Here is a 71432-nt window from a genome sequence, read left to right on the forward strand (position 1 = left end):
ATCAGTTTTGTTAAATGATTAATTTCTGATTGAGAATCTGATTTGAGCCATAATTTATAATTTTTAGTAATTTTTTCATCTCAATCAAGACTTTAACTTAATATTTTATTTTATTTAAAGAGATTAAATTCATTACCCTCGTACCAATGATTTGTTATTTTGATCTCAATTTTTTTATTATTATTACTTGTGTTCAAAATATGCAATATAACTTTATATATATATATATATATATATATATATATATATATATATATATATATATATATATATATATATATATAACAAGCTTGTTAAAATATACTATAGTGTTTATTGCTATATTCTTTTGACAAATATTGTTTTTTTGAGTGGATAGTTTGGAAAGAGATAATGGACTATAATAATGTTGAAAACAATTGTGCTATGCTACCGTATTATTCTTATCATCTTGCCTTGCCAAATTCTCCTACTACCTGAGCTCGATGAACAACAACTCATTGCTTTAAAGTCCTTGCCAGCTTCATTCTCCACGTTCAAGTTACCTTCTTTTTTTTTTTTTTACAGTGTGCAGCTAGCTTCTAAGAAATAAAAGAAATCTTTCTGGAACACACTCACGTGCTTGTGTTGTTCTTGTTTGATTCTAGGGCCATGAAGTGCAAGCTAGAAGACCTTCTTTGCTGAGTGATAGTGAAGATCGAATCTTTTTGTAGGTTTAGTTTTGGCCCTTCCTTTTTGTTCTGCGTCTTGGTTGGTAGCTGCTGCTAGCTAACAAGATAATAAGGAGTATCAATTTCTGTTTTAGAATTAGAAACCCAGAATCTTGTGATTCTTTTATTCTTTAAAGGGTATTTGAATTTTTCTTATCTGTCTCTAGTTTCAGTGTTCATTTTTGCATTTATGAAATTTTAAGCTATTGGGGTGGATAAGACAGCATCTTATCAAGGTCACATCTTCTATTATTATTTCTATTTTTATTATTAAGATGTCTTTTTTATTTTTCCTTCCCCTTCAACCTACTTGTTTTTAGTTTTTGGGAATTGGGTTTGTGTTATTGTTGTTCTTCTAAATCTTGAATTTCCTTCGATCACAAGCCTAACATCTTTTATAATGAATAGGTGTGTGTGTGTTAGCCTTGTGGGGATTCTGTGGATTTGACAGCGGTTCTTTCTTCTCTCTCTCTAACACAAGCCTATACCTGGAATCAGCTAGAGTTGACACCCACAAACTGTTTGAACTGTGTCTTTTTAACTTGTGTTGGTTACTGTTGTGGATGAGCTTGCTCCATGTAGTTGGGTTTGGTCTTAAAGTGGGGCATCTACTTTTGGTGCTATGTTGCTGGGTTGTGTCTGTGGTTTATCTTAACTGGTTTCTCAGCAGTGGAATTATTATGGACACCAAGATGGGTGGTGGAGGTGGTGGTGGTAGCAAGATGTGGCACAAAAAATGGTGGGAGAAGATCTCAGGGCAGGGTTGCAAAATCCACCAACAGTACTACCAGTATATTGGCTCCAAGAAAGTTAAGAGAGCGTTGTGGAGGAAGCTTTTGCTGACATGGGTAGTGGGTTGGTTCATAGTATCTTTGCGGATCTTCTGCTACATGAGCTCGCAAGGTACTGAGAAGAGGAAAGAAACTCTTGCAAGCATGTGTGATGAAAGGGCTAGGATGCTGCAGGATCAGTTTAATGTCAGTATGAACCATATCCAAGCCATGTCCATTCTAATCTCCACTTTCCACCATGCTAAGAGCCCCTCAGCCATCGATCAGGTACTAGTCTTTACTTTGTTGTTGCAAATCAGGACCTAATTCACTAATTCCCCACCTTTTGCTTTTAGTCTTTGTTTATTTTGGCTTAATTTTTATTCACATAGGTTTCTGAGTTGTTTCATTGTCATTAATTTTAGTGTCTAATAGCATTATTTTGTCTAATACACAACACCTTTTTTGTGGAGAATTTATTGGGGTTTTAGTATTATATGTTTTGCTGACAAGGTTACTGAACTTGAGCTGCTGGAACATGACCTGATTTCCTTGGTTCCTCCCCTTCTTGTCGGATAGAAAAGATCCCACTTTCTTTTATCCTTCGATCTTTAGTCTCATCTCTGCAAATTAATCTAACTTCCAAAACTTGCAGAAAACTTTTGCAAAGTACACAGAAAGAACAGCTTTTGAGAGACCTCTTACAAGTGGTGTTGCGTATGCTGTAAGGGTGCTCCATTCTGAAAGGGAACAATTTGAAAAGCAGCAAGGTTGGACTATCAAGAGGATGGATACTCTAGAGCAGAACCCGGTTCATAAGGACGATTATGCCCCAGAGGCACTGGAGCCATCCCCTGTTCAGGAAGAATATGCTCCTGTCATCTTTGCACAGGATACAATTGCACACGTGATTTCTGTTAATGTGCTTTCTGGAAAGGTAGGTTTCTGATACTTGTATAATTTTATTTGTGGAGCTAGTCTGAGCCATATATTGTTAATTATGAAAATTGTGAAAATGCTATACAGTAGACTTTGATGTCTTGATGATAATTTTAATCCATCCATTCTAAGCTTTTTATTCCTGGTAGTATGGTTTTTGACTGGTCTTTAGTGGTCATTAATTTTTTTTCCGGAGAATGTTTATGAAGAAAAAACTATCTATGTTGCCATATTGCTTGTTTTTGTACCCTTGTTCTTCCTTTCTCTTGCTTGTGATGATGGGATTGCTCCTGATGGAGAATAGTACACATGAATAGACTCTAATTTTGTGAATATCACAAAGCTGAATTGAGACACGTTGTTCATGTTTGATATCTAAAATCTATGGCAATTTATTTGGATTTATGATTGTCACAGTTATTCACTTGTTCATCAACAGGAAGACCGTGAAAATGTGCTGCGTGCAAGAGAATCAGGCAAAGGGGTTTTAACTGCGCCCTTTAGGCTGCTCAAAACAAATCGACTAGGGGTTATCCTGACCTTTGCTGTTTACAAGAGAGATCTCCCATCAAATACAACCCCAAATGAAAGGATTCAAGCAACTGACGGGTGTGCCTAGTTTTTGAATTTTTTTGCATCTGACATTCATTAGCTTTTTTGGTCAATTTTTATGATTTTTTATCATTCATATAATTTAGCTTATTCCATTTTGGTCATCTAAAGCTTTGAAGTACTACTAAGTAACTAATCACTGTATTCAAATTTTCAGAGAAGATTCATGAAATCTATTAATGTGAGAAGAGTGAATAATTATTGGCTCTCCCCTTGTGATAATTAGAAGCTTTGAAGTTATAAATCTACTTTTAAATTCAATAAAGCCAATGGGAAAATGAAAAAAAATCATGAACACAGTTAAAGAGAGCAGCATTTTTATGTCTTCACTACTGCTTGCTGGGCAGGTATCTTGGGGGAGTCTTTGATGTTGAGTCATTAGTGGAGAAATTACTTCAGCAACTTGCTAGCAAGCAAACTGTAATTGTTCATGTATATGATACTACAAATCGTACTCATCCAATTGCCATGTATGGCTCAAATGAATCAGGGGATTTTTTCTATCACGTCAGCACTCTTAACTTTGGAGACCCTTTTAGGAAGCATGAGATGCACTGCAGGTAAGAGTAATGCTACTGAAGAAGTCTAATATCTCCGTCCTCCTTAATGCTCAGTGTAGTTTGTAAGAATAACAGTGGGTCACCTTGAAATAGGTAGAGGATATATTAAATACACGGTTTATTATTGTATTAATGTCACATGACTTAATACTTCACAATCTAGTGGTTTTGCTGCTAGCGATACCTAGTCTAGAGTTCTTTTATCTGGACTTGTCATACTTTTTTAGGGTCATTGAATCTTAACTATTTTTATTAATACATTACAATGAAAATGTACAAGTTGTCAAAGACGAACTATTCATGAAAATTAAGCTTGATGCTAATGCAGGTTCAAGCAGAAGCCACCATGGCCATGGGTGGCAATAACTACTTCTATTGGTATCCTTGTTATTGCACTCCTTGTTGGATATATTTTCCATGCCACTGTGAATCGAATTGCCAAAGTAGAAGATGATTACCGTGAGATGATGGAACTTAAAAAACGAGCTGAGGCGGCTGATGTTGCAAAATCCCAGGTATGGAACTTTTTTTTAAAATTTATTTGTTGAACTTATTTTGGCTTAACTCATACTGATCATGTGGGCTTTATCAATTGTAACCGCAGTTTCTTGCTACTGTTTCCCATGAGATCAGAACACCAATGAATGGTGTTTTGGGTGAGTTGTCTTCTGTCTACGGCTTAGTCTATTATCCAATTTTTATCTATATTATTTCCACAGAAAAGAAGAGCTTCTTCAGCCATGACCCTGCTCTAAATTGGATTTTCAGGGATGTTGCATATGCTTATGGACACAGATCTAGATGTAACCCAACAGGAATATGTCAGGACAGCACAGGAAAGTGGAAAAGCTCTGGTGTCACTTATAAATGAGGTTTTGGATCAGGCTAAGATTGAGTTTGGTAAGCTAGAGCTTGAGGCTGTGCTCTTCGACATACGGGCAATTTTGGATGATGTATTGTCTCTATTTTCTGAGAAGTCTCAAGGAAAAAGAGTAGAGGTAATATCTCTCTCATCTACTGTTGATTTTTTATCATGATGGAATTTTCAAAATGTGCGTAGTCTAATAGTTAATGGCTCTTCATAATTTTTGTGGTAACTGCAGTTGGCAGTTTATGTGTCAGATCATGTTCCTGAATTACTTATAGGTGATCCAGGAAGATTTCGACAAATAATTACCAATCTCATGGGTAACTCAATTAAGGTAAGTTTATGGTAGAGAGAAGAACATTATGTATAATTCAAGTTACTTAGTCTGATATCCTTCATATAAGTTACTTAGAGATGTTCCCTTGTCCTACATCCTTGCCTTATAGACATGCTACGGTCATCATAGTCTCATGAAAAAAAATCTTCTATTTAGTGTTCTAGCCAAGCATGACTATTAGTAGAGCAAAGTTGATGTGTATTTCTTGAAAATATTATTAAAACTGATTCTGTAATTGTTTGGCAGTTCACGGACAAAGGACATATTTTTGTCACAATCCATCTTGTTGAGGAGGTTGTCCGTTCAATAGAGGTTGACAAAGAATCCAACTCAGAAAATACCTTGAGTGGTTCGCCCGTTGCTGATAGTCGCCGGAGCTGGGAAGGATTCAAGGCTTTCAGTCAAGAGGGACCTCTTGGTTCCTTCTCATCCCCCTCCAATGATCTTGTCAATTTGATTGTATCTGTTGAAGATACAGGTGAAGGTATTCCTCTTGAATCTCAGCCACTCATCTTCACCCCATTCATGCAGGTAGGTTCATCCATCTCCCGAAAGCATGGAGGAACAGGCATTGGCCTAAGCATTAGCAAATGTTTGGTTGGCCTCATGAATGGGGAAATTGGATTTGTGAGCATACCCAAGATTGGGTCCACATTCACTTTTACTGCTGTATTCACCAATGGACACCGTAGTTCAAGTGAGTGTAAAATTCAGCAAATCAACAACCAACCTCAGTCTGCATCTTCAGAATTTGAGGGGATGACTGCATTAATTATTGACCCAAGATCTGTTAGAGCAGAAGTGTCTGGATATCACATCCAACGGCTTGGCATTCATGTTGAAATGGTTTCAGATTTAAAACAAGGTTTGTCAACCATAAGCAATGGGAATGTAGTTGTTAATATGGTCCTGATTGAGCAGGAGGTTTGGGATAGAGATTTAGGCTTGTCATCTCACTTTGTCAATAACACGAGGAGAATTGATCATGGGGTTCCTCCAAAGCTGTTCATTCTTGTTAATTCTAGTAGTTCTTTTAAAGCTAGCGTAAACTTGGGTGTTCATAATCCTACTGTGATCACCAAACCTCTGAGAGCAAGTATGCTTGCTGCCTCACTACAACGAGCCATGGGTGTCCAAAACAAGGGAGCTCCTCATAGAGAGCTCCAAAGTTTGTCTCTTCGCCATCTTCTTCGTGGCAGGAAAATTCTAATTGTAGACGACAATGGTGTGAACCGTGCAGTAGCAGCTGGTGCATTGAAAAAGTATGGAGCAGATGTGGTTTGTGTTAGCAGTGGAAAAGATGCCATCTCTTCCTTGAAGCCACCCCATCAGTTTGATGCCTGTTTCATGGATATTCAAATGCCAGAAATGGATGGGTATGTATGCACCTGGAATACTTTCTTTCAGAATCTGATATTTTTAATATCTGGAGTAATATTTGAAATTTCTACAAACATAGAAAAGAGTTTTTAATTCTTTTATTGATCTAACAGAATAATTGAAAATATCTTACTTAACAGTTTTAACATCAAAGGAAAACTTATTGCACTGCAAAGATTTGTGAAACAAACTAATGTATATTAAGCACACAAGGTGTTTGGAGTCTATAATTCATTTGACAATTCTATGACAAAAATAGTCTTGTCTCATTAAGTGAGGTTTGATACATGATGCCATTGAGCTTGGTTAAAAACCAAATTCTAAGGGATGCTATTTACCATAAATCTCTTTTGATAATTTTCTTTAGTTTCCTTTTTGGTGCTGTGTCTAGCTCCTTTAACTTTCCCTATGTACCAAAGTTTACATCCTGTAGTGTCTTACTCCTTGACTTCTTCTCCAACCTATTTAGTTTCTTGAAAACATGTGATGTGAATCCTTTTCCAAATCATGATGTCCACCACCTTCAGAGAATTATCTTTCAATGTACCAATATTCCAAGCACCAAATCTAATCAGGCACAACTAGTCTAGTTGCTTTACCCACATTTGTCTACAAAAATGTGAAAACTCTTGCTTATTTAATACATTTGAAAGTTTCTGTAGCAGCTCTAGCTCATTTAACACTGTACTCAAGGCATTCAAAGTGTTATTTTTGGGTTACGACCTAGCATTGGCACACATAATCCATTGTTAGTGATCCATGCTTGGGCTTTCAACAAGTTTTATGTTGGTTGTCAAGGGCCTAACACAACCCTCTTCCTTTGTCAGGCTTTGGAACCAGCTATGAGCCCATAAGCGGAGTCAATTCATTTCACAATTCTAAATAAAAAATTATTTGAAAATTTATTTATCTACTTTCTATTTATAAACCCAGAATTATCATTATATTACAATTTTGCTAATAACAATTCTTTCCCAACAGATTTGAAGCTACAAAGCGAATTAGGGAGATGGAAGATAGTGTGAACAGAGAAGTATCTATGGATGACTTTGAGAATATTACAAACTGGCATGTACCCATTTTAGCCATGACCGCAGATGTGATACAGGCTACACACGAGGAATGCCTAAGGTGTGGCATGGATGGATATGTTTCAAAACCATTTGAAGCTGAACAGCTGTATAGAGAAGTCTCACGGTTTTTCCAGTCATCTTGAAAAGAAAATACGGTGCCGAGTTAAACCAGAATATTTGATAATGGAAGCGTAGCTGTCCGTAATCCAGGACACTCCGAAGTGGGCAAATAGGTTCCGAAGTCTCCTGAGAGTAAGTTCCCTATTTAACAGCCAGTGCATGTTTTAGTATTTAACCACCTCAAAGCTTGGTGGTTGTTCACTAGAGACAGAAGAATGCTATCTATCTCATCTGAAAGATAAAAGAAAATGGAACAAAGGGGGATAATATTGTAGAAGTTCAGAAATGGTTCATTCTACCTTTTTGACCTATTTTGTTGTCTTTTCTGCTGTGTTTGAAGGGTTCCCGTTTTAAAACATTGTTTTTGTGGCAGGGAGTGTACATAGGAGCCAAGTTTGATTGGTTGCAATTGAGTTGTAATTGGTTGTTAAGGGTACCAAAACCCATTAATTCTTCTTCCATGTAAAGTCAGCCGAAATGATTGAGGCTGATTAGAAGACTAGGGTGTATTATAATACAGGTTCTGGAGTCTCATCCTTGTGTATGTAATAATACAACTTATAGTAATCTAGCCTAGGCGCGTTACATTTTTATGTGTATTGATGCATGTATCACAAGGGCTTGATTCAGGTGAAAGGAAGAAAATTAGCTTCTTGGCATCAAAGGGGAGGAAGGAAGCAAGTACACACCATCAATCTTTGTATATGACTCACAATAAAGATGGTGATTCGATGTATCACAGCAAGCTTGCTTCCTTTTGTTCTTAACAGTGCTGGAATTCGGCTTGCAAACATGTAACTGATACATTATACTGTAGTGTGAGTGATCCACCATTTTTTGGCCGATTTTTATATTTCCAATTCTGGATTTCCTTTGACTCATTGATTTGCCTTGCACATCTCATGAAATTATTCCTTTTTTTTTTTAATCTCAATAGTAAATTTTTAAAAGCTGAAGTTGCCAATTTTTTATGTCAAGAGTTATCTAGGTGGATTTTAACGTGCACTAACAAGGTATCACTGGGTATAACAGGCTAAGTAATGTTTTAACATTTTATTTGTCCCACACATTTAATGATAAGCAAAGTCTTTATCCTCTACAAATTGTTGTATGGTTCTTCAGCTAAATTAGTAACAGACACGTCTTGTCCGTCATGAAGGAGGATCTGGATTTTACTCTCAAATATTTATCCTCCTTTTTAGTCATTGACACAGAGAAGCACAATTAAATTAGGTAAAACAATTTTTTTGTCATTTAGAATTTGTTTTGCTGCTATGTTCTCGTGGTTTTAATGAATATTTGCCAACTCCAACTACTACATGCTTATTATGGCAGCGGCAGGCCCTTTTGTTTTGTCTGTTTGTTGTACTTTGTTGCTTAATCCATTTAATTACAAAAATAAATAATTTAAAGAATAAAAATATTAATACAAACTTATTTCTTATATATGCTTTTACCTAGTATATCAACTTTTGGATGACTAAAACATAAAATAAAAATAGAAAAAATTAAGAAAAAGATTCTAATGAAAATCAAATTAAAAAAAAAAAAAAAGGTTTCCTTGGGTCAGATAAATCGATCAAGTTATAAGACATGCATGAGTACATAGTTTTAACCTGTCATCCCGAATTTTCTCACTTTCATAGTAAGATCTAAGATAATCCTCTCTAGTTACACAAGACAAAAATATATTAACTTGATTATAATTGTTTTTTAAGCTTCATTTGAAGTTCTTTAAAAAAATAATACAAACTGGTCATAAGAAAGTAAAAAAATTCCAAAGGGAACACAAAATAAATCATTTTCTAAAATGATAAAATGAAAATTATAAATCTGAAAATGTAAAACTATACTTAACCCGTCTAAGTACAAATTAGAATTGACTAGAAAGGCACTGGGCTAAACTAATACCAGTGTCAACGTTTCTCAATGAATGCAACATTCTCAATACAAGTTCTTTTAAACAGCATGCAATGCCAATGCATAGATATGACTCTTCCATGAGTTCGAAATTCGATAAACTAATACTAGTTGGAAAATGCGAGTCCGTCACATCTCCTGGGAGTAGTAACTCGAGTACGTTTCACTGCAACAGAACTGATATTTTGCATTGACTTTTTTCCCAAATCAATGTGAGTTCCAGACACTTGATTCTACAATAATTAACATAGATGCATGCATCAAGTCAGAAGCTTTTCCTCCTCCACCAGCAGGAGACTGTGACAACGTAAAACACATAGTAAAAGTTGCAGCCTTTGGATAAATATCATTTAATTGGTCATGTAAACCGTGCACTATAACTAAGAAACATGTTTCTATGTTTAAGATCACTAAAAATCAATCATATTCAATTTGACTTTGTCTCAATTCATTTCCTAATGAATTAAAATGTATTTGATTTCACTGTAGAAAATCATGATGAAATCAATATAAAAACTATTTATTACTACTTTAAAAACAACTATTATGCACTAATTTAATGTCTAGTTTAGATAGTGGAAGTGGCCTTCCCTTCCCTTATGGCCTTATCAAGTATCAACAATGGTAATGGTTCCTATACCCACAACATTCATTCACAATTGATGAAGGTGTAAAAGAATTTGAGAAATTTGCTTGTTTTAAAGGTGATGCCAAGCCATAGCAGGTTTAGCAATAATTGGGTAATAACCATAAGGACACTTGATTGTTGGGTGGACAAGACTTACACATTTCAGATACCATATGTGGGGCTCATTAGTTCCGTCAATTTCACAATAAATTTTTCCACCGGTTTAGTAAATACTTATTGGTGTGGATATGCATGTTTATTACGTGGAGCAACATGTGACGTCAACATTGTACACAGGGCACAATGATGAAGGGAACTTTGTTCCAACACACTACAACAAAAATGAAAACGAAATATGCATAAGCGTTAACGTTATCAATTCTTGAATGCTGAAATTCAAAACTAGAAATACAAAATCATGTCGTTGAAGCTTCACGACCATTATTTAGTTAGTCAAATAACATCCCATACACTTATCTTTCAATAGGGACTCTCAGTTTTACACATTGTTAGGTTCTTAAACCATCACAAGGGAATTATATATATTACTATTAAAGGCATGTTTGTGTATTTATTTCAAACGAAATGAAAGTTGGTAGCAAAAGGACGTTTGCAAAAGCATTCCCATCATTTCTTTTGCATTCAGTTTGCGTTGGACCATTAGATTTGTCTTTAGAATTCATGCGACAACAAGCTGGAGGAAAGATCAGACATGCACTAAGTTATTTACCTCCATTGTCTCTTAACTAGTAATAAGAGCTACTATAGTTGGTACTAGTGTGCTTGGTGTACAAGGGCCACACTGTTTTTGAATTTGGGAATTCGATCTTTCTCAGGTTCATTAATTTTTCTCCATTATTTTGTATTTACAAGGTTTTGCAAGAGCAATATGACAGAAGAATATAGCTTTTGTGAGAAGTAGAAATAAATAAAACTAACCCTCTACCAAATCTAAAACTAAAGTCTCCATAAATTGAACTGATCGATTAAACTATATTTTGTCAATATATGTATTAAGGTTAGATTCAATTTGGTTATTAAAAATATGATTTTCAAAGCAAATCCAACTGATAAGATTATTCATTGGTTACGTGTTTTCAAAATTACAGTAGAAACTTTTGCTTGGGAGGAGATGGAGTTAGCATATGTACACAAATAGTCTCTTTAAATACTTTTTTTTTTTCACAATCCACTAACCAAAATATTGAATTTCATCTTAAATTAAAACAAAATCTTTTACTTTTTAGTTTCAACCTCACACTATTTTTTTTTAATTTCACTAACTTTTTTTTTTAGTTTTGAACCTTTTAGATTATTTTCAATCTTAAATCTACCCTAAATCTCTAATTATTTGAATAGGAAGTAAAGATTTAAACTTATTATAGAGAAAGTAATTGAATTACTTAACTATAATAATCAAGAGAATAAACTAAAATTAAAACTACTAAGCAATAAAAATCAGATATTGATCATACTAAAGGGATAAAATATAACATTTTTAAATATAATATGCTTTGCAAAGTTATTGTGGTTATGTACCACTGTTAAACCATTATTAATATGTGAGTCGATATGTCCGAGTGGTTAAGGAGACAGACTTGAAATCTGTTGGGCTACGCCCGCGCAGGTTCGAACCCTGCTGTCGACGATATTTTTATTAATAATATATATTTTTACTTTGAATGATTTAATTTAGGCAAGATTTAGTAAATATTTAATTTAAGATGAACAAAATAATACTTGATTTACATTATTTAAAAAATATTTATTAGTACATAAAATTTGTGCGAGATCTAATAAATCACGCGAGTATCAAATATATATCTCACTCAATAATAATGATCATAATATAATTTTGTATGCTCTAGGTGTAAATTTTTCTACACCGTCAATAAATTAAAAATTATTGAGCGTAGCTCAGTTTTTATTTATATTTATCTCAGTTTATAACAACTCACTTATTCAATGCGATAAAATGTATATCGATTTTCACAAAATAACTGTGATTAAGTTTTAAATTTAACTTAGTTGTATAATCGATCCAAAAAATAAAATTTATAAAAATATCTTGGGCCTCATTAATTTTAGAAAAATAATTATAAAAATAAATAAACTTATCATATACTTACTTTTAATAGATAATAAGATTATATTTAACAAAATTAATTGAAAAATTAACTAGAAGATGAAAAATTAAAAAAATTAAAGGATAGTTGAAAATTGAAAACTAATGTATTAAATTAAAAGTATTAAATAAAATTAGTTATTGAAATAATTAAAAAGTATAAAATAACATAAAAATAATAAAATTATGTTTTATTAAAATAGATAAAAAAATAAACATAATAATAGAAAAAATATAAAAAGTTAGAAATTCATATTTTAAAAAATATTAAAATCTATCAAAAAAATTATTTATCCGATAATCAAATAAATTTTTAAGTTAATAAAAATAATTAGAAATTGACTCAAAGGTCTTCCAGAAAATAGCCTAATAATAATATAATTTGGAAAATTGATGGTTGGTACGTAAAAGATACGCGAGAGGGTGTAGACGTGTAGTATATAAAGGAGGGGAGAGAGAGAGAGAGAAGTGGGAGAGAATAGAGAAGAGAGATGGATCCAGACGCGTTGGCAAAGGCATTCGTGGAGCACTACTACAGCACCTTCGACACCAACAGGAACGGCTTAGCGAATCTCTACCAGGAGGGTTCCATGCTCACTTTCGAAGGGCAGAAGATCCAAGGCGCTTCCAACATCGTTGCCAAGCTCACCTCCCTCCCTTTTCAGCAGTGCCACCACTCAATCTCCACCGTCGACTGCCAGCCCTCCGGCGTCAACGCCGGCATGCTCGTCTTCGTCAGCGGAAACCTTCAGCTCGCCGGCGAACAGCACACTCTCAAGTTCAGCCAGGTACTCTCCCTCTGTTAGGGTTTTATTCGCTCTCCGATCCATCGCTTTCTGCTATAAATACTCGATTCGCGTTTCGATCTGCCTAATCCTGTGTTTCGCTGTTTAGTTGTGTGACGGCGTTCTTTTGACGTTGACGCGCATGACTGGTTTCAATACGATTGACATTTCTTTGCATAATAATATAGCGAATATTGCATGTTGCTTTTGAATTTGGTTGCTGATTTGGCTCGTGTGTTTGATTGATTATCGTGTCGATTTGTTCATCTGGAAAACCTAAATTGTTTAGTGTTAGGAGGTTTTAGATTGTTATTAATGCTATTGGCGTGGGAATCTATCACGGAGAGAAGGATGAATTGGGAAGATTTTCAAATGAATTGGCAATTGATTGCCAATTTGTGATCGAGAATCTAGGGTAACTGCATAGTCAAAGGTTTGCTCACAGTAGAGAGTGAGTGGCAAAACAATTATCCATCCTTTTATCATGATAATTTTAATTTAATGGACTTTATTAATTGGATCAAAGTTGTTTTTGGATGGTTATGGATTGTACTACTGAATATCTGTTGGATATCCAAAGGCAACTTGATTTCTTTACTCTCTTCATTGTGCCCTCAACCACACTATTAACCAGGGAAAGTCCTTTAAGCTCTCAAGTTTTGGATGCTTTCGACATGCTTCTTGATCTCAACGTTCCTCATGTGCTCTTACACTGGCTGTTCTTGGTTTATTCATTGATATCAATTTGCTAGCAAAAGTTATTGCACTTTTCTTTATCTGTGCTTGGGTAGGTTATTCATAATTCCCGCCTTCCAAGTTGCCACCTGGCCTGAATCTGAGTTCAATTTGGTGACCTGTGGCCTGTGGGGTCCTTCAAAACAGAGTTTTATTCAAATTTGGCTCAAATCTTCCTGTTCTTCTCAGAAGGACTCAAGGGAATTTCACAAGAATTACAGTAGAATATTTAATGAAATTTCAATCTCTATAAGTAGAGTTTATGATGTACTCATTTTACCTTGAAGTTAGAAGTGATTGCCTCATGTTAGAGGATGGGTTGTCCAAATCCTGTCATTTTACTGAAATGATGGTGCCTACATGGAAGTGGCATTTTATTTACAGTTTTACTTAAACATATTTTTGTTCACCCTTACTATACATGTTTACATGTGCTGCTCTTACACTGGTAATTGTACATTATATTTTTCCTGTATATGCAGAAATATTGTTTTTGGTGGGCACTTCATCTTATTTTCTTGCTCTATTGTTTTCTCATGTACTGTTTCTCTAATTTCTGTCCACTCTCTTTTCAGATGTTCCATTTGATACCAACACCTCAGGGAAGCTATTATGTGTTGAATGACATATTCCGTTTAAACTATGCATGAAGATGTCATATGACCGGAAAGGCCATAGAAGAAGTTTGCCTATAGCAAGCTGTTTCAGATTGCACATTTGAAATTGAAATTGGGTTCTTTTTGGTTGGTTGTGTTGAACGCTTAATTGTGCCTGTTGTGTTTAGAATTTTCTGTTGTGACTGGTTAAAAACCCTCCTTCAAGGATAAATTGTTGAAAGATTACTGGATATTGGAGATTGAAAACTTGAATTTAATATATTTGTGATCCGCGATATTGAATCCAAGCATCTTGATCCAGTTTATCTCTACAAATTAGTTTATGCTTCTTGTCGTAATTTTTTTCCTTTCTATTTGCTTTCCGAACGAAGGTTTGTTTTCTTCACCCTAAGACTAGGCTTGAAAAAGATATTACTGTAGATGCTAGTATAATAAATTGTGGTTAAAAATTAAAATGGGGGTTATGGATTTATATATTGACTTCGATAGCTAATAACATATAGTTGAGGACCAGGTTAAACTTGACTGTCAATTATAGAGGAATCCAAGATTCATATCCATGAAAAGTGGCATACGGGTGAGTGATATAAATTTTCATTTTCTCATGCTGTCAAATTTAATTTGTATTTGACGGTGATGCCAATGACAAGTGTTAGACGAAATCTGTTTCGGCCTTATTAGCTACCATGCAAACTTGTCACATTTGGGATAAACAAGGAAGGAGAAACGAGAAAGAAAAGATCTTTTCTACATTCTAGTCGTTGGGACCCTTTACATGGTCCACACCGAGTGAGAACATTGCTTATGGATTAGTTATTATGAAGATTACTCATTTTGATCTATATAGTACAAATTTTACCTTTTAATTTCTAAACTTAAGAATTATCTTTTAGTTTTTATACATTATTTTTAATACTCTCCCGTCCCTGAGTTTAGCTGAATGAATTAGAATTGGTATGTTTAGGAACTAAGGGATTAAAATGGTATGTACACCAACTAAAATGAATAATTTTTAAATATAAAAAATTAGGAATTATAAAGATTAAATGTGTCATTAAACCTTCGAACCTCGAACAACCCTAATAGCAAATTTTTATTCCAACATTTCATCCAATGATGCTACATTTTCAGAGATACCTTGTAAAAGAAGGTAGCGGCCATAAACTATAACTAATTTGCGAAGATATTAAGAGTGCACGCAAGGAAGTGCGAAAGAAACTTAATCCATTCAATTTGAAACCCCACCCACCTGCATTCAAGACCATTTCATACTGTACAAAGTAACAATGTCCATCGCTATTATCACTATACAATCTAGACTGTCTCAAACTAATAAGTCAGCTTGTTCCACAAATTGATCATTCAGAAGAATGAAGATTAACAAGGCTAGCGTTTGCTCTTAGGGAAATGGATAAAAATCATCCATAAATAAGTCATCTCCTACAGAAGTTGATAATGATGCTTCGTCACTCGTACCCGCAAGTTCAGCCTGCAAGGGAATTGACAATTTATGCATTGACAGCACAAAGCAATTGCACTCTAAAAAGTCAAACTGGTTGATAGCTCTGTATGGTTACTATTTTGTCTTTATTTCTGATTGAGCACGGAATGCCCTATGGAAGCCTCATGCAAAACAATATTTAAATTATTCAACTAATTTATTTACCTTAGCTTGACGATATTTCTCAAGCATGCGATGATATTGCTCACGAGCATCCGGTGAGTCAACCATGGACAGCACCCTTGAAACAGCCTCTTCAATTTCTACATCTAATTTCTGTTTTCGGAACACCTTGAGAATATCTTCATCTTCATTTTCATTGATGTCCATCTCTTGTCGGAAACCTCGTAAACCAGCTCCTTTTCTCCTCCATCGTAGGACAACCTTGTCCAAGATTCCAACTGCCCATATTACCTTGTAATGCTTCCTAACCTGGTAACCCCTCACATGAGCCTGCCCAAATAAATTAGAAATAACTAAGGTTGATAATAATGCCGTTGAAATCAAAGTATGCACGTGCATGCCTATAACCAACTGTTTTTTGGTTTAAAAATCAAATTTATTCACTTTCAGAGTATCTTTAAGTGCTAGTTATATATAAATTAAGAATAATATCCATGTAGCTCTTGGAATTCATTTTGTTTTAGTCAAACTATAAAGTTAACATCTATTACCTGTATCTTCACTACTTTTTGGCGCAATGCTAAGAAATCTCTACGACCTTTCCAACCTCGATATTTCTTCTGAATGGATAAAGCAGCTGAATTATATTCGTGTGAGTTCCGAAACGCAAGTTTTGACATAGCAGAAATCTCTGAAATGGTACCAATGCCACCTGTACTAGCAGTTGCTTCTCTTGCTCTCCGTTTTCTAAAAGAATGTGAGCGAAAAGCAGATTGTATCCGCGCAGCTGCCTGAGTTACATTTCTGATAGCAGCCAAGGTATCTTTGAGTGACGCCTGATCCTCATTGGCAGTAAGATTTTCCTTGGAGACACTGTTAACAGTCCTATCCGCCTGAAGATAAGCAGAACTTTTAGATGATTCACTCTCTTCCAGTGTAAGCGATGACAAATGGCTTGTTACAGCTATCTCTGAAAGATACCCTGCCAGTCCCTTGTGCCCACTGCTGGCTGCAATAGATGCAGCAGTTTTACCAGTTGGATCTTGTGCATTTGGATCTGTCACAGCTCCAGCAGATGCTCCAGAAGCTATAAGTGAAGCAACCATTTTTTCCCTATATGGAATAACAAAGCTTCAGTAAAATAACATCCAAAATAATTTAAAATGGAACAGATAATTATAAAATGGTTTCTAAAAGAAACAAGACTTTCATTTTCGTGATCCTCAGTATGCATGCTTTCCCCATCTTCATTACCTATAAGCCTTGTATAGCAATACTAACATCTTTCACCAAAACTAAATAAATCAGTAAACAAAGTAGCAAGCTCTCTAGAATTCTCTATTACCTTCCAAAACGTGCAGCCCAATGAAGGGCAGTCCATCCATTGATGTCACGGAAATTTATATTAACTCCACACGTGAGAATAGGGTTCAAGGCCCACTCAAAACCTAACCCAGCAACCATGTGAATAATCCCTTGCTCTTTCTTGGACAAAGAGCAGCCTGTCTCTTCATCTTTTTCCCGTGATCTGAAAGAAAGCCACTGTTGAAACTTATCCTTTAGAAGCTCTTCAAGAAGCCAATCAACAGTACCACTCGACGTTCCACTGCCAACTAGAAGAGCATCTATAATATGGCTCCATGAATCATCATCAGCTTTCGGTTTTATTAGAGGAATTCCAGATTCTATGTTGTCATTCTTTATTGTTGATGCAGAAAGAAGCATCTGCCCTAATCTAACAAGTAATAACAGCTCTTCTGGACTTCTAGTGGCTTCTGTTTCGGATTGAGTACATCGAGTGCAACTATTGGTCTTATCATGATATTCAAACTCTCTGACTTCACTGCAGGACTCCCAGTTTCCAGAAGTAATGCACAGAGTAACCTTTCCAGGAAGGTGAGATGGAGCTTCACAAGAGATTACACCATCCTGAATTATCTCAATAGGAACTTCAACATCACCAAACATACAAGCCCATGCAGAATCCGAGGGATGACAGAGAAAAGACCCAACAACAATGACCTATGCATAGAGTATGGAGCTTTAGGAATCAAATTTGGACAAAATCAACACTAAACATCATTTTAAGATAAGAAAGATGAAAGGGAAAAAAAAGAGAGATGACATATATGCCCCAACTTGATAAGTCTTAAATGTCCAAAGACACAAGCTTGAGCAACATTTCCCTAACCTAATTATTATAAATAGACTGAGCTTTATATATAATTGCTTTATACCACCACCACTACCACAAGAATTTCATATAGACTTCAACAAAGTTAAGAATAAATTTTAAAGTTCTTCAGGGACTAGGTTAAGGTATAAGCACCAATAGTTATGAATCAAAAGAACGAGCACTTTCATTGTTCACAAGACACCGGTTATGCAAAGAGTAATAAATCATTGCATAGGGCATGCAAGGAATTGGGCTTTAAATGCACAAACCTTGGTAGTCTCGGTGGCATAACCCCATTCTGGGGAGATAGTCTTAATAGTAAATTTCTGTTTTTGTGCAACAGTCAAGCTTGAATTTGCATCTGGTGGTGCTCCAATTTGGCTTTGGTCAAACAATGTTTCATAGTAGTCAGAATTAATTACTTGTGTTTCCAACATAGAAGAATAGGCAGGAAATTTGACTTCATCAACACCTTGAGGTTGTGAGAAAACAGCTGCTAACATGGGAGGGGAATCAGAAGTTGAAGAAACACCAAAATATACCAAAAAGGTTGTTAAGTTAACCAGGTGAAAGTAAATCATACAGTTTTCAGAATTATTACAGTTGAAGTTGAGCCAGTGACTGTTTTCCTGGTTGGAAACTGGTACCCTTCTTGCAGAAGATACTGAATTTTCCTGCTTTAAGAATCAAATATTTTAAGAATTGCAGAAACACATGAAGAAAATTATTTCAACATCTGAGCAAACATAAAATTGCAAAATGATATAAATTTCATTAAATATGTTGAAGCGATAATTACATTTTCAGCTGGCATGTATACATTTTTCTGAGGTAACTTGACTGCAGATGAGGACTTATGTGATTCCAGCTGCTCTGTCCATAAAGCCTTTTCATTTGCATCAGGGTAACCATGATCTATTAATTCATGATAAAATTCACCACCATCACCAATAACAATAAACACTTTAAGCATCTTTTACCTTCCTCTCTTCCCATTTGATGCTTCCATAATGAAGAGGACAAAAAAACTATAAAGAGCAGAATTTCACTTGAAATTAAAAATATTTAAGTTAAAAAAAAAGGTTTTCAATGGATGAATAACTAATTTACAAGGAAAAACTTCAAGCAGAGGCAAAACCACAATAACTTCACAGACAAACTTTTGGCCACACATGTAACAAAAGATTTCTTAGAGTGAGCAGAGTGCCAGAAACCCACACGTATGACCCATAGATCCTGAATAGGAAAGTGAGATTTAAACAACCATAACTTTTGATCTAGATGGAGTTACAGGGCCCATATGATATCAACAGAAATTTCCTTTCGAGCCTCTTGTTGCAACCAGGATTTACCTTCTAGAGCGTGATTTTGAGCCCAAAATCCATTATATAAGTATACTTTGAGGCTGTTTTAGTATTTTCCTTGAATTTTTCCTTAAATTTAGTGTTTTCTTTGTTTAATTAGGATCCTTATTCAGGTTGGCTATCACTACCCTGTAAGTATGTTGTGTTATGTTCTTCATGGCATCTTTTAAAATAATATCACAATCTTTTCTCTCAAACTTCAAATTTGCTTATTATTGTTAAAAGTAAGTCAATTGCTAACCTGTCAGCCACATGCAATGTATCAAGACTAGAACATTTGATTTATTTTCCTTATCAACCATATAAAAGAAGAAAGACACTTCATTTATTATGTAACATATGGAATTCTCCAATCAAACCTTTACAGCCTGTTCCACATTTTTATATGTTTTTTTAAAGTCTACTGGAGTAATGTCAAATACAAATAAACCTAGCCGTGAGTAAGTTGTTTAGAACCATTTTTTTCCTGGTTACTTGACTTATAATAAGAATCACATATTTCTCTTAAGATTCATATTGGAAAAAACCCAAGTCCAACATTGACTAGAAATAATGCCAAAATAATGTATAAAAATGGGGGGCAACTATCACCCAATGAGCTAGTTTTTGGGGTTGAGTTAGTCTCAAACCCAAATTCTAATAATTCACACAACGCAACCAGCACATACCAATTAGGGAATTATGCTTCGATGAGAAAAATGAAACAGATACACCAAACAAGAAGATGGCTATGATAGTTGGGACCAACTTTAATCTAAACAGGCATACTATGAATTTCCATCAACAAATTACAGAAAACTAGCTGTGCAGGTGTAAGATGCTGCAAGCACAGTTAAACAAGTAGAAGACAGAGATATCTGTATGTGAACAGGTTAAAACACAATATAGATTAAGCACTCAGATATTTCACTGATTTAAACCATGTGTTCTCAACAGATCAAGTTTGTTTAATTTACCTTGCCTTCCATTACATCCATCATAAAATAGCCCTTGATCATCGGGTCTAGAGAAAGCTGCAGATTGCTCTTGATTGCTGATCACCCTTTGATCGTGCTTGGGATTTGAATCATGAACAGTTTCATGCTTACTGCCGAAGGAAACAATATCTTCAAAGTTGTCCTCATTCAAACTTAACTGTACCTCCAATCGGCGCAAAGCTTGAGTAACCTCGAGTTCAGATGAGGTTCCTGATTCTGTATCTGCCCAATCCATGTGACCCATTTTATTGTTCAGAACGAATATCTCAGATGTAACTTTTGTAGACCCAGGACTGGAGAAACTCTGATTAGGTTCATATGAATCACCAAGTATGGATGTTGACCCTGGATTCTGAGTAGAATATGGGCTAGGACTCTGAGTATAGACAGAAGAACTTGGTGACAATTGTGCCCCAGCTCCAGAACTTAGCTTTCCCTATAACATGAGAGTGCATACATTAATGCAAAACTCAAAGATGGGCTGCCCAACAATGTTCCTATGCACACACAGAATAAAACAATATAATCTAATAATTCCGCCCAAGATATCAAATATGATTCTTAACAAGATTTAAGTATATCTTTATTTGAGGCACAAAGCCATTAAATGAAACAATTAGTGCAGAAAAGCAACAGGACATTACAAATCTTAGGAATAATCACTGACTTTGGAAGCATACATGTACATTTATAAATGAAGTTTGAAAATAGAAAATGAGAGAGGGGAGGTGGGGAGAGGGAGTTACAACACAGTAGTAATTATAATGGTGAATAAAAGAATCAACATACCAAACTTAAACAAGAAATATTAACAGCTAATTGACAATTGGACGAGCCATCTACAAAAAGTAAATATGAAAGAATACAGAAAATGTTTGAAATTTCATGGAACAGGAAAATGAACTAAATTATTTGAGTTTCACAGGTGAACAGTAAATAGGAAGGATATGTGTGAAACAACTAATCAGAAACAGGTTAGGACAGTGAGCAATCTTGCACAAAAGGATTCCCCAATTTTTCTGGAGGGACACTATGCACAAGCTACAAGTACTATTATTAAATTCATCTGATATCATGTATCGGAGACTCACCTCACTTGTGTTCCTATAATGCACAAGAACAATATGCTCATATGCCCTGCCATGAAACAATAGCATGAGTGATTATGAATAACTATTACAATAACATATATATATAAGCATATCACACAAATAGTTATGTACATTGAAGGCTGATTCTGTTTCAAAGTCTAGGATAAATTAATCTTGGCAATTCACTTAAAATTTAGTTAACCTCTAGGATGACTTTTTCCTGAAAATTGCATGTTTGTTTTAAAGGATACAACATGTAGTGAGATAAGCTTAATGGTGTGAAGGATATACAGTTAGCTAATAGTTAAAATTTACTCACGGATCCAACATCCAATAGCTCCGCCTCTGGAAAGCAGGGTTCTGCTCTCCGCGTGCATAGTAACAATTTAAGGCTTCAACATTTAGAACCTAGTCATGCAGATTAGTACAATCATTTAGATTGAAGAAATCAATATACGGAATACCATCACAAAAACAAATGTTGGCCTAAACTCGTAAATATAGCAACAATAAGTGAATAATGTTTTTAAAACATGCTAAAAAATAATCACTGAACAGAAATAAGTTATATCTATTGTATATAAGGGGCAGCTGATAGTCAAATCATTCTATTTCAAAAGCATCTTGAGAGTCTTCAATGAAACTTCAAATAAGGATTTTTAAGTATTTTTTAATAATACCATCTGTCGCCATTCACCAAGTTTGAGACATCTATCAAAGTTATGAATATATTTTTTTCTAACAATTCAGGAGAGTCAACAATTTTTCTCCTCTTACATATTAATTTATGGACTGCATTTCTACAACTGAGACCCCCCTCTAGACACCTGCAAACAAGTTTTCCTTTTTCATGGACAACTAACAAATACAACAGTATAGACACAAGTAGCACACCTTCAGCCTTTCGTGTGCTTCTCCCACAGTTCTTCCACCACTTTTCTTATGCCAGTTATGACCATCTCTACGGAAGTATCGCAGGATTCTTTTGTTAAACAGAAACAGGGATCCACCTGTTAAGAAGATCAATTGATAAGGTTAACAATCAGCATTTTATAGTCAATTCTGAAGAAACAATGAGAAAAACTGTCATTTATTTTTATTTCTAAAATCAATTGGATAAAGGGAACACAGATGTTACTGGTTGGCTGTTGTGGGACCTCTTGGGTGAACTGGAACTTTTCATGATTCTGTAAAATGTACATCACTTCTGCAGGCTTCAACCATCTGGCTTGAGCCTCTTGATGCAGATCATTAATATCATACTCGTAACCTAAAACCACATCATAAATAAGTCAAAAAATATAGACCCATCCCATCATCATCAACATTGTTTTCTTTTCTACCTTCTGATAGCAGAAGAATTAGATAAGCCGGGGACATTTTTATGCATTAATAAGAACTGCACAATGTAACTAAAATCTTAAAATTCTCTTTCTCAGTACAGCACCTATCAATTATTCCAATATTCCATATCATTTGGAAGCAAAATGTGTTAGGAGCAGCAAAATAATTGAGTAAATTAAATCAAATTGCAAAAAGCATGCTACAGAGAATATACTAAAGTGCTTTACTGTCAGTGCGAATGTTTGATTTTTACCATCCCAAACAAATTCCAAAACTCAAATGGTCCCTATTGAAAGCACCAATCTCAGCAAACTAAACAAAAATGCACACACAGACATACAAAGTCACGAGTGATGTGGTTCACTTCAACTAGCCAATCAAACCAAGTCAAACTCAATTCACTTCACTGTACATCGCACCAAACCATTAAACATCCCAATTTTCCAATTTCTTTTTCTAAACAAGACATCATAATAATAACAACATTAAGAAAAAGTAAAGACACGTTTACCAGGTGTCATGGTGTTGAATCCGAGGAATAAAAAGCTACAAGTACAGGTAGTAGAACCGGACACAGAGCATTTTTGGAACCGCAGAGGCTGCTAGATTCGCTGCAAACAATGGACCGGAGAAAGGAAGTTGCAAAAGCAGAAAGCTGAAACAGACACAGTTAGCGTTAGTTGAAGCTTATTACAGAGTTGATTTGAGGTTGTGATTAAGGTTGAGGTTTGCGAAACGTGCTTTTATTAAACAAATTTTTTTTATATATATACAATACTATATGGAGACCATGACCAAGACCAAGACCAAGACCAAGACCAAGAGATATTACTATTTACTATTAGATTGCTACTACTATATGTCTTGCTTTTCTCACCTCTTTAATTTATTTTTAGAATATTCAGTATCTATGTGGGAAAGACTTTACACTGATTAAAAAAAAGACTTTGCAAGTTGGAGCAAGTTTGATTTTTTCTAAGCGGTAATCATAATCAGGTAGTCCTTTTAACTTTTTGTTAACTTTAATAAATATGTAGCAGTATTATACACAAAATTTACTTTTTGTTAACTTTGCTAACTACCCTCTTAAATAATTAAAGAAATATCAAAAGACTAAATAAATATTCGATTGCGCGAATAAAGATAAAAAAGAATATTATAAATAATTCTACTCTTCGATTATATTTGTATTTATTTTAAATATTTTCATTTTTTATCTTAGTAAAATATTTAATGTATAAATGAGCCAAGGTGTTTTTAAGCGATATGCAAGGCGAACACATTCATTATTGAGTGGATGATCAATAAATCAAAAGTTTAATCAATATAAAAATATTTTACGTGGATACAAAATGAAAAGTAAACTTTTATTACAAATTTAGAAAATGCCGCTCATATAATTATTGCGCACGGAAATGTCGCCACAAACTAATGATTAAATTGTAAAACGGACTTTTTTTTTGTTACAGAAGTGTAAAACCGACTGAAATGTTTTGTTTTTATTGGTAGTGAAAATCTAATTCCCAAACACAGTTGTTTACCACTACGATTGTGGTTCAAATGTGAGCAAAAGGAAAATACTTCCCTCTAGAAATTCACATTTTTCTTATTATATATATACATATACATGTACATTTAGGTCAACTTAATTATAATATTAATAAAAACAGAATGTCAAATATAAAATGTAGAGTAAAACTGTGAATGAGGTTACTGGGCTGAATATCTCGCTGATCTGCATAGCAATGATATCATCATAAAGGAAGACCTGGTCATTATTAAACACAAAAAGACAAGCTTGCTCGGTGTGAACGAGACTTGAAGTTGAGGATTAATTCTAGGTTGATGAAGATTTATTAGAAGTAGTAGGCGTTTGAGTTGATATAGTGATATTGACTTTCAATATATAAATATGGCATTGACTTCATCCGCATTTCAAAACAAACAATTTCAAAGTCACTATTATTGAAAAAAATGTTTTTAACATTAATTATTTTATACATTCATCAGTTTTAAATCGATGTTGAAATTATGAACATTAAAAGTATCAATGTTAACATCAATTATGAAAATCGATGCTAAAATACACTTTATAATATCGATTTTTAAGAAAACTAATATTGTATTATAAGAAAAAAGAAAAAAAATGTAAAATATGCAAAAATTCAACATCAATTTCAAACAAAATTGATATTGTTTTTTTGTACAATATTGATTTTTGAAAAAATCAATGTTGAATCATGTATTATGAAGTACTTTCTATATCAGTTTTGAAAAAATCAATTTTAAAAGTCTTATACAATATTGCTTTTTGAAAAAATTAATGTAAAAAATGTATAAAAATACTTTCTACATCAATTATAGATCAATCGTTGTTGTTTTCTTGCAACAAAAAAATAATATTTTATTTGTTTTTAGAATAAATCAACTAGAACCAATTTATAAAAAAAAATATAATAATTTTAAATTAAAATATTTAAAAATATTATTTTCATTGTAATATCACATTACTTACAAAATCTTATATGAAGACATTATTAAAAACACAAGACATTCGATATTATTAACAACAAAGAAAATATAACATAATATAACTACCTTCATGAACAACAATAATAAATTTTCTATAACAAGCCAAAGAACTATAACAAACTCTCAACATTACTGAAATATTTTACATTTGATAAGCAACGAGAGTTGTGCAATTCTTATAACTAAATGAGTGCTGATCCCGTTGCAACCATTGCTCTATTGCCCACTACTGTTTTCAATCTTTACTTCACTATCACAATTGACTATTCAGTGTTCAAAGCTTCAAGTTTCTCGGTTTTTAAATCTTTGTTTGAATTTTTAAATGTTGAAACTTGGAAGTTTGGCAAAATCAAGTTGATATAATGAATTATTATTTGGAGAGAAAAGAAAATTAGGGAGAAGGTTTTTTAGTAAATAACTCAATTACATATTGAATTAAAAATACATATTAAATTAGAACTTTTCATAAATAATTATAAAACTTAAGAAATTAGACTAACAAATTGTTTTGATAATTTTTAAAGGAATTTATTGAAATAAATTAAAAAAAAAGTTATACAAATTCATAAATAATTTTTATAAATTTAATTAAATTTCATAAAAAAAATCTTTTTGTATTATTCCCTGAAAATAACTAGGATACATTTGTCTAGCTTGTTCTACATATGGTCTCTTGAAGCCAATGTGAAAGGCATTTCGACCAAAAAACTATAATATAAGGTAAATACTATTTTGATGAGACACGTAAAGCATAGCCAATAAGAAACAATTTTATGTTGACAACAATGACTGCAAAGCTTTATTTGTTGGATTAAAGTTCATATTATAAATGTGTGTGTGATTGTGACTGTCACCGTGAAACAAATATTTTGATCCAAATAGTTAATGTTTCATTAAGCTTCCCGAAGCCAACCCCACTGATCCTGAAAAGGCTATGCATGTGTGTCCACTTTGAGTAAACTACTAATTTAGTCTTTTAACTTTTAAGTATTATCAGATCTCTTAAAATAGTTCCTAAAATAATAATAAAACTATACAAGTAATCCCCTAAGTATTTAAGAGACTACTTAACATGATTTTTAATACTCGGGAGATTACTTTAAGAACCATTTAGGAGAGAGGAAAATACTTTAATAAGGATAAATTGATGGTTTATTCTTAAAATTTCAAGCACATAAGAGGTTTTATAGAATGATAAATTTTTGGAATTTCTTACTGGCCATCTGCTAGCTTCATTAAGCTCAGTCACCCCCTTTTTTGCCTCATCAAAAAACATTTTTGCCCTTTTGATTTGGTTCTTCATGAAGTTCCTCCACTTGTCTGTCACCTTACCAGCAAATATGTCTTCATCTGAAAGCCCTGCTTGAGCCAACTCATCTTGTGGAAGATACACTCTTCCTCCGTTAGCACTGTTGAAAACCAAGCATGTAATAAGAAGAGTGCAACCAAATTAAAATGCAGGTTCATTCTTAAAATCAGTATAAAAATACTAACATATATATATCCATTAAACTTGAAGCATAGTTTGATATCAATTCCACTACTATTATTCATTTCCATCCCCCTATGTTTCTTTTCTCTAGCCAATTATGTGAGACACCACACAGTTAGGAAATCCTATTTAGTTTTATGGACCTGAGAGGCTGAGACAGAACAAAGACACTTTGAAACCCAAACCAGACGTAGTAGCATGAATTGCTATTAATGTATTAACAATAAAAGAAACTCGTATACAAATTTTGACAAGTCCAGAACAAGAGTTAACAGAAAGATTCGCTGAGCTTGCACAGTAATATAAAATAATAAAATACAACATTTTATATGAATCTCACTCAAGCTTTTTCTTTTTGGTGAGACGATACAGTCTGGACATCATATGTCTCAATGAGGTGATATGCATATCATAATCTTCAGGAATCGAGTTAGATATTGACTTGTAATGGTCTAATACTCTAATGCATAATGACACAATGGTGATAATGGGAGAAGTAAACTTCACATTCTACAAGTATTTTGTTCCTAATATTTCTGAATACTTAAATAAACATCAATACTCAATAGTTATGGACTTACTCCTCTTCAACATCTCTAAGTATATTGGTTAGCTGATTTGCAATTCCTAGGGCCAAGGCAGCATTGTATACACTCTCTGTTGTGGCTTGTGAATTTAGTGAAATGCCCATGATTGGAACACTTATTATACCAACTGTCCCAGCAACATAGTAACAACAAAGATATAGTTCATCAAAGTTTTTGTATCTTGGCTTCTTAAGATCCTCAAGTGCTTACCTCCCCAACTATTAAAATTCCAGTCAATCCCTTAGTTGATTTGGAGTTCTCACTATCAACTTATGATAATTAAAAGTTATTTCATTCAAAGCCTTTGCTTGGTGGACAAAAACATGTGTTTAGTGTTGTTTGAAGAAATTACCCTCTAGCTAATAACATCTTCAATAATAATTTCTTTACAGTTCATTTGAAGAAATTACAAGATAGAAAAAAAAAGTCATTATATTCATACAAGAGAAAAGTAAAGAGAAACAACATAACAGATAAGTATTCATGGCTGCCATAGAAATTAAAAAAAAATCCTAGCCCTCTACCAGATCTGATCATCCGTTAGCTCCAGAAAGGAATTCACGATTATTTGTTCTACTGCAACACTGATATTATCATATCAAACTTAAAACACAAAACAAATCAATTAATTAAATGAAAGACACACAACACGACATGCAGTACAACAAACAGAGCCTTATAAAAAACAGAGCTTGAAATGAAAGAGCCTTAGACGCTTCTATTCATGAAGTACAACAAAAATTCCAACAGCACTAGCAACAAAAGCGACGAATACAACTAAAATTCAAAGTATGCGTATGCTTTCAACGATGGAAACCAAAAATAAGAGGAACCTATGCGTGCATGCTACTAAGATTTCCAGGTCGAAGCTTGCGATGATCTAAGAGCGGAATTGAAACCAAACCAAACACAAAAAAATATCGATTCTAAGCAAACAATAGAATCATTCATTCGATTATTATTATTTTTTCCTTGTCTTTCTTAGCCGCCAAACACACAACATCATCTCAGGAGAAAAGAAAGGTGTTTAGAAAGAGAGTTCATTTTTCGGATTAATTTATGGCATTTATTCAATTCAACTCGAGTTTATTTTGTTTTTATTCTCACCTTGAATATTTGCGAAATGCGCATTATACTGGCTATCTTTAATAATCTGTAAATCCTGAATATTAAACATTTTGCATAAATTTAGTGTAGTTAAATTAGGTATATAACTTAATAAAATATTTACACATCATTAAATCTAATTAAATAAATAGATTTCTAAATTTAGTTAATAATATATTTAGAGTTTAATTAATTTATTTATTTTAGACAATTAACTAATAAAAATATATTAAAGATATTTTTAAAATAATTAATAAAACTTATCATATATAGGATTGAATGAAGTGTATTTATTTTTGTCATACAATGGAGACAATAAAATTCGAGTTAAAGATATTCTACAAATTATCCAAACCTTTCTCACTAAGTTGACCCTAATAAGTGCATGCTTGTTTCTCTGGTACACTTATGACAATACAAAATCCTAGACCGCTTCGCCGCAAAAGCATGTGTAACGTTGTTTCTTGAAACGGAGAATTTGGGTTGTCTCACCGACAATTCAAACACACTCTAAGAATGGAAATACAATTTGATTCCTGTTCTATAATCAGGGCCAAACTGCCTATAATTAAGGTTGAGCTATGCTCTTCTAATAAAAGTTCCAAAAAAACAGACCTATTTGGTCCAACTCGATTGACCTAACCAACCAAACTCAACTCTTGAACTAAAGGCCCAAAAAATTGGGTCTGTTTGACCCAGATTAATTAATCATTTTAATTTTTTTTTATAAATTTTAATGAAAAAGGTTTTTAATTTAAAATATTTCGTAGTATAAAAAAACCAAAAATATTTTGCTAACATTTCCCATTCAAGAATCTCATACAAACGAATGACTATGTAGCGTAGGGATGACTATGGTCAAGAGGTCTTTTACTTTGCTCCTCTTCTCTTGTTTGGGTAGTAGAAAACTATAGTTCGATCGAACAACATGTATAATTCAGTTCGATTAATTTTTTGAGCTCTTGGGAATTAGCATTCCTTCTGATAATTAAACGTCTTCTACATGTATGATTTATCCTTAAATATAATTACTTTTTGATATATCAGAAGGAATGCTAATTTTTTTTTTTTTTTTTTGAGGAAAAACGTAGTAGGCAACTTTATTTCAACGAAAAGGCTAAAGTCTTAACACATCAGAGTTGATAAGTCATAAGAGGGCTTATTTGATATGAGTTGTCCTCTATCCAGTACATATTATTATTAGCGAAAGTTAACTTGATTAAAGCATCTGCTACTTTGTTTCCTTTCTATATATAAAAAAGTTCACATGTTTGTTGAATGAATTCAAATTTATCTTTACTAAAATATATAATATAATATGATAAAAAAACAAAAAACAAATTTGATTAATATATTAAGAAGGGAAAACTTGTTCCACATCTTTTTGCGGTTTATACACTATTAATAGCAATACAAGAAATGTGACCGGTGATTGAAAAGTAATAAAGAGATTAAAAGAATGAGGAGATGCAAAAAAAAAAAAATAAAAAAAAAAATGAAAGAACTAGAGAGTAGAATATCATATATAGTTGTATAATGAATCCCTTCTCCTTAACGAAAAGTAATGCGAGATTCAAGATGTGTTGACACGTTATGCTCTTAGATTGCATCAACCTACAAGGCATAGTTGATGCTAATTTTTTGGTTGTCAATTATACCTTGCTTCCTTGCTTCAGTTTCCTCAATCATGAAATTGCCTCAGACCCAGATCAGAATCATTCTTCATTTTCCTATTTAATAAGCTTAGCTTACAGATGATCATCACACAGCATATTCATTGAAAACTGAGAGATCGGTGAAGTAGTGATCACTATCTAAAACTAGTTACTATATTTGTTGTAAAACAAGAAGTAATTTGTATAGGGTGTGATGGCAGCAGATTGGGGCCCAGTGGTGATATCAGTGGTGCTGTTTGTGCTATTAAGCCCAGGGTTACTGTTTCAGCTTCCAGCTAAGGGCAAGGTGGTGGCATTTGGGAGCATGCAAACTAGTGGCTTATCCATCTTAGTCCACACCATCATCTTCTTTGGACTCATCACCATCTTTCTACTTGCCATTGGTGTGCATATTTACTCTGGATAATCAGTACCCCTAACAATGTACCACTATATGTTGTTTTATTCTCTATGATTGGTGTTTTTCTTTTTGTTCCTTTTCTATTCTGGTTTAAATTGTTTTGTTGTGATGTAACTTTTAAGATGTGATCAAGGATGGATGACTTGATTAATTTCTTCTTTCATTTCTCTTTCTCATGGAATATTGATCTATGTGTTGTGCTTCTCTTTGCTCATTTATGTAGAAGAATATGCGAATCTTCAAAGTTTTAGAGGCAAGGGTAAAATTGGAAAACTATTTTTTTACACCCCAAACAACATCTTATAATTATATGTGAAAGAGTGCTAGGAACACACTCTTAACGTGCATGATCGTATGATTGTGTAGGAGAGATATAGGATGTAATGTAAGATGTTGCGGTATGAAAAAAATTAAAGAGTTAGGTGCAATATTGGATTAGATTTGGGATGGAAATTTAGCCGAGGCAGGATCAATTGCTTGACCTAAATTAGCTGTTGTAAGAGTTTTTGGATGATGTCCGGTTCCATATCTCTTGGTATTAGCTAGTTGCGTCTTGCATGTGTTTTCTTTTTGCTGTCTCGAATTGGATTATGAAAGTTAGGCATTTAGAGTTTTACTTGTAAGGGAATGCTAAAGTTTTTAAGCTAACAGATTCCTATAAACGAAGTATAAAACGGTTAACAAATAGTTAGGTTAATTAAACATGTTGATTAGAGTTTGAATTTTAATCACGGATTTGAAAAAAAAATTGAGAGGAAAAATCTACTTCAATTATCTTTTCTTTTATATCACACACCTAAAAGATAATCTCCAATCCCACCCTTGAGTAAAAGAATGGAGACGATATCATTTTGTGTTGTTTGAGGGGGAAGTCAACTAGTCCCTAGCTATAGGCAAATTTTGGGAAGAAAGGGTATTGAAGGAACGATATTGGTGAGACGATACCATTTTCTGTTGTTTGATTTGATGGACACAAAGAAGGAAATAAATGATTAGAACCGTGTGGGTCTTACATAACTTTCTATGCTACGATGAAAGGGACAACAAAAAAAATGCAATTTTATCTGTAAGACACATGAACTTTTACCTCATTTCTCTTCGTCCCATCATGTGTAAAACCATATATATTTTTCATTTTTCTCCAATTTTGCTTTTCAATTCAATCAAACAAAGAAAATATTCTTCCTCTTATTTTCTTTTCATTCTCTTTATTTAAACAATGTAAATTTCTTTTCATGGTATCTTGATTGTTGTTCTTCCTATTCCTTCTGTCCTTCACTTTCTTTTCTCATCCAGCGTGTAAGGTCATATTTAAGAATTATAATATCTGGCAACAGGGACAATACATTCAAGTACTGAATTTGAAGATTTTTTCCCACCTTGAAAATATTTTTATTTGAAGCAATTCTATATTTCAAATTTTACAAAAGTTATAGTAGTAAAGATAAATAAAATAATTGACATCAAAAGGCAGTAGCTGGGAACAAGTCCTGAATTCTTGGTGCTAGCTAATTGTAATAAAAAGTGAAGCCATATCCATGACTCCGGCTTCTAGTGAGAGAAGTTCATGAGCAAGCAAGCACAAAACAAGTATAGTACTGGTCAATTCGATTATTTATTTTTTCATACAAGTTTCCACTCTGATACACCAATTTTTTTTAATGAAGCTCTTGGGAGGCTCCGGCAGGATCGGCGGTGACCGGAGCAGTTTGAAGACCAGAGCCGAGAGCTAGCAGAAAACCCTAGATTGCTCTCAGAGGAAGAAGAAAGAGAAGTAGCAATAATAATAGGTAGAATTTATTTGAAAATTGGTATTTATAGTAAAGGAGGGAGATGGAAGTAATAAACGTGTTGTCGTTTTAAGGAATTCTGGAATTGGAAGTATTTTGCAGAAAGATGGAAATGAAATTTGTATTTGGGGGAGTCAACAGTGTTTGAGCCGTTGAAGGTGAATGAAGAAGAAGAAGAGAAAGAAGGGATGCGTGACGTTAGGATTTTGGAGTTCCCAAGATAAATAAAAGGGGTACTATTTTATTTTTAAAAACCATACATAATTTGTTTTGAGAGTAAAAAGTTAAGCACTCATATCTTCACATGTTACATATATATTTTGATCCACTCTCTGCCGTTTTATTCGTATTTCTATTTAGTTGGACACTTTAGCTGAGTGGCTCTTTGTGTCCAATAACACACTTCTTTTGGTATATATTATTTGCAAAATTAATAAAATAAAAATATTACTATACTTTTAATATTTATAATGAAAAATTAATAAAAGGAACATTAAATACAAATAAAATACATACCTTAAATAAAACCATATTTTAAATTAATTTAATCTTAATTTATAAAATAATTTAAAATTTTCAATTTGTTTTAATAAACTATAATAAATATATTATGTGGCTATAAATAAACAATAGGACGACATTTGCAATTATACTTACAAACTCATTTTTTTAGCATCAAACCCCAATTTCCGCCATGCTCTTATCGGGGGAAAAATTGCCGCCATGCTTATCACGCCTTGGAGGTAAAACACACAAACTGGGAAATAATAAATTACGTGAGACCTCATGACTTGGGCCTCAACCCTCATGGCACTTTTCTTTTCTAGTTTTACTTTTTGTTCGTTGTTGGGCATTATTTTCATTACTAATAATAATTTAAAAAAATTCTGCTTCATTATTGGCATAGTATATGCTAACAGTCAGTGAGATCGAAGAAATGTTAAGAATAAATTTTGTATATATTTTTATAATTATAATTTTTTTATTAATTGAAATTTATAAAAAATTCTAAAATTATATGGATCTTACATTTAATGAATCTCTTTCGTGATATTACAATTTGATAACAATATTTAATTATAAACATTTGATTTGTTAAAATTGAGTATACATGTTATTTGAGATAATATCAAAATATTAATACTCAAATTATTAAAACTTTATATATACTTTTTTTTACTGAAAAAAAATTATATATACCTATAAAATACTATATTTTTTAAGAAGTAATTCTATAAAAATATTCTTAAAATACCATGATCCTTACCTCTTCTTAGTAATGTAAGAGCGTACATAGAAACTTAGGGTTGCAAAGAGTGGAGGGTGGGGAAAAATTATTAGGTAGCCTAATCTTAAAATACCATGATCCCTACCTATATTTTACTAATGTATGTAGCTCATTTACTGTTTTTTTTTTTTTTGGTGAAGTAACTTATTTACTGTCACCAATCTTAGGTTCATCTCTAATTTTGGTCCATAAAAAAAATTCCTAATTTTTTTTATATTACCAACTTTAGTACTTGGATTAACAGAAATACAGAATGCTTACTAAGCACTTGCACTAAAATTGCATCACATGAAATTATTATTATTACATCTCTAAATATAATTTTCAAATAGATAGTTTAAAATATAACTAAAAATAAATACTATAATACCCTATCCAATTCTGGACAGATGTGATCCCGATCCATATGTAACTTTGATCTTAGAGAAAATTACGCTACACAGTACGAGTTTCATAATTCAGTTGCACGTGATTAATTATTACAGCTACATAATTGGGGTATGTGCGGAATTGGTTCGCTGGTATGCGCAAAATTTATTAGGTGAGAAACAACACTCTACTACAGTACTACTGCCCATCCAACCTTATGGATTTTGCTCATGTGTCCTAAATAGAAACTGGTCGCGGAAGTAGCTCAAAGTGCTGTCCATTTTTTTTTATTGATTATTATTCTCTTCTTGAAGATAACATTTCAACTAGGCCTTACCCTTTATTACACAGACAACTAGGCATGTTCATTTCGTTGTGATCTTGTGAGGCATTTCTGAATATATTATCACCGTCATGTTATTTTCATTGATGTTGGAGTGCTGGTGGCTTACATTACAGGAAATTGACTAAATTATTGACTTTGACATTGCGTAACATAGTTGACATTTAATAGGATCTTTTTTTTTTGTCATATCTTTAATAACCCCAGAAGAGATTAAATTAATATTATCATATCATATTTTATTTTGAATCAATAAATATTAATGATTAATTATAATTTTTTTTGTTAGCGGAAGAATAAACTCACAACCTTCTCCTCCACATGATTGTTTCCATTACTTTCACCGTGAACCGTTCCCAAATTTTAGCATTATGAGACTTATAATACCATATGGCATCTAATGTCACTTATTATAAATTAATTAGGCACAAAGTAGTAGCTGAAGCAAAGTTCCCCAGGCTACATTATCTTCAAGATGCTCCATGTTTCAACCAAAATAGAAATAATAAAAGGCAAGTAGCTAGACCATGGCATGGTTCCCTATGCATGTATTAAACACACACTTGGAAATTCAAGGGTTGAGTGTGCAAGTTAGACCCAGAGTAGTGGCTTTCAGCTCCATTAGAGACCTGGGAACAGATTATGCGTCACCCCATCTGTTTGATCACAGTCAATAGACCGTGTCACCACGTTATTGACGTCATTAGTTTTTTCTAGTGCCTCAATCTGCAGCAGGCGAAAACTATTATTGATAGAAATTAGAATGTCTATATCTACATTAGTTTTATTAGAATGAAGAGTATGTTCAGTGTTATAATCTATAAATTGCTGCTCGAATGGGCTCACCAGTTAACTAACTGGTCCGGTAAATAGTTTAAACTTTAAATTAATATAGGATAACGACTTAAATAAGTTTTAGAAAGTATTTAACGTAAATTTTAGCCTAAGATTCCTGTAATGTTTTTTTATACAGCAGAATGTATAAGATTCGTCTAGTGTTTTTTGGTGTATAATGACAGTAATGAGAATAAATCTAAAGTCTTTGTATATCTACCCCCAACCTCCACCACTAGGCCAACCCTAGTGATCTTATAACTTTAAGTGGTATTGAAATATAACTTTAAGTGCATGGCTTTGTATACATTTTGACCTGTTTCTCCAAAAGCTCATTTTATTTCTCAATATATGTTCCAGTTTGAAGCAGCAAAAAGTGATAAAAAAAAATGGCCGTTAACAAACCATAATTGAACTTTGATCCACTAATGATCATTCTTAATCTAATTTGATATTCAGACAAAAAGTAAACAGTAAAATTATGTAATTGCATATGAATGTGTGGAAATAACTTCACATTATCTGGTATATAGTTTAGAATTTCTAGTTATAATTTGTCTCTAATAAAGTGGAATGTAAATTATACAAATTGCAAAGTATCTAGTATGTGATTGTGAATATCTTGAAACTTTAGTGTCATGTGTCTGGTTAGTTAGTTAGCACCATCAGTTTAATATATATGTTCGTACTTAAATGTGAATAAATTTCAATTGCCATACTCAAGATGAGGAATTGAAATATCCTACATCTAAAATTTGAGGCGTTGTGCATAGCACCGACATATATGTGCTCGTATGATGAATGATGATTAGTTCTATCCAATTTAGTCAACCTAGCAACTTAACTTTTCCTTAGTTTTTATAGTCTAGATTAAAGAAGGGGAGGAGGGTGGGGGTGGTGATCCATCGATATAAATGGTTATCAAACACACAAAATCAAGAAAGTCTCACCAATTGCATACCTTTTTCTTAAGATTCACTACAGATTCCATCATCAATCGCATCTGCATAAAAAACTTCTGCATTAGAACAGTCTTAATGTAAAAAGCTGGAGATAATGAGAACAACTGCATCCTAAATTGGAATTTTAAAATTTGTTACCCTGGTCCCAATTGCCATAAGTCATAAGGGAAATCTTCATCAGATAAACTTCAGTAGTTCAAGAGAGAATGGGTTTTCTAAAATAGACCATTAGTTATACTTGACAGCAAAAAGAACTTTGGCAAACGGTTAAACCACAAATTGAGCTTGCAACAGAATGGCGATACTAGTAATGTCATGTATCACTATATAGTTGTGTGAGATGTATATCTTACACAAACAGGATGATGTACAAACACTATCACTAGAATTGAAGAGATCTTCATAGTATAAACATTTCACGCCCAGAATAATTAATTCTAAAATGATAGAGATTTGAACAGAGGAAAGAACCAAATTAAGCAGTTGAGAAATACCAAAATTTATTTTGATATATATCTCAAACACGGCACTAGAGCAAAGCCTTTTGTCCTTGAAGTAAAGGTAAATAATAAGCTCACCTTATTTTGTAAAAAAAAAAATGATTTTGTTAAGAAGAAGGCGGTCTAAAATCTGTTTGGGAAGAAGTTAGGTAAAAGTGCAGCCGAAGTGGCCTGGGAAGAATTAAGCTTTGGATAAAGTAGTCCCCTCCGGTATTTGGTGCCATCAGAGTTGAAAATATAGGACAAAGTTAAATACTCAACTTTCATTCAAGTATGAAGAATGCAGTGGAAGAGTTGAAAACTTGACCACTAGTTATAGTTCAAACAGGCTTTGATACCTTGCTAAGAAATCTACTCACCTCACAGCTTAAACTGTCATATAAAGCTATTGCATGCCCGAGCAAAGTTTGCTGCCAGAGTTGGTAAGACCCCGGCAAAAACTGATTCTATAAATCTACAACCTGGCTTGAAGATTATTTCCTTGACTCTAGGGATACAAATCATATGTCTCCAGTTAGCAAAACAACCAAAATTCTAAACAGATAAACACGCAACATCCGGACACAAGATTGAATGAGGCTCGGTAAGTGTGTTTATATCCTCGAGAACAAAGCTTTCTATTATTGATTAGAGCAAAGCCATGCTCTTAAAACTTTCTTTAAAGTTTAAGAGGGTAGTTAGCAAAGTTAACAAAAAGTTAATTTTGTGTACAATACATATTTTGATGGGGAAACTGCAGTTGATAGAATCCTTCAATAATTTGACTCCTTCAGTATCCAAGAAAAGGATTGTTCAAGAAAAAAGTACATTCATACATATTGTCCATAGAGGTATATATAGATGCAGACTTTGCCGAGTTAGTTGTAAATAAAAGGTCCTCCTCTGGATATTGCATGTTTCTGGGAGGAAACTAGTAACATGGAGGAGCAAGCAAGAAGCAAAACGTAGTTGCTCGGTTTAGTACATAAACAAAATTTCAAGCTATGACATACAATATGTGTGAGAGGTAATGGAAGAAAATTATTGTTGATGACCTCAAAATAAAATAGGAAGGACTTATGAGGTTGTTTTGTGATAACAGTTCAGTTATTAGTATGGCCCATAATCCTTCCTCCTTTAAATATCCCTACAGGACATTTTCATTGAAGAATGTTCAAAATTCAAATTATAAGTTTGCTATCTAAAGTGCTTTTTTCGTTCAAAGAAACCCAGAGCATAAAGAAGAAATAATTGCATCACATTCCTTGAACAATAGCTTTTTTTATTTTCATTGTCAAAGCTGAGTGATGTATAGTTTACGCTTAATAAACTGAAGTTCGTTCACTGAATAGAGTGTAAAACCTTTGCTGATCTGATTCGCGAAAGAGCAGCATGAGTCAGTTTCTCTAGTTCCATAAGGTCAGACACACTCAGATGCTCAAGTTCAGAAACACCGAAGTGCCTGCAATGAAATTTAGATCAGTGATTCGTTCATACCTTAGCGTTGCAGGAGACAAATGCAAAGGATCACCTTTTGATCATTTGAGAAAACGCTGAACCAGACCAGATATCTGCAATTTCAAAGCATAGTTCCTGCGACTAAATAATAATAATAATAACAATATTAATCTCGACAGTGATCTATTTTTCCAAGCGACAGTTCTACATTTTGCATTTGCTTCAAATAATTCCCCTAAAACAACAATACAACAATATTTTATGTATCACTTTCTCTTGCTCACCCACATTTTAGACAAGGAAATTAAAATACAAGCTCGGTGCACAACATAGCATATTTTCATTTGAAAAGAAAGAGAAAAAAAAATATAAAAAAACTGAGAGAAAAGCAACAAACAACTTGGATATGCAAGTTTGTGTCTTCACTCTTCAGTGTATGGACAACTTTACCTTTATTGTAACATTAAGAACTATGTCTATAACATCGACACCCCTAGCTTTCATATTGAAATTCTCCTACTTTATTGTTTTAGTCCCCATGTAGCCGCTATCTAGAATTCTATATGATTCATCCTTGTTAGTTGTTACCTTGCAACTGTTACGAGACATTTCAGTTCATATATGTTTACAGTGATAACTTTCTAGATGTTCTTATGGCAGCTACGGTTATATTTTCATTCTTTATATTGTATGAGAAGTGCAATATATTTAGCATAGATATGACAAGTTCCGTACCTTTGTGTCAGTACCGCTCGCTCCTAAATGATCCCAATATTGCTGCACGACCTCGGCCAAACTGAGAACATTAAATTCACGGAATTTTCATTCCAATATTTTTTTGTTGATGAGAATTTTTATTCCAATATTGAAATAACTAAACAACAAAAATGCATGATATTTGATAGACATTGGTCCAAGCAGCTTAACAGGTCTTTTTTTCGTAATACTATTGTGTTTGGATTAACTTACAATTATGCCAATATCGATTCTAGCCAAAATCAAGTTAAAGCCAAGCAGCAAATAGTTGCTTCAACTTTTTCAATTTTTCACGGTGATTTTGAGGTTCAAAATTGTTTCTAGGAGGTATTCAAACACACTAGTAGTTAAAAAATTATTGTTAGTGTGCGTACAGAAACGAGATGAATGAAAATAATAAACTTAAGGGGAGGGGAGGTTATCCCATTTCATTGCAATGGACAAGCTTCAGCAATTGTTTACCCAGGAAGACTATACACCTAGTCCTTTCAGGAATTGGTTTTAGTTCATATTAGCTAAAACAACCTCATAAACAATAAAATGATTGTTTAGTAGAAGTATTAGAAAGAAAATTAGGGTTAATCATATTGGTGTTATATTAGTAGTTTTAATGGTCAATCATATTATTATTAGAACGAGAGTGACTCTTCAACTCTTCATCCTAGTATTAAGAAGTAACAATGCACCTTAGTATTTTTCCACCACTTTCACTAAATTCATGTCTTTTCATGGAATTATACATCAATCTTCTCATGCTTACATTCCTCAACAAAATGAAGTTGTTGAATGGAAAAATAGACATTTGATAGAGATAACTCCCACCTTGTTGATCGTAATGTTTTCACTCATTTTTGGGGAGATGTTGTTATCTTTGCTTGCTTTCTTATTAATCGTATGTCATCTTCTGTTTTGCAAAATCAAATTCCTCATTCCATTCTTTTTACTGATCGACATCTATATTTACTTCCTCCATGCATTTTTGGTGTATTTGTTTTGTCCATAACCAAATCTCTGGATGTGAAAAATTGTTTGAAAAATCACTCAAATGTTGCTCAAGGGGAATCCACTATAGTTTGTAAACTTCACCACTCTCTTTATGGCTTGAAACAATCTTCTTGTGCTTGGTTTGGACGGTTTAGCACAATTATTCAGGAATTTGGCATGTCTTGATGTGATTTTGATCATACAGTCTTTTATAGACTTATCTCCCAAGGAAGATGTATCTATCTATTAATTTAAGTTGATGATATCATCATAGTCAGGGATGACTAGGATGACATTGAAAAGTTGAAGAGTCACTTTCAAATCAAGGACTTAGGTTTACTCAAGCCTGAGGGGTGTGTTAGAATATCTTGGCAATCATCAAAAGGAGGGGATCAATTACACAAAGACTTTTGCACCCATTATAAAATTGGGAACGGTTCGCACAGTGTTAGCCGTAGCGACCAAACGAGCTTGGGAATTACATTAGATGGATATGCACAATGCATTTTTACACGGGGACCTTGAGGAGGTTGTGTACATAAAGCCGCCTCTTGGATTTCTTCCTCAGCAATATGGCATGATGTGTAAACTCAACAAGTCCTTATATGGACTCAAACAGGCGCCTCGTTGTTGGTTTGTCAAGCTGTCCGCTTCACTAAAACACTATGGATTTCGGCAATCTCTGTCTGATTATTCTCTTTTCGTCTTGCAAAGACCGGGGATATATATATTGTAGTGTTAGTGTATGTTGATGACCTAATCATTTCGGGAGATAATCATGAAGCTATCACCAAATTTAAAGCCTATTTACACAATTGGTTTCACTTGAAAGACTTGGGGATCCTCAAATATTTCTTGGGTGTTGAAGTGGCGCAATCTTCCACGGGTATCTTTCTTTATCAACGCAAATATGCTTTGGACATTATAGCTGAAACTGGACTTCTGGGAGCTAAGCCATCAAATGTGCCAATTGAATAGAATCATCGTCTGGCACTTGCAGCAGACTTGCCTTTTCCTCATCCGGATCAGTATAGGTGGTTAGTAGGTCGTCTCATTTACCTCTGTTTTATTATACCCTTAGCTTTCATATTGTGTGCATGTGTTGTCTCAATTTATGCAGACACCTAAAGAGGCCCATTGGGAGGTTGCTCTCCGTGTTGTTCAATATCTGAAAGGGAACCTAGGACAGGGTGTTTTGTTGCGTAAGGATTGTGACCTGCAACTATCTGGTTGGTGACTCTGATTGGGCAGGACGCCCTTTAACTCGTAGGTCTCTTATCGGATGATTTGCTCTACTTGGATCTTCTCAATTTCATGGAAAACTAAGAAACAACAAAAAGTATCTCGCTCCTCTGCTGAGGCTGAGTATCAATCCATGACAGTTGTAACAGAAGAATTGAAATGGTTAAAATGTTTTCTCCATAGTCTTGGTATCTCTTATTCTCAGCCTATGCGACTTCATTGTGACAGTCAAGCATCGCTTCATATTGTCAAGAACCCGATTTTTCATGAGCTCACCAAGCACATCGAAGTGGATTGTCACTTCATTCGCGACGAGTATCTCACTAACAATATTGCACCTACTTATGTTTCTGTAAATGCACAATTAACTGATATTATTACTAAGACTCTTGGTCCCACTCAGTTCACCTGTTGTGCAAGTTGGAGATATGTAATTTACATGCTCCAACTTGAGGGGGGCAATGATATCATGATGAGATAACAGAATCTGTGTGAAATTATGTGTGATTATTATATTATCTCATATTATTAGTCTGTGATCATGTAAATCAATTTATTTTTAGTCTAAATGTAATCTTAGGAGTTTTATTTGGAGAATCAATCTGTATAGCTCAATCTTAAGAGATTTTGTTATAACTCTTTTGTATGTATTTATGCCTTAGCAAAGCATGAAATATAGGACAAAATTATTCTGTCATAGAATCCTTTAAGTTGGGTCCTAGCTAGGCTTCCATAACAAAACTCATATTAAAGATGTACTGCACATAAAATCATTTTTGTATTTTTACTTGAACGATTTAAGCTTTGGAAATAATTGGCTCTTCACATGGCATCACTGTGTTTCTTTTCTATACATGACCACGAGTCAAAGTTTCGGAATTGCACCAATTATCTAAATAGAAGTTAAAATATGTTAGATATTAAACCAACAACAACAACAACGCCTTATCCCACTAGGTGGGGTCGGCTACATGGATCAACTTCCGCCATAATGTTCTATCAAGTACCATACTTCTATCCAAACCATTAATTTCGAGATCCTTTTTTATAACCTCTCTTATAGTCTTTTTGGGTCTTCCTCTGCCTCGAATTGTTTGTCTTCTCTCCATCTGGTCTACTCTCCTTACTACAGAGTCTACCGGTCTTCTCTCTACATGCCCAAACCACCTAAGTCTATTTTCCACCATCTTCTCTACAATAGGCGCTACTCCAACCCTCTCTCTAATAGCTTTGTTTCTAATTTTATCCTGTCGAGTCTTACCACACATCCACCGCAACATCCTCATCTCCGCTACACCTACTTTATTCTCATGTTGGCTCTTGACCGCCCAACATTCTGTTCCGTACAAAATCGCCGGTCTTACCGCAGTCCGATAAAACTTTCCCTTTAGCTTGATCGGTACCTTTGCATCACATAACACCCCCGATGCTTTTCTCCATTTCATCCATCCTGCTTGAATGCGATGATTCACATCCCCTTCAATTTCCCCATCATCCTGTATTACAGACCCAAGATATTTAAACCGTGTGACTTGAGGGATAATATGGTCTCCTATTTTCACCTCTGAGTTAGAAACCCTCCTTCTTTTGTTGAACTTACATTCCATATACTCCGATTTGCTTCTGCTTAGGCGAAAGCCATGTGTTTCTAGAGCTCGTCTCCAAGTTTCCAACCTCTCATTCAACTCCTCCCTCGACTCTCCAAGGAGGACTATGTCATCTGCAAAAAGCATGCATCTCGGCGCTATCTCTTGGATTTGTTCCGTGAGGACATCCAGAATTAAGGTAAAAAGGTAGGGGCTAAGGGTTGACCCTTGATGTAAACCAATTGTGATGGGAAAATCGTCTGACTCTCCACCCTGTGTCCTAACACTAGTCGATACCCTATCATACATATCTTGGATAGCTCGAATATATGCAACCCTAACCCCTTTCTTCTTTAGAGCTTTCCACAAAATCTCTCTAGGCACTCTATCATACGCTTTCTCCAAGTCAATAAAAATCAAGTGCAAGTCTTGTTGGGCCATGCGATATTGCTCCATCACCCGCCGTAATAAATAAATCCCTTCCATGGTCGACCTTCCCGGCATGAAACCAAATTGATTCTCAGTAACTTGAGTCTCCTTTCTTAATCTCCGTTCGATCACTCTTTCCCATAATTTCATGGTATGACTCATGAGCTTGATTCCCCTATAATTTGCACAATTTTGTATATCCCCCTTGTTCTTATAGATTGGCACTAACGTGCTTCTCCTCCATTCCTCCGGCATGCGTTTTGACCTCATAATTTCGTTAAAGAGTTCGGTGAGCCACTCAAGACCTCTATCTCCAAGAGTTTTCCACACTTCAATAGGTATGTTGTCTGGCCCCACCGCCTTACCATTACTCATTCTTTTCAACGCTTCCTTTACTTCCTGTTTCTGAATCCGACGATAGTACTTATAGTTCCGGTCCTCTTCTCTTGTGTCTAGACTGCTAGAGTCATATCCATATTCATCATTAAATAAGTTGTGGAAATACGCCTTCCACCTTTCCTTGATATCTTTTTCATGCACTAAGACTTTGCCTTCTTCATCCTTAACACACTTTACTTGATCCAAATTTCTAGTCTTCCTCTCTCTACCCTTAGCAAGCCTATATATAGATCTTTCTCCGTCCCTGGTTCCTAGAGCTTGGTATAGTCCGTCAAAAGCTTGGGTTCTTGTCTCACTCACCGCCTTTTTGGTTTCATTTCTAGCTATCTTATACTTATCCCAAGTTTCAGAATTTCTACACCTAGACCACTCCTTGAAACACTCCTTTTTTACTCTAATTTTGCTCTGAACATTTTCATTCCACCACCACGATTCTTTACCCCTAGGTCCAAAACCTCTAGATTCACCCAACGTCTCTTTAGCCACTTTAATAATCTCTTGGGACATCTTGTTCCACATATCATTTGCACTTCCTTGTGATTGTCCACACCAACCCTCCCATATCTTTTGTTGGAAGATTCCTTGTTTCTCACCCTTCAAGTGCCACCATTTGATCCTTGGTGCTACCAGAGGACTTCTTCTCTTTGCCCTATCTCTAATTCTTACATCCATAACCAAAACTCTATGTTGGGTAGTCAAGCTCTCTCCCGGGATAACTTTACAGTTCAAGCAATACTTCCTATCAGACTTCCTGATAAGGAAGAAATCTATCTGAGAACATGTCCCTCCACTTTTGTAAGTGATAAGATGTTCTTCTCTTTTCTTAAACCATGTATTGGTTATAGAAAGATCCAAAGCCTCCGAAAACTCTAAGATGGATTTACCCTCCCCATTCATCTCCCCTAGGCCAAAATCCCCATGCACCCCCTCAAAACCTCTAGCCACGCTACCTACATGTCCATTGAGATCCCCTCCTAGGAAAACTTTCTCTCCTTGGGGTATATCCTGAAGTACCCCTTCTAGATCCTCCCAAAATTTTACCTTAAAGTGTTCTGCTAACCCAACCTGAGGTGCGTACCCACTAATAACATTAAAGGTGTCCTGTCCCACTACCAATTTTAAGACTATGATACGATCTCCTACTCTTCTTACATCCACGACATCCTTCTTCCACTCCTTGTCCACAATAATCCCTACCCCATTTCTTGATCTGATTTTTCCCGTATACCACAGCTTAAATCCCGAGTTGTCTAATTCTTTCGCTTTTTCACCTGTCCACTTAGTTTCTTGTAGACACATAAAATTGATCTTCCTCCTCACCATAACATCCACTATTTCCATAGATTTTCCAGTAAGTGTGCCTATATTCCATGTACCAAAGCGAATCCTCCTGTCATGAACTAGCTTCTTTACCCACACCCGTTCACGAAAATGTGGGAACCCTTGCTTACTTTTCACTACATCCGGGCGGCGATGCAGCGGCCCTTGCTCTTTTAACACTGTACTCGAGCCATACAGCGCGTTGCTTCCGGGCAACGACCTAACATTCACATTATTACGTAATTGATCCATGTCATAGAGATTCGACAAAGTTTAACGTTGACTGTCGAAAGCCTAACACAACCCTCTCCTTTTATCCGGGCTTGGGACCGGCTAAGAATAACAAAGCTACCCTAGGCAGGATTTGTTAGATATTAAACCATTCATACATTTTTATTTATCAATTAACCCTTCTGCCACTCCCCTGGATATGGTACAAGGTATGAAATGGTGGCACCTGTACCCTGACCATGCAGTTGATATGAAGGTTTTTGATACTTGTCCAAACACCCACACTGTCAGGATGAACGCTATTTTTGAGTCTGATTCAGTTTTTCATTTTCCAAACATATTTCTCAAGATTTCTGGATCTCATATTAAAGATGCTTTTAATGAATTTGGTTAAGTTTGAGCCTTTACTATAATATTTAATTTTCATTGGACGCCTTTTTACTATGATCCTTTGCTCGTGGCTACCTAATATTAGAAACAATTTTTCTGATTGTGAATCATTTATATGATAATTTATTTCTTAGGTTATTCAACGTGTTAATTTAATTAACAAGTTGAAAACTCAGTTGTAAGCCTAAATTTGTAGATGACTGCTAATTAGAATATAAGTAATTGTATTAAGTTGGAGTTGTACCCTAATTATATGATACTGATAACTAATTTAGATAATTAATAGTAATAATTAGTATCTACATAATATTGTTGATATCTTAAATGAATTTGATGTTAGTGTGTCAACCTTTTCTTGATAGCCTTTAACTTGTATAAATATTGTTTATTACAACTGACAGACTAAGATCTCAGGGAAGTAAAGCTTAAAATCAAGAGGGATATAAACTTCCATTTATAATCCAATTTTTCTATTTCACTACTATGCCAAAATGAGACACGCACTCAATATGCTCACTCAGACACATAAGATTATAAGATTGAAGGTTTCTCATTTTTGTCATAGCTCCATGATCACTAGCTACTTTAAGAAATTCTAAAGCTACCTTCCATGTTTGAACATGTTATTGTAAAAGCCTACACTAATGAGTGTACTCTCAATATCATTTTACATATAATGAAAGTAGATAACCGGAAAGAGTAGCCTATAATAAAAATACCAAACCCTTAAGTCGGCATAAGGAAAAAAAAGGAAGCAAAGCTACATTGGGAAGGAACAACTAACTTCAACCAAACAAGTAGAGCAAAAAATAAATTTTGGATATTAAACCACCAAGGCGGTTAGACAGTAAAAACACATGGTGAGTAAGACTACAAGGAGGCATTGAGATTGAATGACAGTTTTTTTTTTATATTTATACTATCGACAAAATATATATTATTATTTTTTAGATTTAAGAATTTTATTTAACCTAGGAATAAATAATATAGGTAGTAATAATATAAAGAGTTTTATAGTATACAATTACAAATCATTGTATATAATTATAACGGAGTTATATGTTTTTTTGTCAAAAAATAACCGAGTTATATGTTTGAGACAAAATTTGCCATTAATTGATCAAGTAAAACATGAAAGAAAAAGAACATTAGCAATATAAATATAAATATATGACACAAAATAGATAACAAGATGTAACTAATAAACTATATAGATTTGATTATCACCATTTTCAGTCTTATATCCATTAATTATCATTTTTACTAAGGCTTTTCGCAAAAGGTAAAAAGTGAGAGCTAGACAAATGAAAGCGATTGAACATTTTTTAGCATATCGCTTCAGCTTGGTTGAGACAAATGTGAGAAACGTGCGTATTATATCAAATCAACTTCCACTAGTGCAGAGAGCAGAGACCACAAACTTATCCATATCTAAGGCTCCGAAAACCGTGACAAATTTGACACGACTCTGCTAGCTAATGGATACTACTTTTGCAGTTTGCACTAGTTAATCAAATCATTCATTTCTATTTTTAGTTTCCAACCAACCAAAAGCAAGCACACAGCAAAGCAAACAAATCCAAGTACAGGAAAGGCATAAAACGGAATTAATTTCATGTGCGACGTGACGCGATGCAAAGAACTTGGACACATATAAGCTCAAGTGTACGGAACGGAAATCATCGATCAAGGTACTACTCTATACGGTACTGTACGGTTTGCGAGTACCTGTCACCGTTGCAGAGCTCGTAGAGCTTTCCGGTGCTGGAGAAGATGAGCAGCGCCACCTTCGCATCGCAGAGAATGGATAGCTCGCGAGCTTTCTTCATCAATCCATTGCGCCTCTTGGAGAATGTTATCTGCCGAGTGCTTTTGTTCTCGATTCGCTTTATCTCCACCTTCTTCTTCCCCATTCTTCTTCGCGCCGAAACCCTAGCTAGCTTCTTTTTCTATTCGGATTTCTCTCTTTACTATCCCCGACCTTCTACTATTATCTCTCTCTCTCTCTCTCTGTTCTGTTACAGCACTTAGCAGCGAGAAAGAAAATACTGTCCTTATAAGCATAGGCTTAGCGTGCTGATTCCTGATTCGACACGTGCCGAATGACCAGATTGCGATTCAAGTTAATAATTTATTTTCTTTTCATTTTTTAAATATTTTGTTTTATTTTATTGTACAACAAGTAAAAAGAAGTCAAAGCCACATGCCCACATGGTGTCGTGCGGTACAATTTTGTGAAACGTAATTAATGTAATAATAACATCTCTTTATATCAATTTATTTTAGATTTTAGAAATTAACGTGTATACTTTACCGTCATCCAATTATTCATATAATTATTACCTAATAATGTAAAAAAATTATATTCACAATCTATTGAAATTAAAATCTTTATTTTAGATAATATTATTTTAATAATTAAAATTTATTAATAATAAAATTTCAAAATATGCATTCAATACCTATTTAATTACTAGTTTATTTTATACAAAAACTAATTTAATTTAAAATTTCGAAAAAATGATCCTCCTCGTGCATTTGTATTTATTACTGAAAATCCATATCGATAACATAAGTGAAGTCCATTTAAAAATAAGTAGGCTGAATCTAGCTAACGTGTCAAAACTCAAAACACTAATTATAATTAATTAACTTTAGATTCACTGAGGTCACTGGCACGTGTTTCAGCCATTCAGGCCAACAAGTGGTGCTGCAAACATTATTACTGGTACTAGTGGCAGTATTCTTGTTCGTATCCGAAGGAAAAAAGAAAAGTATTTCTGTTCGTAGTCCCACGTAAGGATAGATATCATCAGGGCTGTTTACGGATTAAATTGTATCAGTTTGAAGAGAAAAATTATTTAATTTAATTATTTTGATTTAGTTAATTTTTATTTAAACGTTTAAATTTTTAATTTAATTTTAAATAATTTAGATTAGATTGATTTTTAGTTCTAATTTTATTTTTAATTTTAAATAAAATTTAAGATATATGATAAATGTAATACAAAATAATTTAAAATATCAAGTATTTTATTTATACACCATTATATAACTTATAATATAACATTTATCCATCTTAACTTAAATAATTAGTAAAAATATTTTAATTAAACAATTTTTCATAAATAGATATAAGTTATATATATATATATATATGATAGTTTTATAAATATATAAGAAATAAAAATAGAAATAAGATATATTATAAATTTATGAATAAAAATATATACATATTTATGAGTTTGATTTTGATCGGTTTTCAATTTTTTAATTTATTTGATTTTTGATTTTTTGGATCGATTTTTTTTGTTTATATTGAATTTGATCTATTTATGAGCATCCCTAGATATAATTAGTCTAATGTAAAAAAAAATACAAAGGTAAAAGAAATGTTAAATTAGCATTGTTAATAGAGAGCATTAACAGGTAATTTGGTGAATAAGTAAAAAGCAGGTAATTCATTCGTATATTAGTATCATCCTAAATGGAAATTAACGTCCATTCTATATTGAGTAGAAAGATTTTTCTTTTTTAGAAAGTAATAAATAACTGATAAAAAAAGAAAGAGAAGATAAATTAGATAAAAATAGAATGGAAAGAAGAAAAAAAAGGTAGATGTTTATAATTTGTCTATCAATACCCTTATTAAAAGGGAAGAAACAGTAACCGAAGCAAAGAAGTGCAGTTTTATGAAAGAGCACACACAAACAACACTGCTTAACTTTGTTCCTACTTCATACACGGTAGACTAGACACTTACAGCTTCATTACATCCAAAGCCATTTTCTTCCTTCTTTTTTGTTGTTTTTTTTTTCGTTTTCAAATAAAATTGGAACGGCAAATGTGGTGCAGTGGATCTTATGCAGGAAACGCCCACTATGGTAGCCATCCTGCCATGTAATTGCTCATGCTTGGGCCTGCTGTCACCACTGATACTGGATCAGGCTGATACCTGCACTTGAACAAAATCATTATTAAAAAAAAATTGGAATCTAAAAAACTTTGGCCAAAAATGAAAATGAATTCTAATACCATTATAGTTATGCTAATCAAATCAACCATCTCATGTGACCTCACATCTTTACTAATCATATTTACACCAAATTTGTCATTGATGCATTTATCTACCTTACTAGTGAATTAACCATATTTTTGGGGTGAATAGTGAATTAACCATTTGATACAGTTTACAAGAGTAATTAACAGTTGTCAACTGTAAAGTGATCAATGATTGAGTCAATTAGCAGTGAGTGCATACCCAATTTGTAACGTTGGCTCACACTCCATTTGTTGAAAGAGGGCTTCACCATGAGTTTGAGCTGGATTCCTGCCATATCCCATCTCTTCAACTCCGGGATTCAGTTGGAGTGGATTTATTTGATACCCTTCCAACTGCTACACAGCAGACAAAAACATTTATACCCATCAATTTTCGATATCACAACATCAGTCGTATCTTATAGCAATGTTTTGGTCTTGCATAATTCTTATCCTTGGTAATTTAACTTAATTATATGAACCATATACTTTGTGGGATGATGCATATTTACATATATAGGTTGATGAATTCTAAGTTTCTAACTTACCCTTTGTCTGAGAGACCTGTTAGCCTCACTTAGCAAGTGCTCCTACACAAGTGACATATATAAATTGGTGAGCAAAGTCAGGTATTGCAGAAGATGGTAAACGGGGGCAAAGGAAAGTAAAATTGTTTTCATGCATACCTTGCGTTGAAGATCAGAGAGCTGATCCAGCATGAACTGGGTCTGTAAAGGAAACAAACTTAACAAAATAAATTACATATACTACATTTTTACTTCGAAATTACACATTTTGAGATTGATATATCTATAATTAGAATTATGTAACCGAGTTTCTCTTCACTAATCAATAGAGAAAGAACAGTAATTTCCTTGTTAGTTAATTATCCCTTTCCATTTTAATGGTAATAATGTGCCCCCAATACTCGTATTTCCATTTCTTGTATTACTCAGAGCATTAAATGAGCTTTGACCATATAGACATAGGGATAGTTCAAGATTGGGCTCGTAATATGTTCCTAGATCAATAATTTCATATCGTAATTGGCAAAAGTTGGAAACTTGAGTACCCTTGTTGATCTTATTTGCTTCAAGGACGAATCTAGCTGCCTTTCAAGAGACTCCAGCTCTTTGCTGCTTAAAGGGCCAAGATCTTCTCCCATAAGGTTCCTGGGAGGGTAAAATTAGTTAAATACAACATTGAGATGGGTATTTATTTTCCACACTCTTATTATTACATCTTGCACTTTTATAGCATTTCAAAAAATTTATTTCAAAATATAAATTTATATTTTAGAATAAATTTTTTGGAATGCAAATTGAGTTGCAGGATAACAGTGGAATTGTGGGATACAATAACCACTTCGATGATATATAGAATCAACCAATAATTATGAGCCATATTATTAAAAGGCGCAATAGGGCATCCGTACCTCTGGGACCGTTGTAGGGACTCATAACGTGCCTTCAGCTTCAAGTACTCCTGTTGACTGCTTAACTCCTAGAGTCGTGGTAGCAAAATCAAACTTTATATATATAGTTAAAGGAACAAACTATATAATTAAATTAAGGAACATATATATATATATATATGTATATCGATTCTTTTGATGTTTTTCCTTAGTGACCTGGACAACTTCATTCAGTTCGGGTATTATTCTACTTGCACACTCTAGCCACGCGCAAACCTCTCAGCCATGATAAACGGTTGGATAAAATATGTTTAAAGTCTTTGAAACATTATTAAATTTAGTTTTTAATTTTCTAAATAATAATTAGTTTTATTAGTTATAAATTTTAACTTTTAAAAAAAAGCATTATTACTTATTGATATTCTGACATATATATCTAACATGTTGCATTATGTGTCATCTCAAAATGATCTTTAACTTAATGTAAATAGATAAAAACTAGTTAATAATACTAATAATTAATATTTGTGAATAAAAAAAATTAACATGAATAGATATATATCACTCGATGGTGACATTTTTTTTTGAGGGATCAATGGTAACATTTAGAGACTTCTAAAAAAAATTATGAGAATTAAAACTAATATAAAATTAAAAGACTAATTACAATTAAATTTAATCATATATATAGTTACTAAAAATATTTGTATAATTCATAGCCAATAATAAAAAAAGCTTTTATAAAACATATATGCTAACATTCATATTCTAAGCTTATCGTCTAAATTTTGTTTATTGGCATTGCTCTAATGCATTTAGTAATCCAAGTTCTACTTCATTTATCTTTTTTCTAGGTTGAGGAATACCGAAAAAATTCAGCGTATTAAAGTTTGCAAAGTCGTTGAGCTGAGTAGAAAATACTAGAGTAAACAGGCATGGAATACACAAAAATTAAGGAACGGTTCTTTCACACGAGTTGAGGAAAAATTTAACCATAAGAATAAAAGATTTAATGGATTCAATTAAACAACTGACGTCGCAAATGATTGTTATTGTTAAATAGGGTTGTGTTACAATAATACTATAAGCATATTTGCAACAAATAAAATTATGCTTAAACACGTACTGGTATATTAGCATTTCAGATTAAAAAAATGTATTTATGAAATTATGCTGATATAAGTAACTAAAACATGATAATGACGGGATGGCGTGAATATATAAACATGCAAACACAAGTTTAGAACACAATTCATGAACATACACACTAAATTACGTTAATTTGAAATCAGTGATAACATAAGACACGTACGTAAATTAGATATACTAGTAATAACATAAGGCAAATTAAATCCACCCTCAAATTAAATTTTATTTTTCTACTTTTCCTCTCTATGCAAATAGATTTCAACACATAATACATTCAAATAAATGGGATCTGCTATAAAGTGTTTTACTAGTATTTCGTCAGGCTATAATTGGAGGCTCACCTTAAAAGCCCTTATATATGAAGGACATGGGCACCATATGCATGAATTTAGGAACTAGATCAAATCTATGTAATCAAATTGAAACTGTGTAAGTTATGAAACCTGATTTCCTGTATAAAACTAGGCAAGTGTATGGTGCTCGATATTCCAATATGATGATCCAAAAATCCTTCCAATTTCTCTGTTCGCCATACCTACCTCAATTACTAGATACTTTTTAGCCATTGCACTAAACGGGCCCAGATGACATACAATCAAAAATTCTTGTGTGGGAAACTATTTTTGGAGCAAATATGACATACAATCAGTCTAACTGCTCCAAAAATATATCTGACGAAACCGAAAACAATGAAATAATCTACTTTTTACTTTCTTTTTGCTTTGCAAAGTTACATAATGCAGCTTGCTATCACTGTAAGCTTTAAGTTGTTTAGGCATTAGACCAGAATTACAAAGAAGTGCTTGGTTTTTTTTTTTATGTATATGCTTTTGTTAATTTTTAAAAATATCACTTTTAAAATTTATGTGTCCTAGTTTGATATTTTTTTCTATTTTATTTTATTCATAAAACCAAAGCTCAATCACATTGATCCAGTGGATCCATATATATTGTGGATCTCACTTACTTTTTTAACATTATATCAACCAACAGTATATTAAGCAATTTAATATTTTTATAATTATTAAGAGTGTATTAACTGAAATAAGAAAAGAAGTCAAAGCAAACACATTGTATTTTGAACTTTTCTTCAAGAATCATACAATAAGCTAAATTAATTATACTGTATATTATGATAGTAGCTTTTCATGAACAATATTAAGCTTTATTTATAAAAAAAAAACTTTTTTTTTTCAAATCCCTGGATTATGAATTTGTAGTTGCGTTAGGTTATTAGTTAAACGTTTTACAGCACAACAAATTCAATTATATCAGTCAATGAATAAAAAAAAAACATAACTTATGTTTGTTAAAGAAAAAAATTACGATTTCAGTATATTTTTTTTTTATCTCCTTGAAACTATTTTTCAAGCTAGAACTATAAGGTGATTTTACTGCATTTGCCTGTTGTTTATATAACCAACAAGATAAACCTCTGATCAACCACGACACACTCCATATGTCGGCAATGCTAAATGTAATATAAAACAGTTATACCCCACATTAAGAATGATTATAGATTTATAGTAAAAAGTTGCAGGAGCCCCGATCCTTTGTAAGTAAAACAAAAATAGAAATGGATGAGGTAAAAAATCAGCCATCAAATTAGGAAAATTAAATGGGCAAAAAATGCATTTAAATACGATATAGATGGGACTATTCACCATTACCAAGGCTTCCCGTGTAGACACATTAGCCTCAGGCGCACCATAGTTACATTTCTGGTACCTCTCTAGCGTTTTGAGCATGCTGCACGTTTTGAGAAAAAATATATATTTGTATAATTAGATGTCAGAAGTGCTTAGTACTTACAAAATGATCCAAGATAATAAATTGATTAAAACTACATTCTAGAAATATAAATTATTGCTCAGTATCATTAATCAAGGAAAAATTATCCCATTTCTGAAAACATCTTTTTGCTTCAATTATGCTTTAAGTCCAACATCAACAAGAAAAGGGGCACACATATTTTCCAAGCGAAGAACAGGAACAACTTAAGTTAGAAATGAAAATAATTATGAGAAGAAACCCCATTTAGAAGCTAGGAATGGGAATGCTCCTTAAATATAGGACAAACCATAAGAGTTGCAGAAAATTGGTAAACGAGTTGGAGTGGAAAATCTTAGGACAAGTAAGTAATGTTTTAGTTTTAGGGCTACTATATCGAAAATCATCACATGACATCAACCTTTGAATTTTTTGACCAGGACCAAAGAAGGTCACCGGTGACAGAATTTAAGGGACCAATCCTTTATTTAGATGAGAAGAAAGAAAACAAGATGTAAGGAAAAACACACTTAAACTGGAGAAATTTTTTTAAGTTTTTTTATTCTATAAGTTTTTATTTTTGAATAAAAATGAAACAAAAATAAATTTTTAAATTCTCTTTCCTTGTTTTTTTTCTCTCTCCGTTCAAAGATAAAATTGTTTACACAACATTTTATAATACTATATTTTTCTCTATTAAATCAATTATTTTATCTCATAATTTTCTTATTTTCTCTTCTTATCTGTCTTTATTCTGTATTTGTACAAACTAATTATATTAATACAATTTCCCAATTATTGATGTTAATACAAATTACAAACAAATTGTACAAAAAGATAGTGTTGGATTAGTTTGACAATGAGACATGAGACTGTTTTTCGTTGATAAACGGGATAACATTCGGCCATCAAAATGAGTCAATTACAACAGTTATAGAAAAGAAAACTGGTGTCCTATGAATATAGGTGAGAGGTAAGATCATTTGTATGGAGTGTCACCTTTTAAACCCAGAAGAAAAAGGACGGAACATACTAAGTTACTAACAGAATTTTCGGTACAATAATCAGATCTGAGACGACCAGAGTTGCTTCCACAAACAAAATATACGAATTGAATCTTCGGAAGACGCAAATTAATTAACTATTTGAAACGCCAAACCAATTAACAGAAAGTGTCTGTCTATGCAGACAGGAATAATGAGGTGATTGAAAAACATGAATTTGGTGCTGATTTAACAAAAGGTCTCTATCATGAAAAACGTTCATCAAATGAAAAAAAAATATCTTCTGTCAGTAGTAAGTAGTAACATGGAGAAATAAATTAAGCAAACGATTGACTCCAAAGTGAAGAAAACCCCATCTTGCTCTTTGGTCATGATTGTGGATCGAAAACAAACAAGCCCCAGTTAATTAAGTATAAATTGAAGGGATTGACCAAAATAGAAAAGCACGCAAGCTAAGGCAAAACATAAAATAAATATTAAAAAGCTTTAAATGGGAGAATTAAAAATAGAACACTACAGAGAACGATAGATGATGAGAGGTGCAAGAGGAAAAAAAATAAATAGAAATAAAAAGAAACCCTAGGCCCCAGAGAGATGTGGATGAGATGAGACATAAAATATTTTTGTTTAGAAAAGGGGGCGTATTTATTTGACAGTGAATAAGAGATGAGTTACGTTGTTGGAGCGATTTTGAACATTGAAACCAAAAGCAGACTAGGAGCTAAAACTCCAAATGGAACAAAATAGTAATTGATTTATATGCTTCTTTTACACAACACCCTAATTACACCGAAAAGAGGCCTGATCCGAGACTCCAAAATTACTTTTGGGAAACGCTTTTGAACCAGATCTGTTTGACGGAGCAGAAAAACGGCAATCTCAAATGCTGGGTTTTGCACCAAAAGAAGGAAAGAAAGAAAGAAAGAAAGAGAAAGCTCAAGACTCACCTAAAAGCAATTTAAAATGAAAAAAAAAAAAAAGAAAGAACAAAAATAGAGTGGATACAATATAACAGTGATCCTCTTTTGCTTAATTTATTTTATGTATATATGTCTGTCTGAATGTTCGGGTTAAACGCGTTTCCAGTTGCAGATCTAACAGCAATGCGTTTGCAGAAACCCTCAACCTGCTAAAAACGCAAAGACATTTCACCGAAACGGAAAAACCCGAACAGTGGAAATTGAAAAATCCACTTTTCTTTTTCGTGTTTTCTCAAACAAAAACAAAAAAAAAAGCTGGGGAAACGCCAGCTGGCTGAAAACAAACAGCAAATATCAAACGGGGAGAGATTTGAAGATCTTTAAAGGCAAAAATAATAAGAAAGAGGGTTTTATTTATTTTTTTGTTATTTCGTTTTTTCGTGTAATTTGTTAACATTTTGGTGAATATATATCTATATATATATACCTTGAACTGCTGCAGAACTCGTACAGTTTTCCTCTATTGGAGAAGATGATGAGAGCAACCTCGGCATCACAAAGAACGGAAAGCTCGTAAGCTTTCTTCAAAAGCCCGTTCCTTCGTTTTGCAAAGGTCACTTGCCTGTTGATCTTGTTCTCAATTCTCTTCAACTCCACTCTTCCTCTTCCCATTTCTCTCTCTCTCTCTTACACACTCTAATGTCCAATAAAGGGAAAAACTAAAAATAAAAATTGGAATAAACCAAACCCTGTGAATATTTTCGTGGTCCGCTCGCTACTGCGTGTATGTCTTGTACACGCATATATATATATATTTATATAGCCACGAGAGATGGTGTCAATGAGCTTACATTAAAAATGTATACAATAAAAGGGGAATATTATATATTATGATTTGTATAATTATTATTATTTGTGTGAATGTGAGCAAAACCATCTTTATCAATGCCCTAATGCAAACTCCAAAATCAAAACCCCTTGTACCTGTCTTTTTCTTCCCTGCTATCATCCTCTGGTGTGTTTAACACACTGCTAACTCCATGACAATGACACGCCTAAGGAAATCAAAAGTTTCGTTTTGTAAGTGGGGAAGGCATTTTCTGCGAGCTAGCTACACGTAAAGTGGACCTAATTTTAATTAAGACTAAGGATATACTTATAATAATTTTTTTATAATTTATATTTGTTTTCTATCACATCACTGGCTTTATCTATTTATTTTTCTTTTTTATTCTCATCTTTATCTAAATTAAAATGTAAAATTTTATGTATGAGTACCATTATCAAATTTTGAAAGCAAACTAAAATTATTTTTTTATCGGCAAAATAAAATTATTTTTTTATCGGCAAAATAAAATTTATTAAACTTGGGTATAGGGGTATCGCAACCTATACACATAGTATAATGTCAGTGCCTTCAGTCCTACTACCAAATTTTATTCTATTCTATAAACATATTTTCATTGTCGATTCAATCTCTTTAATTTTATCAAATTTTCAATTGAGTTTTATCTTCCTCTCATCCACATTTTTTTGCTGGGGTTAAAGAGACTAAATTAATGTTATTAATTTGAAGTATAAAAATTAACTAATTCGTTAAATTAATTCATAAGAGGAAAGTGGGATTGCATTGGAGGGTAGCAAGAAAGCCATTGAAAGAAAACGCAGCAGCGATCATTTGTATAAAGTATAAACTACTTCCTACGTACTATATGTATGAAGTGCCATTCTAACATTTTTTTTTCTTCTAAATTTTATATTGTGTTATAGTATGAAAATAAAAATTACTCACTAGATTTGGCCTAGTGATGGGATTTGAATAGTTTGTACAAGATGAAGGTTTAAACTTTGTTGTTGACATTATACATAGAAAAATACAAGAAAAAAATTATTATCATCTTAAACTCTGTTCTTTAAAAAAAAAACAGTAGTGTTAAATAACTGTTTTTAAGAGATGAATAGTAATTACAAATAATTATAAGAAAATTATTTTACTAATCATTACTTTGAGAACAATGATTAAGAAATCAATAAATAAAAAATATAAAGAAATAACTATTTAACTTGCGTTTCAATTTTTTTTAAGATTACAATATTATAGTCCGTGAATACACATTTTCCTTTTGTGAATAAAGGAAGTAAACATTGGTAGGGAACCAAGAAGTCTAAAGCAGTTTGCTTGTTTGCCTTAAATTTTTCTTTAGCTCGAAGGCATGTGAAATGAATATTTCATTGTGAGTAATTATGAGATTTTCTTCCAATTAAGGCACCAAAGATGTAAAAAAATGAAATAGTTTATTTTTGTTTAATCAGTATTAGAGTTGCTTTTAATTTGATTTTTCCTGACTGAATGCTAACAACTTTTGCTAATAATAGTTTTCATATGAATTGGCGTTGAAAGTTAAATCTTCAGATTTAATTCACGCATTATTATTATTATTATTATAAGAATTGGATTAGATAAAAGAATGGTTAAATTTATTATTATTTTGTTAGGCTTATACCTTTACATATAATATTATTATTAATTTGCAGTAGGAAACAATATTCTATAATAAGAATGATTATTAAAATATGAAATAAGAACTTTTCAAAATCTGAAATTATGCAGCCACGCTGGGCGAGTAGTATCTCGCTGAGCAAGCAGTGCGCATTACAAACAAAGCTTCTTGTTGGGCAAGTCTAACTCGTAGGCCGAGTCCTCCAGAACTGACTTCCCCAGTAAGCGTTTATTTCAAGTCATTTGCTTAACGATGATTTGTTGCTCAAGGTGGCACATATAAGTCACAAAGAATACATTCTCCTCCCTTTTCCTATTCTTAGGTAGAAACTCCATGAAAAGCATGAATCCATGAAGGGACTTCTAAACCATTGTAGAGGAAGTGTTTGTGAACAAGGTAATAAAGGCTCTTAAAAATCTATCGATTTCTTCATGGCTTTCTTCCTTGATAATCCATTCATGAAGAGAGATATTCACTTGCAAGCACTTCTCACACTGTTTTAGTGCTCTCTCTTCAACTTTAAGTGTCTTTCCTTCATCCTTTTCTCTTGAATTATGCTCTTGGTCAAGACTTTGCTCATGTGCTTTGATCTCTATTAAATTTTCTTCCCTTATGGCCAGAAAAGACCTTTAATCAATTTGTTGTGCTAGCTTCCCAACTTGAACTTTTAGATTTATAATTGACTTTTCATTAACTTAAAAGCTAGCTTGGGAAACTTCAATGAATTGAATCAGCACATTTTCAAGATTGGAGAGTCGTCTATCTTCTTCTGGTTGATGATGAGGGTCTGAGTCTTGCTCCCTAAAATTTCCCTCAAACTAGAGATTACAATGGCCAGTTGAATGTTTTGCTCCATAGAGAACATTAAAAGTTTGCCAAACATTGACCCTCAACTGCTTGAATTCAAGTTGCTCAGACAACTTCTCTAGTTGATTACTAAGAAGTCTTTGTTGCGTGAGCATAATACTCCAAGAATCCTTTATGTATCAATCTAGAGTTCCTAAAAGATTCTACTTTGCATACATGAACTCCAAAGAAACATGAAGGACTAGAGTACCAAGGGTAAGACAAGATAACAACTTAAAAGGAATTAATGAGTGAAAAATAAAAGAGTGAAAGAATAAAGAATCAATGCTTAGAATATGAAAATAACACAAATTGCCTAATACAAGAAACAAGTCCCCGACAACGGTGCCAATTTTCTTGTTGAATCCATAGCAAGCGTATCAAAGTATTGTGCAAATAATATAAAATGGAAAGTCTAAGTATTGTATCCACATGGACTTGTTTGCATCAAGCTATTTGTGCAAATTCAACAACTACGCAATGGATAATTTGGATTTTTTTTTAAGATGATTAAAAACAATATATGAAAATAGAACAAATAAAAAGTGAGCAAAAACACAAACAGTTGGTGGGCAATAGGATTCAAATGCAAATTAAATGAAGTGTTGGGGATTTAGATACAGTAAGCTAACAATCTTAGTAGTTATAAAAGTTTATTTATCCAATGTTCATTTTAATCCTACCTTAACCTACTATAGTGCTCTAATAATGATATCTCATGTAAGAGTGCCTAAGTTACTTAATTCAACTCCTAATCCTTTAACAGGTCAAGTTAAACCACTAGGATTCAAGAACAAAGGTTTATCAAGGTTAACAAATGTTATTCTATCCCTAGACATAATACCCATTGGATAATATTTTCAAATCTTAGTCAAAAAGCATTTCCCAATGTTAGTTTAACTATGAAACATGTTCATATGGTTGATCACTAGTGATACTAACAAACATCATCTATCCCTAGATGAGACATTCATTAAATGTTATATTCAAAACTCAATTGTCAAGCATTTTCCAATGACAATAAAAACAAAGAATTGAATCTAAGGTAATCAATCGTAAAACAAACAATAAAAATGGAAAGAAGTAATAACACATGAATAAACACCGAATAAATATGAAGATTAGCTACAAAGAGTAAACTTAGTACACCAATCCCTCACCAATGAATAAACTAGCTTCTCATCGTCATGAGAGGCCTCAAAGTTACAAATGAAAGGGAGAAAATGAAGGGAAATGGAAAATGGAGCTAGATGGAAGCTTCGGTCACCGCACAACCTTAGGTTTATGCCCCTTCTTTTGCAATCCCAAGAGAATGTCTTTTTATATTGGGCTCAAGGTCTTTATCTTGTCATTTCAGAGTACAGTTTATTTGTTGGGCAAGACCAACTCTTTGGACAAGTTCTTTACGAATTCTAAAAGACACCTTAGATGTGAATTCTTCGACGATTAAAATTCTGAATGTTTTTTCTCCACTTAGTGGTCCTTACTCGCTAGTCAAGTTTTTCCTCATTAGACAAGTTCTTATGATGACTTAGCATTTCTTGTTCACTCTTGAACAGCCATGTGACATTGTATATACAATTACTATCCCTAGATGAGTATAGCTCGTTGGGCAAGACATAGTGAATGACATCTTCAATTGGTGCTTCAAAGCCTTGAAAAAGAAAAAAGAGTAGAAACTAAGAGAAAATAATTAAAATTTTATTTATAATCTAAGATTCTATAAAATTCTATTTTCTAATTAAATTGAGACTAAACCAAAACAAAAATTTAAGAAAAGTAAATAATTATTAAGTTATTTGTAATTCAAATGAACGTATGCACAATAATTATTAATTATTTATGGATTATTCATTGGTACGACATATTTGTTATCAATGGATAATCTATCATAAATTATTAACATGTTTTTTGAAACAACAGAATTACTACCAAAATTTTATCCGTTGAAAATTCATATTTAGCGATGGATTTGTGTGCTTACCAACGAATTTTGGTTATCGGTACGTAATTAGACTTTTTCTCGTATGAGTCAAGTTTGAGTTTGGGAATCAGGAATTGAAAATTATTTGTATTCTCAAATTTACTTTTTTCCCTCCATTTAAATTTCGGAAGAAAAAAAATCTAGAACTAATTATACTCCTGCACTCTGATATTCAATAAAATTACACTTAGTATTATTTTCTTTTTCGCATTACTTTTGATTTCTCTTTATCTACATAACTGCTTGAAATATTCAGGGGTGTTTGCGTTAATTAATGGAAAAGGTATACATATGTTTGTTATGGTATTATGTAAATTGAGGAAAGTTTGTGAGTGGAGTAAAAAACAAAAGGATACTGAGTGAAATCTTAAATTAACTTCAAGAGGTGCGAGGAAAATATGTCCAAAAATTTAATCTCAAATTGATTAAACTGAGATTTTTTAAAATTAAAGTTGAGGTGAAATAGAATATAGATGAGGTACTCAAAGTTAAACATTTTTTGGTCATGTCAAAGATAAATAATTACAAATTTACAGCATACCTTTTTTTTTCTCTTTTCTATAATAAAATGTGGTAGCATAATGTTTTTTGATAAAACACATAAAATTAAAGAGAAGATAAAATGGTTTACAAAATGACATATTATAAATGATTCATTAAAACCAATTATGCTTAAACTATGCATATTCTTTTTCAAGTTATACTGACTTTATAAGATTAACTTTCTTAAACATGGAACAACATATTTGGATTCTTTTCACAAATAACGTCTCAAGAACTTCAACCTTTTTCATTATGCAAGCTTGTCATTCGTCAACCCTTTCATACAAGTTTCGGGGTTCTTTTGCCATTGTTTCTTTCTAAGTTTGAATGGAGATCGAAATACAAGTCTGACACGTCTGTCATGTAGTGATTGACATTATCTCTCTGCTTTACCAACATCTTGAACTATATATATCTTGGGGTTATTCAGAAGAAATAAAAGTTGAACAACTTCTTTTGTTTAGTTGTAAACTCGTAATGCATTTTTATTTGAATAATTAGTCTTAAATATGATTTTGTTCTTTCATATTTTTTTAGTTCATGATAAATTAATAAATTTTATATTTGTTTCTTGATAAAAAAAATTATTTATAATTAGTCAGGATTAAAATAAAATTTATTTATTTATCATGAAAGAAATACAAAATTTATTTATTTATTAGAAACTAAAACAAATATCAAAGACCAAAAATAACATTATTATTTTATTAGAAACTCAACACAAAATAAAATTTATTTATGAATCATTTTTCTAGGATATGTCCCTTATATAATTAATCCAAATTGAATTTTGGGATAAAAAATATGTGTAAGCCTTACCGTTATTTTTTTGTGAGAAAGAGAGCTCTAATGAAGTTAATTCTCTTTATTCTCTCTTGAATTTTTAAGGTTACAAGATGTTTTCATTTACCAAGTATTTTTTTTCTTCTTTTCTTAATTTCTTTCTTTCTTTTTGAGGGGATGGAGTGGGACTTTCAATTTTTTTCACCATTTTTTTTTTTTTGTCTAGTCTTCTCTTGCATACGAGCTTTAATATCATATTAAAATTATGTAGGGTCATGTTTAAAAATATGAAAGTGAATATTTTTTTAGTTTAAGATATTTCTTTTATTTACACTAACCCATTAACATGGGATTTTTATATAAGCTAAGCCGAATTTTATTTATGCTTTTTCAGCCATGCATAAGTTATGTGTAGGTACTGCAAACCAGAGATGCCAAAATACATAAATCAGATTTTCACAGCCCCTTCCCCTTTACATAAAACAGAAATGCACAATCACTAAAACACTCAATATCTGTACATGGGACTTGATTTCCATCCGTATTGTTTTCATATTTTTCATTAAATCTTTAAATATGAGTAATTAATTATCACAGCTTAAAAAAATAAAATAGGAAATATCTGCTAGATAACACATTAACACTTAGTATGCGGGACCTATTGAAACTTAACGAGCAAATTAATTTCATCATGACTGCAAAATTCTATTTTTGTTTTCGTACTTAATTATCATACATGTGCCTCCCCTTTAAGTGAATGTATACTAAACTCTGATTTCCCTTCCTCTGCGATGCATTTTTAATTTATCTTATCTAGTATTGTGTTGCGTGTTTATGCTGGCTTCCGTTGATGTGTGATGCAGAGAAACTAGTACCGGATACAAATGACATAAAAGTTTACATATTCTACCATTGTAGTTTATAATAGTTCATCTAAAAATTTCATTATGATTAAATTCAATATCTGAATTTTGAAATAAATAGTATCTATAACCACACATTTAATTTTATTTTGCGATACTGATTAACATTTAAAAGCTTTTAGACTAAGAATTCCACCATTCCTGTGAAGGGACATTTACCGAATACCGAATACCGACCTAGCTGATCATGGAACTAATTTAGAAGAGTTCTTAAAAGGGTTGGAGATCATGTTCTGTTTCATGTGAGGAGGGAAAAACGTACCCCTATCTACTAGACATGTTATTACCTTTCCTGCCAAATCATGCGCTTCTTGGATTGCAGTTCTTGATACCTTATTTTATGGAAAATTTTGGAAACCAACATGAAGGCTGCAATTCATGATATGCCAAATCGGTGCTTTGTCAGAAGCTTACAATGAAACTATATGCGTGGTCTTTGTGTACCAAATAAGAACTATTTTAGCTTGAAGTAAGAAATAATTAACTTTAGCCAAATATGTTTTTTTGGCACTAGAAGTAGTTAAATAAGTTATAACGGGTTAATATATCTAACGGAAAACCAATATAGAATCATTTTATATTTAAGTATAACAGAACTTCAGTCCTCATATTTGATTCTATTCTTATTCGTGATTTAGTTCAATTAGAAGCATGTTCAGATTGCTCATTTGATAAGTTTTCGTTTTTGTTCTACGTGTATTTTTTTTTCCGGCAACTTTATTCGAAACTATCTCATATACTAGATGTGAATATTCTCTCTCAACGAAGATTTTAACCTTGGTTCAATGAATAAATTATTGGAAAAGAAAGATATTTTTAGCAACTGGAGTATTTATTAACAAATAAAATATTAAGTGTTGTGATTATTTTCTTTAGCACGTATAATTTATTTTTAACGTACAAAACTTAAATCGGAGATATTTTAAGTTTGTATTAATGCTATCAATTAATTTCATTGGTATATAAAACATTATATACTATCAATACACCAAATGCTAGTATGCATGATAAACTATATTGTAGGGCTTCAATTACAAACTGTTTAATTTTTCAATAGACAAAAGGTTATACAACAACAAATCTCATCCCATTAGATGAGGTTATACTAATAAAAGTAGTTCTAATTCTTGATAATTTTTTATTTATTAATAAATGATTTTTGTTGTGTGTAGATATCATAAATTATGTCTTATTTATAAGTGGAAGAATGTGCCAAGAAAATACTGTTCAATCTCATAGGTTTAAAAACTATTTTTGTCTAAAATAATTGTTATTTTTTTATTCATATGCTCATTATTTTTTATTTTAATTTATTAAATACGTGTTATTAATTTTTCCATTTTTTTTATAAATAATGGTATAACAAATAGGTCATTAACACGTAGCATAGTATGATTATTACGTTACATGTCACCACTTACTTCAACTTCAAATTCACCACATCATTAAATTCCCTATATTGGATGCATTATTTCTTTTGCCTCACATAAGTCTCATGATTTTGTCCTTAAAATATATGTTAATGGGTCGAGGGACAAATAGCAGAATAGTAGCCCATCAATTGAGGTTAAGGGGCTTTGTCAAAAAATAAAATTGAGATTAAGGGATATGTGTGGCCTAAATCTTCTTTCTATTAATTACGCCATCAACAATTTTATACACAATGATCTTATTTTTATAGATCAATCTAATCATTAAATTTTAATTATATATTACTTAAATAATTTCTGTTAATTTTTTAACAATTAACTACAAATATGTAATTAAATGTTATTTTTATATATTCTAAAATTAAATATTACATAATTTTTTATGTATATTAATAGAGTGTTAACCAATTTTGAATTAAAATAAAATTTATAAATATGATAAGAACTTTCAATTGCATATAAGATTTCGAGATAAAATTATTCAATAATATAACAAGTTGTGTAACTTATAACAATGTAATTATTAGATTCATCTTTGTCTATGTGATATTGGCAGGATTAATATTACACAAATATTATTTTAAAGATTCGATTTTAAAGATCTCCTTAGTATGTGATAGTGATAGGGAAGTTTCGTATATGTATTTAAGTCTACCTTGTTCAATGTAATTATTAGGGAAGTTTCATTGGATTCAAAGTAAAATAATTAATGTTAAATATACACATCGTCTTCAAGACTTCATCCATAATTATTATTTGATTACAATCCAGTCCTCCTCTGTGTTCTAAAAGTATCCATTAACGGATCTCAAACAGTACTGAGTGCAATGCCGAATTCAACTTCATCCCACAAATAAAAGCATGTCCAACGACCAACACTCTCTCCACATTTCTTTGAATTTTACCACCAAAGAAAAGTAGAACGTGGGTTGGGCCATTCTTGCATTTCATGCACTTGATCGTACATCCCAGAGGAGAAAATAAAAAAATAAAAACGATAAGGTTAAGAATTAGCTGGAACAGTGAACAAGGTCCCGTGTGGTATATATGGACATGCATATATATACTGATGAAACCACTTAGGAATGTTGTTGTTGTGTTGAGGAGGGAGGAACTGTGGAAGTGAAGTGAACAATGAACAATCTGAATTTGGGGCATCGAATCCAAGATGAAAACATCATGGTACCCAGCTAGCACACTGGTGCGCCAACACCATGATTTTTTATATGTGAATGGAGCAACATGGGATCGATCGTTCGGGGAAAACTGTGGTGTGGTCCAACGTAACAGGAACTACTGGCTGGTGAACCATGGAATTGACCAATCTAGTGGATATTAGCCTCATACAAATATGGGTCTCTGGCTCTGCCTTGATGATTGAGACTCCCACACGTTTTTTCTCTTTCCTCTCTCCTCTCCTTCCTTGAAAGTGAGAGCGAAAGATGTTCTGTAACAAGTGAGGAACTGTCTTTAGTACTATAGATTCTTTTGTGTATTATTAAATTAAATAACCCCAAGTATAAAATATGCTTCAGCTAGTTAAAGTATAATGAAAATGTGAAATATATAATAATAAAAATAATAATAGAATTTAATTATCAGGACCCTCGGTTCGCATGTTTATTATCTTTACAACTCGATCATACAAACTGGACTAGATCACGATAAAAACACAGTAATAACATTACTTAATTAAAATATATTGAAGATTTACAACTTTTTAACAATGGGTATAAATAAATTTTAAGGTGAGGTAATCCGAGTCTCAAATAATATAGTCTTAAATTGTCTCCCTAACATGAAGCTAGAGTGAGATGTGGATAAAAAGGAGTGGTGTATCTATGGCATTAGCTAGTAACCTCAATGCCTGTTACCACCCCCACAACAGTCTCACTTCTTCCAACTCCAAGGTTCGATCAAATCAATCTTTAAAAATCGTTTAAATTAATTAGGGCGTGAATAGAGTCCATGGTGCAGAGGGAACAACTCGTGGGCCATATTATAATGCAAGTATGCAACAATGACTGCCATCACCTCATCACCATTACAACTATCCTTGTTTTGATGAGATTTATGATAAATCATAAATATATACCTAGGTCTTTATTTTTTCTTTTTATTTTATTTTATTTGAATATTATATTTTTTGTTATTGTAATAATGATTTGTTGTTTTAATTGTTATTTATAAATTTTTCTTTTGTTTAAATGCAATATAGATTATTTCTTAATTTATTTGACTATAATATGATATAACTAAAATTAAATTAAAAATTACTTGAAAATAATCCTCAGTAATAATTCTCTAATGTGAACCAATTTAACAACGTCTATAAATTATTACAAATTCCAATTTGGCCGTAAAACAATTGCAACTCGCTTATTTTAAATAGAAAATTAATTCAAATTAAGTGAAATAATTTTTAAAATTAAATTAATTAACTCGGTTAGTTTGATTTGTTTAATTAATCCTAACTTCAAATAAAGGGAAATCAACCCTCAATACTCTTTTATATGTGCCTTTATTTTCAATTAATTTATACTGCTGATACCATAATTTTATTTTGTTTTTTTTCAACCACATCAATCATTTTATCTTAATTTTTTTTTACTGTCATATTTTTATGCGCTAAAATTAAAATTAATGTAAATACAACTTGTCTTGTCAATTCAACACTCTTGTCATTAGTCATAGTGGGCCACGTGGTGTGGCTTTAATTTGCCAATCTACCCAACCGTCAAAGACTATTAATACTTTGTCCTCCACCCGTGGAAGAGAAAGAACTGTGATGACCAATGTCAATATTTTCCATACTTTTACAATCTTGTTCTTATAGGCTAGAGTAACGTCAATATAGGAGTCACGAAAATAAATAATTTTTATACTTAAAATTTAAGTATGTATAAAAAAATATTTTACTTTACTTTAGAAAGTTACCTCTTTAACATATTGAAAATATATAATGTGAAACGAATATATATAAATACTTATATAGCTATATACGTAGTTTATCTGTGTATATATAGTGGAAAAAATCACCACACACGGACATGAAGAAACTCTGCATGGAGCTTGTACAACTTTGCGTCTCTGGTGCAAACAAGGAATGTGACAAAGTCAATATATGGCATATTATAATTTTTACATTTATCTTTCAACGGCCATTACCTCTATAGCTTCTTTTTAGTTTTAAAATTTTTTCTCTGGATCGCAACTAGCTAGGGAAGGACGCTAGAAGTGGAAGAGCTTTTGTTTTTGTGTTGGGCCACAATAAGTCCCTATATATGTTCAATCAGAACATCAAATCCTCACATCTGGAATACATATATTAGCAATTGCCATGCAACTACCACATGTATAGAATTAGAAACAACATTAAAGGGAAGACAACTACGTACGTCTTTGTTCTTCGAAACCAGCACGCATTTTAGCCTAATTTAGGTCATGTCACACTAGACTCGTCCAGGATCTAAACAATTTTGAATCCCTTAATTAAATGAGAAAAATACATTTGTGACGTGCATGTGTTTTATATAAAATTAAATAAATTACCTTATCATATTTTAAAGAAAAATGGATAGTTAAAGATCAGACAAGTAATTAAGGGAATTACATGCAAACTAAAGTCAGTTGGTTCAAGTTTCAAAATCAGTGATTGGAGGAAAATTAATGCTAAGAAGAAGAGAGGGAATGATCATGAATGAAAGACAAAGAAAGTTGAACAAATGAAATGGAGGTAGAACTTTTTAGTGTGTTGTAGTGGGGACCATGCTTGGATGGGTAAAGGAAAAAAGTAGAGTAGTGAGTAAATAGAGTTGAATGCATGGGTCCATTGCAAAGTAGCACATAACATAGGGGGTGTCAGAAACTCTACCTTTTTAAGGCGAACAACATCTGCGTCAAAATAATAGCACGTGGACCTTATTCCAAATTTGGCACTTCCCTTTAAACAAGTCACGTCCTAATTAGCAAGTGGGCTCACATTATAGACTTGTGCTTTTAAATATAATGAAAATTGTAAGAGTAAATACTATATAAGTTGTTTTACAATGGATTGGTACGTATTGATAAATATTTATTGATGGAGGAGGAGGACTAGTAAAAATTGAACTAAAAATAAATCGAACAAACTTTCGTTCTGCTTCTTTTTCCTTCGAGATTGAAATTATTATTTTCAGTTTTAACTTTAAAATGATTTGTTTTTTAAAAAAAAAAGTTAAGACTAGCTCGATGGTATTTCAGAGTACACGCCTGTGCTAAAGCAAGATGACAATGTATGAATCAAAAGGGGACACGGTTCATAACATACCGCATAATAAATTTTATTATAGCTTCTCCTAAAATTTAATGGAAGTGTCGCCGATAGGACCATACAAGATTAAATTCAGTGCAAGATAAAAAAAAAATTGCCTTTTTAAATTCTTAGTCTTAACTGAACTTTAGTTCTCATATTTTGTTTTAAGTGCGATTGTGATCACTCGAATTTTAATTTTTTATAATAATTTTTTTCAATTTCTTGTTTAAATTAAGTTTGTCGTCCTAAAATTTTATCTATTAATTTATCAAAATGTAATGGAGGTGTTATATGTTATTGATTTGTATAATTTTCAAAGAAAAAAATATAAAAAATACTTAAACACACTCACACACACACATTGTATATATTATTTCGAGACCAAAAAAGTATTTTATGCAGAGGAATAAAGAGAAACCCACCATGAAGAGGTAATAATCCTTGAGATGATCTCTCATGCCCAAGTGTGTGTTCAACTAAATGTTAAGAAAATTTATTACTGTCACTTTAGTGCATGTTAGGTTTATTGGTGAACCATAAAGACCCGTGTCAAATCAGAAGCTATTGAGAGCGGTTTCTATGTTATTTACTCGATAAATTTTTGGTTTTACATGTGTTATTAACATGTGTACAAACACACTTAATTTTGTAAAATTATTGATTGATTCCAGGTAAAAAAAAATTATTATAATTATCTATTATTCCTAAATGTTTAATTTCTTAATTATAATTTCTTATTTATTTCAGTACTCGTTAGTTTTTCTCGTTATAGACGGTGATTTAGGTTTTCTCATTAACGTAATTATAGGATCAATTATGGATTTTTTTTTACCTGTGTATTTCCTGTCTACAAATGCATGAATAGACATATGAATATTACAGTGGTTTTAATTGTTTATTCCATTCGTAATGGTATATAAATTCACCACCAATATGAGTCTGATGAGCATCTTATTATATGTTGAGTGTAAGGAGTATCTCTAATCCAAGCAACCTAGTAAATTTTAGTAATCTTTGCATATACTGGTAATTCTATGATTTGTCTCTCTCACTTATCATAATCCAAAATCTCATCATATTACCCTTGTTGATGGTTCTAAAGCTAAGGTCACGAACACGGGTCAAGCCATGCATAAATCTTCCTTTATAATATTTACATTTTGTTCTCTTAGTACCTAGTCCTCCTTTCAATTTACTCTCAATCAATCAACTCATTCACACTCTTGATTATTTTATAATCTTTACTCCTAAGTCCAGAGCAAGTTGGAAGGATATATAACAAATACATTGCAGGATTTATTATGTCAGATTTATTCATAGGTCATAGGTGTTTTGGTTATAGTCTATTTATGAAACTTGTATCATAAATATATGTTAACCGGGACTGTTATTAGGCAGGGGCCTTGTTAAATGTTGTAATTGCTCTTGGTACACCTAGTACCCATTCACATATATATAATAATTGTTTGCTGGTAAAAAAACAAAAAAAAAAAACTCCTAAGTCTTATATATATATATATATATATATATATAGGATCAGAGTATAAGATAAACGATTTGCCCATGATATGAATCAAATGGGTTTTACTATTTTCAAACTCCATTCTCTATTGATTAAACTGCTGTAAAATCTCCAAGCCGCATTCATCATCATCATGTAATTCATCCAAATTAATTTGAATCAGTTGAAGCAGATATATGGTTTCTAATCATTCCCTGTTATAGGCCTTGGTGTGAGTCTATATTTGATCACATGTCTATGAACATAGTATATAGACAAGCAACACTTGCCAATTAAAAACAAAGATTTAATGATACTCATTTTAGATACACTTTTTGTTTGTTTATCACGAAAGACTTCTTTTTTTACTTGTATTTTTTTAAAAAAAAATAATGATTAAAATTTGTCAATACACAAATATATTTCACCAGTTGTCAATGGAATTTAGGTCTAGCTGAAGGAGTTAATCTTACAATACACTTACACTTTCACAAATTTATGAATGAGGTATTTTGCTTGGGGTGTTCGACTTGAAATAGGTGAAACTGATTAATGATAACCATTTTGAATGCATATATTTCCTACTTAGCTATAGCAAAAATCCCATCTTGTGTGTGACTCTTTCATAGATGCTCACATTTTGGATGTACAACCCAGATTTTATTGCTAATTTTAAATAATTGTCCAAATTAAAATTGCTTTAAATTATTTAAGATGATTGTAACTCACATAATATCTTATATATACGTCAGGGAAAAATGATAATTTTAGCCTAAATAATTTACAAGTTTTCATTAAATATTTTTAAGATATAGTCTTAAAATTAAGCCAATTTAGGTACAAGTGTACTGTACAAGCTACTTAACTGAAAAGCATGTACGTGTGTGTATATATAAAAACAAATGGAATATATATACAAGTTATTATAACTTGAAAAATGT

At 32.6% G+C, this 71432-nt stretch overlaps 6 protein-coding genes and 1 non-coding gene across 21 annotated transcripts; 4 read left to right on the forward strand and 3 right to left on the reverse strand.

Annotated features, from left to right (window-relative positions):
* Nucleotides 1–309: 309 nt before the first annotated feature.
* LOC100776798 (histidine kinase 3) lies at nucleotides 310–8191 on the forward strand. Of its 7 annotated transcripts, none has more exons than XM_006585060.4 (12): nucleotides 310–519; nucleotides 627–688; nucleotides 1098–1747; nucleotides 2115–2396; nucleotides 2838–3007; nucleotides 3358–3570; nucleotides 3899–4085; nucleotides 4175–4226; nucleotides 4339–4568; nucleotides 4674–4772; nucleotides 5022–6151; nucleotides 7137–8191. In XM_006585060.4, the coding sequence occupies exons 3-12, from the start codon at nucleotides 1253–1255 to the stop codon at nucleotides 7369–7371; spliced, it is 3093 nt and encodes a 1030-aa protein (XP_006585123.1). In that variant the 5' UTR covers nucleotides 310–519; nucleotides 627–688; nucleotides 1098–1252; the 3' UTR covers nucleotides 7372–8191. The 7 variants fall into 7 exon arrangements, 5 of the variants coding, with proteins under 5 accessions (XP_006585123.1, XP_014634343.1, XP_006585124.1 ...); XR_415448.4 differs by having other exon boundaries at nucleotides 345–827; nucleotides 7137–7480; nucleotides 7722–8191; XM_014778857.3 differs by having other exon boundaries at nucleotides 345–519; nucleotides 627–692.
* A 3271-nt stretch (nucleotides 8192–11462) lies between these two features.
* TRNAS-UGA (transfer RNA serine (anticodon UGA)) lies at nucleotides 11463–11544 on the forward strand. The gene has a single exon. It is a non-coding gene; the product is annotated as a tRNA-Ser (tRNA).
* Nucleotides 11545–12437: 893 nt separating this feature from the next.
* Nucleotides 12438–14618, forward strand: LOC100777334 (nuclear transport factor 2-like). Its single transcript, NM_001253343.3, has 2 exons — nucleotides 12438–12809; nucleotides 14117–14618. The coding sequence occupies exons 1-2, from the start codon at nucleotides 12513–12515 to the stop codon at nucleotides 14189–14191; spliced, it is 372 nt and encodes a 123-aa protein (NP_001240272.1). The 5' UTR covers nucleotides 12438–12512; the 3' UTR covers nucleotides 14192–14618.
* A 747-nt stretch (nucleotides 14619–15365) lies between these two features.
* On the reverse strand, nucleotides 15366–23524 carry LOC100814958 (calmodulin-binding transcription activator 4). 6 transcript variants are annotated; one of them, XM_014778860.3, is made up of 13 exons: nucleotides 23246–23524; nucleotides 22529–22660; nucleotides 22285–22400; nucleotides 21710–21798; nucleotides 21391–21436; nucleotides 20279–20735; nucleotides 18758–18831; nucleotides 18542–18632; nucleotides 18228–18451; nucleotides 17128–17804; nucleotides 16334–16895; nucleotides 15825–16112; nucleotides 15366–15647 (listed from the first exon to the last, which is right to left on the reverse strand). In XM_014778860.3, exons 1-13 carry the CDS (start codon nucleotides 23253–23255, stop codon nucleotides 15558–15560), a joined length of 2856 nt encoding a protein of 951 aa, XP_014634346.1. In that variant the 5' UTR covers nucleotides 23256–23524; the 3' UTR covers nucleotides 15366–15557. The 6 variants fall into 6 exon arrangements, with proteins under 6 accessions (XP_014634346.1, XP_014634345.1, XP_006585126.1 ...); XM_014778859.3 differs by having other exon boundaries at nucleotides 18542–18635; XM_006585063.4 differs by having other exon boundaries at nucleotides 18560–18635; nucleotides 18758–18873.
* A 6647-nt stretch (nucleotides 23525–30171) lies between these two features.
* On the forward strand, nucleotides 30172–30679 carry LOC100777861 (uncharacterized). Its single transcript, XM_003531155.4, has one exon. It carries the CDS (start codon nucleotides 30322–30324, stop codon nucleotides 30532–30534), a length of 213 nt encoding a protein of 70 aa, XP_003531203.1. The 5' UTR covers nucleotides 30172–30321; the 3' UTR covers nucleotides 30535–30679.
* A 4030-nt stretch (nucleotides 30680–34709) lies between these two features.
* Nucleotides 34710–47406, reverse strand: AGL3L (agamous-like MADS-box protein AGL3-like). The gene is made up of 6 exons (NM_001254130.2): nucleotides 47117–47406; nucleotides 38787–38847; nucleotides 38125–38192; nucleotides 37956–38055; nucleotides 36114–36155; nucleotides 34710–35044 (listed from the first exon to the last, which is right to left on the reverse strand). Exons 1-6 carry the CDS (start codon nucleotides 47299–47301, stop codon nucleotides 34940–34942), a joined length of 561 nt encoding a protein of 186 aa, NP_001241059.1. The 5' UTR covers nucleotides 47302–47406; the 3' UTR covers nucleotides 34710–34939.
* A 1588-nt stretch (nucleotides 47407–48994) lies between these two features.
* Nucleotides 48995–56758, reverse strand: LOC100778931 (agamous-like MADS-box protein MADS4). 4 transcript variants are annotated; one of them, XM_006585067.4, is made up of 8 exons: nucleotides 56174–56758; nucleotides 53657–53741; nucleotides 50865–50932; nucleotides 50502–50601; nucleotides 50116–50157; nucleotides 49978–50019; nucleotides 49650–49783; nucleotides 48995–49343 (listed from the first exon to the last, which is right to left on the reverse strand). In XM_006585067.4, the coding sequence occupies exons 1-8, from the start codon at nucleotides 56356–56358 to the stop codon at nucleotides 49268–49270; spliced, it is 732 nt and encodes a 243-aa protein (XP_006585130.1). In that variant the 5' UTR covers nucleotides 56359–56758; the 3' UTR covers nucleotides 48995–49267. The 4 variants fall into 4 exon arrangements, with proteins under 4 accessions (XP_006585130.1, XP_006585129.1, XP_006585132.1 ...); XM_006585066.4 differs by having other exon boundaries at nucleotides 49650–49786; nucleotides 56174–56755; XM_006585069.4 differs by having other exon boundaries at nucleotides 53663–53741; nucleotides 56174–56741.
* Nucleotides 56759–71432: the final 14674 nt, after the last annotated feature.

The sequence above is a fragment of the Glycine max genome, chromosome 8 (assembly GCF_000004515.6).
Source record: "Glycine max cultivar Williams 82 chromosome 8, Glycine_max_v4.0, whole genome shotgun sequence".
NCBI lineage: Eukaryota > Viridiplantae > Streptophyta > Magnoliopsida > Fabales > Fabaceae > Glycine > Glycine max.

What these genes read in the sequence shown, in the direction of transcription:
- LOC100776798 (XM_006585060.4), top strand. Translation starts at nt 1,253, where the DNA reads ATGAGCTTGCTCCATGTAGTTGGGTTTGGTCTTAAAGTGGGGCATCTA. An exon ending in TTAATGTGCTTTCTGGAAAG is followed by an intron (nt 2,397 to 2,837) that starts GTAGGTTTCTGA and finishes GTTCATCAACAG; the next exon opens with GAAGACCGTGAAAATGTGCT. An exon ending in TCATGGGTAACTCAATTAAG is followed by an intron (nt 4,773 to 5,021) that starts GTAAGTTTATGG and finishes ATTGTTTGGCAG; the next exon opens with TTCACGGACAAAGGACATAT.
- LOC100777334 (NM_001253343.3), top strand. Translation starts at nt 12,513, where the DNA reads ATGGATCCAGACGCGTTGGCAAAGGCATTCGTGGAGCACTACTACAGC. An exon ending in ACACTCTCAAGTTCAGCCAG is followed by an intron (nt 12,810 to 14,116) that starts GTACTCTCCCTC and finishes CTCTCTTTTCAG; the next exon opens with ATGTTCCATTTGATACCAAC.
- LOC100814958 (XM_006585062.4), bottom strand. An exon ending in AAGCACACGAAAGGCTGAAG is followed by an intron (nt 21,799 to 22,284) that starts GTGTGCTACTTG and finishes CTGCATGACTAG; the next exon opens with GTTCTAAATGTTGAAGCCTT. An exon ending in ATTATAGGAACACAAGTGAG is followed by an intron (nt 20,736 to 21,390) that starts GTGAGTCTCCGA and finishes CTCATGTTATAG; the next exon opens with GGAAAGCTAAGTTCTGGAGC.
- LOC100777861 (XM_003531155.4), top strand. Translation starts at nt 30,322, where the DNA reads ATGGCAGCAGATTGGGGCCCAGTGGTGATATCAGTGGTGCTGTTTGTG.
- AGL3L (NM_001254130.2), bottom strand. Translation starts at nt 47,301, where the DNA reads ATGGGGAAGAAGAAGGTGGAGATAAAGCGAATCGAGAACAAAAGCACT. An exon ending in CGAGCGGTACTGACACAAAG is followed by an intron (nt 38,193 to 38,786) that starts GTACGGAACTTG and finishes ATTATTATTTAG; the next exon opens with TCGCAGGAACTATGCTTTGA. An exon ending in TAGTGAATCTTAAGAAAAAG is followed by an intron (nt 35,045 to 36,113) that starts GTATGCAATTGG and finishes CGCCTGCTGCAG; the next exon opens with ATTGAGGCACTAGAAAAAAC.
- LOC100778931 (XM_006585066.4), bottom strand. Translation starts at nt 56,358, where the DNA reads ATGGGAAGAGGAAGAGTGGAGTTGAAGAGAATTGAGAACAAGATCAAC. An exon ending in GAGTTCTGCAGCAGTTCAAG is followed by an intron (nt 53,742 to 56,173) that starts GTATATATATAT and finishes CAAAACGTGCAG; the next exon opens with CATGCTCAAAACGCTAGAGA. An exon ending in GAGCCAACGTTACAAATTGG is followed by an intron (nt 49,344 to 49,649) that starts GTATGCACTCAC and finishes GTTCAAGTGCAG; the next exon opens with GTATCAGCCTGATCCAGTAT.